This window comes from Diceros bicornis, chromosome 6, assembly GCF_020826845.1.
Source record: "Diceros bicornis minor isolate mBicDic1 chromosome 6, mDicBic1.mat.cur, whole genome shotgun sequence".
Lineage (NCBI taxonomy): Eukaryota > Metazoa > Chordata > Mammalia > Perissodactyla > Rhinocerotidae > Diceros > Diceros bicornis.
In genome coordinates, this window is record NC_080745.1 from 5,609,480 (window position 1) to 5,681,568 (window position 72,089).

Here is a 72,089-nt window from a genome sequence, read left to right on the forward strand (position 1 = left end):
TCATTCATGCCAGAATCTACAATCATTTTTGCCTTTGTTTCCCCTAAATACTTGGCAGTAGGCAAGAAATCACCCATAGTATGAGTGATGAAACTAAAGTTGAAGGAGGTTGTGAATATTTTACGTTAAAGAGAGACAGGAAAAAAAATTCCCTAATTCATTGTCTTTGACTAAATTATGAGGCTGCTCAATTTTTTATCTTAGCAACTTATTATTTTTCCCTAGGTCAATGACTACTTGTGGAAAACAGTAGGTATATTCACCCAAGGAAACATCTGATCTGAATACCAGAATACCACTGGTACATGTAGAGATATTGATCTCCTGTTTATAATTGGTATTTCCACATTAAGATGCAACAGCTGCCAGTTCAAAATTGCAGCCCTCAAGCAAAGCCCCACGGGATTATAAAAAAGCATATACTATTGGCACTCTCCAGCTGTCAGCATTGACACTCACCTTTCTTTTTGCATTTTATTATAGGTATTTTGACCAAGATTTATAATGAGGAAGCAGGAGGGGAATTCACCTGTTGCTTGTCACAAAGAACCATGTTGATTGAGAAGACAGAGGGAAGTCAGAGGGACAGCTGGGGGTCTGGAGAATGATTTTGCCCGGAGAGGATCCAGGCCTGCCATCTCTGCAGGTGGTGTGGTACAGCGGTTAGGTCTAGAGAGCTACACGCCCTGAGTTGGGCTCATGGACCCCCTGTTTACTAGCAATAAGAACTTGAGCAAGTTATTTGGTATCAGACAGCCTCAGTTTCTCATATTTGAAACTAGGATAAGATATACATCTTATTGAGCTGTGCTGAGGGTTACTTGAGATGCTGTGTGTGTATCTTTTGGCACAATCCTTGGGTCAAGTATTTATGTGATATTCAAGTAAGGAACTGAGTTGAAGCTGTCACCTAAAGATTAAGCACATCCACCATGTTACGTAAGGCATTTTGCAGAGGATAGGATAGACCCAACTGTAGTGAGGAGGATGAGAGCCAGCATGACTGGGGAGCCTGGGAGCAAGAAGTGAGTGAGTGTGTGGTTGTCCATCAGTCACAGAGAGTCTAGATGGAGAAGGCAGGGCCCAGATAAGGGATAGTGTTCAGGAACATCAGAGTGACATTTGGAAATCATGGTGAGAATAAGGCAGTGTACTCAGTCTTGGTGGGAAAGGATACAGAGGAAGTTACCCTAGTAGGGACTGTGTAGGCCCCTCACTGGGGGCCTTATGTTACTGGAATATAAGAGCAAGAGACTAAGGTGAGGAGTGTGGGGCCTGAGGGGTTTCAGTGGCCCCAGGGGGTGAGGCGAAGCTGTGCAGAGAACCAAGCCAGTCCTGCAGACTTGGCCCTGGCACACCCAATCTGGATAATATTGTGTTTTTGTTCCAGAAGCTAATAGCTTTCCCACTTCCTGTTTTACTTGCATTGCTGAAATTTTATTCTCTGCTAGATGTGGATACCTATCAATAATGGCCAATGGGTGGGTTATAATTGGATGGGTTCAGCATAGTTTTCCAACAAAACCCTCCACTTAAACGCTGTCTCTTTTTCAGTTCTGTTATTCTGGAAATCTCTCTCTTAGGCAGGGCTTTCCCAAATTCTGCATGTGAGGATGAACTTGCAGATAACACTCGATTTTTACAGCAGAGAAACAAGATTTTCCTCTCCCTTCTCAGGTGCTGTTTGCTTAGGAAACTGGCTGTGAGGTGTGTCACTGGAGAGCTGCCGCTGTGCTCTCTCCGAAGCCTCCTGTTGGCTCGGAACACATGCCCTCTGCTCTCGCTTCTTTGCAGATTCAAATGGCTAGAGGACAGTTCAAACAGACTGCTCCTAGAATTCAGGACTTTTCTGACTCCAAATCTGGTGATCTAATTTCTGCATCACAGATTTTAAATATGGCTATTCTCTGGATATATACAATTAAAATTCAAAACACATGCAAATATCATGTTAGTCAAGAGAATGAAGTTTTTTCCTTTGAAAGATAAAAAGCAGATAAATCACGTATGTGTCTTGTGGTTGCAATAATAGCTATACTAATGTTGATGTCAAATCTCCAAGGAGAACAAATAGTTTAGCAAATGGCGTGTAACAAGAAGTCTCTCAGTATGAGATACAATAGGACTTGTTAGTTCATAATGTAGGGTACCTGGGGAAAAGTGGATTTTGAGTTATCTGGGACAAGCTGATCTGCTATTTTTTAAATAGCAGGAGAATTGCAGTTGCTTTGAATTTAACATACTTTCAAACCAATAATCTATAAAGTTTTACTTTGTGTATATAAAATCTCAGTAATGAGAAGACATTCTGGTGTATTTATGACCTTCAATTGCAATAGATCTATTGTGTGTGTGTGTGTGTGTGTGTGTGTGTGTTATATCTGTGTGTTTTGTGCGTGTATACGCTGGATGCCAGTGTGTGATGTGTATGTGTTTGAGAAAGAGATTACTCTTCCCCTGACTGGATAATTAAATTGAGTCAAATCCTGAAACTTTATTTCCAGACTCTAGGTATTCAAAGTCAACATTTTAGATTTGAAAATATGAACTTTAGAGATATTGTAAAGCTTGTTTAATAGATTCATTTGATCTTGAATAACACCATATGAGTGATTTATTTTCTTTGACTCACAGATTTAAAAAGGCCAAAATTGTGAAACATTAAAGAGAAAAATATTACCCTCACTTCCTTGTTAAAGATGATCTTGGTGATATAACGCTGGGTTCACAAAAGAGTATCTCTAACATTATCGTTAGCAGATTCAGGAAAGGCTGCTGTGTGGCATCCACTTTGTTTTTGTTTTCACTGATCAACACACAGATGAGAGGTTATAGCTGGTCCTCATTTGGAATGGTACTTCATATGCATATTCCTTAAATTTATTTATGATAACTGAATTTAGTGCATGTGTGGAGTCCTAAGTTTTGCCACTGGATAAACTTTGATAAGACAATGTGATGGGTTTTTATCTCCCCAGAGTTTCCTTGGCAGCATTCAGGTCCTACAAACTGGTTGAATATGTAATGTAAAAGGATTTTTGGGGTAGAAAGACAACTGAGGGGAACTGATTAGCCTAGTAATGTTCTCAATACCTGCTCACAGATACAGCCCAACATCTCTTGGTCAAGAGGTAGCCAGGACTGTGCTCCCCTAGGAAAGACTTCTAGTGCTATACTTGTAACTTTTAATCAAGTGGTGAAAAGCTTGGTATTTTGGACGATAACCTTTGGCATATGCCTATAATATCCTCTGTATTTTAAAAAACTTAAAATAAGTTTACTAAGATATATCCTGGAGTTCATCAGTCTGGATCACTTTTTCCAGTTACTACATACTCTTAAATCTTTTTTATTTCAGGAAAAATATTTTTGAACTATGAATTTAAATACAAGTTCTGTTTCTTTTTTTCTTTTGATATTTTAGCCACTGGAAGAGATCTGGGGGCCTGGTAATACCCTGAGGCATCCTGTTCAGTTGATAGTAATGGGTATCTTCCCATCCCTCTCCCCCATCCACTCTTTATATCCAATTTTGAATACTACTGATTCCCTTCATAAACTACCAGGGCAGCCTACAGTCCAGGGACAGTGCACTGATCTACTTTGGTGTAATTATTCTGCCTATGATGATCTATACCAATCTATACTAATTTTTGCTTTATATTTGCCACACCTCCATGACAGGGGATACATAGGGCTTCTGAGACTCAGATATAAAGCTATTGATTAAAAATTATTTCATATGGTCTCTAAAATCATTAGTCTATGGCAGAGCCATTCCTCTAGAAAAGCATGTCCTAAAAGGTCCAGGATCTTGCAAAACTGAATTGTGCTCCTCCTCTTTCTGCATTGTCCGTTATACCCGTGGGGATATAGCTCCTCACACTGAGCCAGTGCTGTGATGCTGTATGTTTAACAACTGGCTCTCTGGGAGGAAAAACAAAACAAAAACAAACAAAAATCCAAAATTTACAGCATTTGCCAATTTCGGGTGTAAATACTTTCAGCGTGGCTGATTTCACGTTACCAATGTGATGTCACTGGACATGGAGTTGTGAAGAAATGCCCACAACTGGCTCTTGCCAGCAGGCGCAGGAGCAAGTGTGAGCTGTCTCCAGCACACCATTGCCCCTAACCTCAAAGCTTCACTCTTAACTTCTGCTTTCCTGCTTCACGTGTTGAAAAATTGGTGAGGTTCTTCATACTCAGTTTCCCTAGATCCAACTCTGTGAAACCTGTCAGCTGGAGTGGAAGAAGCCGTTTCTGTTGTTTCTATGTGGCGGCCTAGATGCACGCGATGTTATATAGCAGAAAGTTAGCTAAATACATTTCCCCAATTATTGTTAGAAACACTAGGCTTCTGGTTAGTCCTCTTTATTGTTGCCAGTCAAATTCAGTGATTCTCAGCCAGGGATGCTGTTACCACCCAGAGAACATTTGGCAATGTCTAGAGACATTTTGGTTGTCACAACTGGGGAGAAAGTGCTATGGCATCTAGCGAGTAGAGGCCAGAGCTTTTGCAAACATCCTATATAGTAACCCCTTAAAAAGACAACACCCACAACTAGAATTATCTGGCCCCAAATGTCAATAATGCCAAGGTTGAGAAACATCGGTCTAGTCAGATCCGAGCACACCACAGGATCAGTGTCTGTTGCAGCCTTTGCTCCACAACTTCTTTCTGGAATGTGCCACCTTGCACCCCACATAAGGGACATTCAATCCAGAGATACTCTGTTCTGTTATGTCTTGCCATGGAATGTGGGCAAGATTTTATTCGTGGAAGTATTTGGATACCAATATTCAGCATAGCCTGGCTTGGTTCTCCTACTATTGTCGCTTGAACCTCTGCCTGTAGTTGAACTCTCCAGTTCTAGAGGAGGTACTCAGAGATGCTGCCAGATGGGCGTTAATCTAATTGTGTGGAGATCCCAGCTGGCTTTGGGTTGTGTGACCTTTGAGCAGTTCTGCTACTTGACTTCAATGTACCTGCATCTGCTCTAACAACAGGATGATTCCCTGGGTTTGTGTGGCTGTTCATTATGTGCTCACTGTGCTTGTACCTGAAAGAAATTTGGAGAAAGGCTTGCCAAAGTGTCCTGGCTATCTTTAGAGCAGCAGCCAGCAATTTAAATCTCAGTATGTAAATATCTGGTCCTCCTTTTTTGTTCTGTTGAGTCACGAGAACCTAGAAGGCAAACTCCACACTCTCCTGTAGTCTTTATCTCACTGCAGCCTCACAGCAAGGCTCTACACCATTTAAAAGATATTTATGGAGCCAGCCCTGATGGCCTAGCAGTTAAAGTTCAGCACGCTCCGCTTCAGTGGCCCCGGTTCGGTTCCTGGGTGCGGAGCCACAGCACTCATCTGTCAGTAGCCATGCTGTGATGCTGGCTCACATAGAAGAACTAGAAGGACTTACAACCAGAGTATACAACTATGTACTGGGGCTTTGGTGAGGAAGAAAAAAAAAGAGAGGAAGATTGGCAACAGACGTTAGCTCAGGGCAAATTTTTCCCAGCAAAAAAATAAATAAAATAAAATAAAATACAAAAACTAAAAGATATTTATGGCCCACAGCTAACATTATACTCAATGATGAGAGGTTGAAATCTTTTCCTCTAAGATTAGGACAAGGGTGCTCACTCTCACCATCCTATTCATCAAATATTGGAAGTCCTAACCAGAGCAATCAGGCACGAAAAAGAAAAAGAAAAAGAAGGAATTCAAATTGGAAAGGAAGAAGTAAAATTGTCTTTGTTTGCAAATGAAATGACATATGTACAAAATACTAAAGACTCCACCTAAAAAACCATTGGAAGTAATAAACAAATTCAGTAAAGTTATAGGATACAGAACCAATATACAAAAATCAGTTGCATTTCTATACACTAACAACAAATTATCTGAAAAAGAAATAAAGAAAATAATCCCATTTACAATAGCATCAACGATAATAAAATAGTTAGGAATAAATTTAATTAAGTATGTAAAAGATCTATACACTGAAAACTATAAGACATTGATGAAAGAAATTGAAGAAGATGAAAATAAATGGAAAGATAACCTGCGTTCATAGATTGGAAGAATTAATATTGTTAAAATGTCCATACTACCCAAAGTAATCTATAGATTCAATGCAATTTCTATCAAAATTCCAATGGCATTTTTTACAGAAATAGAAAAGCAATCCTAAAATTCATATGAAACCGCAAAAGAACCTGAATAGCCAAAGCAATCCTGAGAAAGAAGAATAAAGCTGGAGGCATCACACCTCCTGATTTCAAACTATATTCAAAGCTATAGTAATCAAAACAGTATGGTACTGACATAAAAATAGACACATAGACTGACGGAATAGAATAGAGAGCCCAGAAATAAACTCATGCATATATAGTCAACTGATATTTAACAAGGGAGCCAAGAATACTCAGTGGAGGAAAGATAATCTCTTCAATTAAAGGTGCTGGGAAAATTGGATATTTATGTGTAAAAGAATGAAACAGTACCCCTAGCTTACATCATACACAAAATCAACTCAAAAGGGATTAAAGACTTAAATATAAGACCTGAAACTATAGAACTCCTAAAAGAAAACAGGAAAAAATCTCCTTGACATTGATCTTCACAATAATTTTATGATATGACACCCAAACCACAAGCAACAAAGCAAAAATCAATAAGTGGGGCTACATCAAACTAGAAAGCTTCTACACAGCAAAAGAAACAGTCAACAGAATGAAAACGCAACTTACAAAATGGGAGAAAATATTTGCAAACCAAATATTTGTATCTAGTAAGGGGTTAATAACAAAAATATATAAGGAACTCATACAATTCAATACTAAAAAACCCAAATAATTCAGTTAAAAATGACAAAGGACCTAAATAGACATTTTTCCAAAGAAGATATTCAAATGGTCAACAGGTACATGAAAAGGTGCTCAACATTGCTAATCATAAGAGAAATGCAAGTCAAAACCACAATGAGAGATCACCTCACACCTAGTAGAATGGCTATTATCAAAAAGATGAAAGATAAGTATCGTGAGGATGTGCACTATTGGTGGGAATGTAAACTGGTGCAGCTTCCATGGAAAACAGTATGGAAGTTCCTCAAAAAATTAAAAATAGAAACACTTTATGATCCAGCAATTCCACTGCTGGATGTATGTGTATATATATATATATAGGACTATATATATATATAGGACTATATATATATATAGTCCATTGATGGATGAATAGATAAAAAAGATGTGATATATCTATATATATATATATAGATATTATTCAGCCATAAAAAGGAAGGCAGTCTTGCCATTTGGGACAACGTGGATGAAGCTTGAGGGCATTTTGCTAAGTGAAGTGAAGTAAGTCAGACAGAGAAAGACAAATACCATATGACCTCACTTATATGTGGAATCTAAAATAACCGAACTCATGGAAACAGAGAACAGACTGATGGTTGCCAGGGTTGTGGGGATGGGGGTGGGGAAATGGGGAAAGCTGGTCAAAAGGTACACACTCCCAGTTATAAGATGAATAAGTTCTGGAGACGTAAAGTACAGCATGGTGACTGTAGTTAACAATACTGTATTGTATGTTTGAAAGTCACTAAGAGAGCAGCTTTAAAAAGTTCTCACCACACACCCACACAAAACTGTAGCTATATGAAGTGATGGATGTGTTAACTAACCTTATTGTGGTAATCATTTATATATACATATATATCTAGTCATGCGCTGCATAACGTCATTTTGGTCAATGGCAAGCCACATATAGGATGGTGGTCCCATAAGATTAGTACCATGTAGCCTAGGTGTGTATCAGGCTATACCATCTAGGTTTGTGTAAGTGCACTCTGTGATGTTTGTACAATGATGAAATTGCCTAACCACTCACTTCTCAGAATGTCTTCCTGTGGTTAAGTGACGTATGACTATACGTATAATCACTATGTTATATACCTCAAACTTGCACAATGTTTTATGTGAATTATATCTCAAAACTGAGGGGAAAAGATATTTATGGTTTAAATCTTACTTCACTTTGAAATAAATGATTGAGTTCTTCTGGTTTTCAAGAATCTCTTATTTCCCGACCTGACAATTGTTCCTAGTTTACAATAAGAGAGATGAAAAGATGACTTCATCTTTTCAGGCCTTATTTCACTTACTGTTAATACTCAGTATTCCTATGACTTTATGGGTTATGTGCTGTCTCTTAGCATTCACAACCCTGAACTTCTGCTGTACAGGACATTCATGTTATGGCAGGTGAACCGGGCTGTCTTCCTGGGTTTTTCATCTCACGTGTGAAAATAGTTTTGATCACACAGAACCCCTGAAATGATCTCAGGGATCCCCAGGGGTTCTTGGGGCTACAATTTGAGAATCACTGACCTTACTTAATTATCAACCATGTTTATCTTTCCAGAGAGTGGTACAGTTTAGACCAATGAGGTATAAGGAAGGGTTCTTGGAGGCTTATGGAGGGGAAGAGCTTCCTCATACCTAAGAAGAACCATAGGAATGAATCTCTCCTTCTTGCCAGCTGTGATCAATCAGTATACAGCCTCGTTTACGTCTGGCCTCCGTCCTGGACGCCAGCTGTAAACTGACTGTGACTCTGCACATGGGAGAGGAGAGATTAAGACACTACGGTTCTTGATGGTACCACTTAACCACTAGATGGATCCAGATGGAAGCCCTCCTACTCTGAACTTGTGCAGACATGGGATGGTGACTCAAATATCTAGAGTGGCTTTGAGCTGGGTTTTTCTTTATGCTGCCAAGTACATGGACAATGGCATGTATGTTTTCGAAAAACTTGTATTTTTGTGGATTTCCAGTAGATGACAGTATGAGTTCCCATAAACCTCCCTGTCCTTTGTGTAAACACTTAGCAATTAAGAGATAAAAAAATGGTTAACAAAACATCTTCATGGACTGGAAACAGAAAAGAAACACAGAATGGGAATAAAATCTGAAGCCAAAGGCCTACTGGACTTTGGGAATGGAAACAGAAAGTGACAGCAAGGAGTTTAACTCTTGTGGGAAATAGGAATAAAACATGGTACACACATGGCAGAGGGGTAGAGCCAGATACCATGTGAAATGGGGTGGTTGGGGGTGAGATACGACCCCCAAGAATGATTGAAGTCTGGAAAAACCTTCAAATGCTTTCTGAACCTGAAGCTGCCAGAGAGCTCTCACCAAGGTTGGCTGGATTGAACAGAAACAAGTGCATATCCAGGAGACAGACCTGGCCTGGGGCTGGCCCCAGGGCATTGATCTTTGATATCCTGTGGGAGAAAGACCCTGAGCACCAGTGCAACATCGGGCTTGGATCGTGGGCCACTGCTGGCCTGTGCTTAGGCTCCTGCAATTCCGTGAAACAGGTAGGAGTGAACACGGAGAGGAGATGCTCTCGTTAAAAAACTCCCATTTAATGTGAGTTTGCAAATAAAGCTTTCAAAGCACATTAAGAATAGTAACCAATCCGTTTAACAAATTCAAAAAGCCTGAAAATCACTTCCTGAGGAAATGAAGATAAAAGAACATTCTGAAAACAATAATTTTTAATAATTTTCCTTTAAAAGACAGTGGAAGATATTTAAATCTGTAAAAAAATATATGCCACCTGTTGGGGGAAGAGGGAGAATCTCCCTCTGCCCTTTTCCTTAAGGCTCTTATGGCTGGCCAAATAATTAACAAGACAGGTTAGCAGGAGAAAATAATACCAAGTTTAATAACATGTATACATGGGAGAAAGCAGGGACGCTGCGTTTCTCAACACAATAGCAGAAACTCTCATCTTAAATATCATGTTCAGCCAATGACAAAGGAGGATTTTGGGGGTGGGGGGAGTCAGTTGCAGGAGATTACCACTAAAGCACAGTAAACAAGAGTAAGGTTATTACGCAGATTTAAGGCCTCACCTTTCACATTGATAAGCCTCTGGAAATGAGGCCATCCCCCCCTCTTCCCAAAACAGAGAGGGAGATACCTTTACAAATGGAGAGTGCCCTTATAAATGTAAATGATTGTCTGGCAACTCCTCGAAGGGCCATCCAGAGAATGTGGCCAGAGAGACAGAACTTCCAATAAGATGGGCTTGTTGGTGCCTTTTCTATCGTAACCTCTATCCTACATTATCTTTACAACCATCATGATAGATCTGTTCCAGGAAGGAGCCACCATGTCAAATTCTTTAGGCAGTTAGTGGGGGAGGTCAAATGTCTGTCAGAGAAAACAATCAAGGTAAAGAGATATATTTTAGGATGGTGAAATCTTGATCTCCCACAAACCCATAGAAAGAATAGGTTATGCAACAAAAATGGGCTGATATGAATTAAACAAAAATACATGTGTGAAAAATTTCAGAGTGCAGAAACGTATACAATAATCAGAGGAAACCATACATAAAATTGTTTCTTTTTAAAATTCTTTTGGTGGTTATCCCCAAACACTAAGGAATATTCTTTTTTTGGTCGTCTTAGAGATAACCTTGGTAATGTTAAATTTGTAGATAAATTTCTTGATTCAGCTATTTTAGGCAGAAGCATCACTGGTCTCAGAGGGAGTACTTCGTTTCAGAGTTCCCCACTGGGTCAGGGGACTGGGCTTTCTATCCCTCAGTAACCAGTCACCAGGTGCAGGCTGACCCGGGGAGTGGGCGATGCCTTGAGCATGGTAGCTCCCTCCATGAGTGTTTGGGCTCAGTTAACTGTCTTGTTCTTTTTTTTTTTTTTTGGTGAGGAAGATCAGCCCTGAGCTAACATCTGATGCCAATCCTCCTCTTTTTTGCTGAGGAAGACTGGCCCGGGGCTAACATCCGTGCCCATCTTCCTCTACTTTATATGGGACGCCACCACAGCATGGTGTGACAAGCAGTGCGCCAGTGCGTGCCCGGGATCCAAACCTGCGAACCCTTGGGCTGCTGAAGCAGAGCTCCAGCACCCAACCACCATGCCACCCAGCCAGCCCCGACTGTCTTGTTCTTTAGGCTTAAGTGATTCAGGAATCTCACATTATCAGAATACAGTGATTTTACCTTGTTTGTGTACTGGCATTTCTCCTCGAAGAAGGGGAACCCGAGGCGCAGATGAAAGTGCTGTTGCTCCATTGGGAACTGACAGCTCAGGCCCATGGATTGTGGGAGAAAAGGCACACCAGGAGGGGAAAGGTGTACAGCAAAGTCATGCTCTCTCTGTTACCGCCCTGGTTGCTGCTGCAACACATGCCACGGAAGACATGGCTGGATGGTTGCTCTGAGGGTGGTCACTCTGAATGTGGGACTTCTCTAGATAATTTCCTTAGAACATCCACACTTTGCAGCGGTCCATGAAGGGGAAAAAGTAAAGGTCCATGAAGGGGAAAAAGTAAGGGGAATTGGGCTATCCAGCTCCTTCCGTCTTCTGTTTCCCTCCGTTGAGACTCACTCCACAGGAAAGCTGACTAGCCCTCAGATAATCCTTCTGGGGCTCCTGTTACACGTATGCTAGACCAGAGTTGCACCGTCTGGCATTTCAGTGGCACCTCCAGAAGCCGGAGTCCACATTTGTTTTGTGGTATTTCATCTAATGCTGAAATGTTTGGACAGCTCAGCTCGAGTGTGACATTAACCAGGAGAAAGAGGAGCGAGGCAGTCGAGGAAGTCTTTGCAGGCGCACAATCTGTGTTCTACCTGGTTTACTTGACTCCTGAGTGGAGAGACCTGTTCCTTTATTCCCGAGTCCCAAAGTCCAGAGGCCTTTTACAGGTTTGGTGTTCAGTGTGCGTTTGCTATAGGGTTTTGGTGGATGGTCTTTATTGGTTTACGGAAGTTTCCTTCTATTCCTAGTCTGCTATTTTTTTTTTAATACAATGACTGGGTGCAGATTTTTTGAATAGCCTTTCTTCATACATGAAGATAATATCATTTTTTTTTCTTTAATTATATTGGTAGATTTTTCTAACTCTAAAACTGCGTTTCTAGGATAAAGATTGCTTGTGGATGGCCTATCATTTTTAAAACACATTGCTGGGATCAAGTTATTAGTTAATATTTTCATTAATGATACTTATTTCTAAGTTAAGCTTGGTCCGTGATTGTCTTCTGTTATTTGCTTCCATCGGCTGTTCGTACTGAGGTTATGTGAGCCTTATAGAAGGGTTTTGGAAACTTCCTGTCTAATTTTAGATTCTGGAATAGTTTATATAAAATAGGGATTATTTGTTCCTTGAAAAGTTAGTGAAATTTTTTGAGCCCCATGCTTTGTCAGAAATAGGAGAGAATTTTATTACCAATTCCATTTTTTAAATTGTAACTAGATTAATGAAGCTTTTACATTTCCTCTTGAAACATAAAATTTATTTTTATAAAAAATTTTCCATTTTACCATTTTACCATTTACCATTAAGTTTCCAAACATTATCATAGGGTTGCTCACAATATTCTGGTATGTTTTTTACATCTCAAGTGTATAGATCTAGATAAGTAATTTTTCATTCCCAATATAGCTTATTTTTTACTGAACTTTTTTTTTTTATTCATCAGACTTACCAGATATCTATTTTATTGGCATTTTAAAGGAAATTTTTGGCATAATAGGGTAAATTTTAATATGGACTGTATATTAGATGATTTACAGAATTCTTCTTCTTCTTTTTTTTTTTTGTGAGGAAGATCAGTTCTGAGCTAACATCCATGCCAATCCTCCTCTTTTTGCTGAGGAAGACTGGCCCTGAGCTAACATCTATTGCCAATCCTCCTCCTTTTTTTTCCCCTTTTTCTCCCCAAAGCCCCAGTAGGTAGTTGTATGTTATAGTTGCACATCCTGCTAGTTGCTGTATGTGGGATGCGGGCTCAGCATGGCCCGACAAGTGGTGCATTGTTGCGCGCCAGACCCGAACCCGGGCGGCCAGTAGTGGAGCACGCATACCCAACTGCTAAGCCACCGGGCCGGCCCCCTACAGAATTATTCTTAATTAGTTTAGCCAAAATGATGGGATCCTGGTTATGCAGGAGAATATCTTTACGTCTTTATGTCCAACAGATGTAGGCTGAAGTGTTGAGGAATGAAATATCACGATGTGTTGGGAAGGGAGAGTCAGAGAGAAAGAGAGAAAACACAGACAAATAGGGCAAATTCTTGTAAGATTTAATGAAGAATTCAAATTAGTATGTATTGTATTTGCAAATATATAATAAACCCTCTCTTAAAAATGCCACTGGTACAATATTAGACTTATAAGTCATCCCTAAAAGAATAAACTTTAAATATTAGTTCGATGATTCTTTATCTGTAGGGTAATTCTTAGCTATTAGCAACAACCTCAAACAAGAGTGATTTAAATAAGATAGGGCTTCATTTCTCTCCCATGTAGATGACATCCAAGGGTTAGTAGTTTAGGGCCATTCTGATTGCTTCTCTATCACTTCTGTCTTCTTGCTTCACCATTCCAAACATAAACCATATATTGGACCATTGTCTTGTGGGCTTCAGGAATCACATTAGCATCCGAGACAGCAGGAAGGAGGAGAGGCAAATCTGGGTATGCCCTCCTTTTAGATCACTTCTTGAAGACAGTTCTGCTTAGATCCCAATGTCCAGCACTTAGCCCTATGGCCAACACACTTACTTACAAGGAAGGCTGGCAACTGTACTTTTGTTCTCAGCTAAAATGTACCCAGACAATAATCAGGTTCTATTACTAAGGAAGATGATGAGAAATAATACTGGGGCAAAACTAGCAGTGTTTCTCCCAGATTGTTATGATCGTTATGATCTTTTACCACTTGCTATATGCTGTCATATTTCTGCCATTGATAGTAGTAAATCATCTTGTTTTAAAAATGGAAGAAGAGGGAAGTTCTCCCATTTTAAGTACCCAATTTTCTTGGAAGGTCTGTCTGGTGCAGCTATTGTGATCTCTCTCAAATCGCTCCATTTTATGAATCTATATGGCCACATAAAATCTTGGCTGTCTTACAAATTGTCAAAAACTTGATGATTACAAATAGGAATGCTTTTTCACTTTATAAGAGGGGATTTAATTTCCTTTCCATCATTTTCTCTTTGTCTAATTTTATTGTTCATTTTATTTTTTTTCCCTTTGTTTTCCTCCCTAGAGAGTCCTTTCCAGTCTTCCTTGTGTCCATTGTCCCCATTTGCTCCTGTAAAGCCTCCCTCACTGGAGTTTACTCTGCTATTATAGCACACCGTAACATGGACTCCATTTATGCAATGCTTTATCCTGATTTTCTAGATTATGTCGATGTCAGTATCATGTTTTTCCCTTCCTAATAAAGAATTAAGTATTTTATGTCTGTTTTAAGACAATTTTTTTTACACCTTCTAGGATAAAAGTGAATGATTTATGGTTAGAAAAAATATTGACTTATCTGAATAGCTACTGTACTGTTCTATTCAGCATTCTAGGTCAGACTCACAGCTGCAGATTGAAACTTTTCCCTCGAGATGAGTAAGGATGTAACGGTCCAGGACTGCAGCGTGGTCTGGCTGTTTGTCATGGGTGTCTGTTTAGCTTATGCTGTGATGGGATGCGGGTTTCTGTCACCATCCACGTGCTACTTTCCTGTATTTCCTTGTTCCCACTGATGAATGGCTGTGGTTAGGAAATAGTGGTGCTACTAATTGATTAGCTAGGAGAAAGTGTTAGAGGCCCTGATAACTTCTGAAGGATGTTTCTTGGTGTTTTACCGTAATTCCTGAATTTATATTGTCTATATTAAAAAAGAAAGAGACATTCTTCAGAGTCAACTTACAGGGCAAAATGAAAATTAAATTTTATTTTTTTTTATTAACAGTAAAACCACAATTTGTATAGCACTATGTACTTTTCAGAGGATTTTCATGCCTGCTCTCATATTTCATATTTTCATAAACTTATGTGCCATTGTCACCATTGACAGGAAAAACGATGGCCAAAGAGGTTAAATGATTTATTCATAGGGTGACTACTTGTCTTGGTTTATGTCAAATTTCCTTGTGTTAGTGCCCCTGCTTACTCTCCTGTGCACCCAAATTTGGGCAATAAACAAGTCACCCTCCTTCTCCAGGGCTGGATCACAAGTCTTCTCACTTCCACCAGTTTATCTGTTTGGGGAACGAGGTATAGACAGCTTCAGGGAGTTCCTTCCCCAGCCTAAGAGTCATGATGTTTAATTCCCACTGGGATTGGAGAATTCCTATGGGCATCACTTTTTGTTTTTTATGGGAGATTTTGAACTGTTTTCGTCCAGTTGCTCTTATAATGACAAATGCCTTGAGGAGGCAATCTCATAAATGCATAAAAAAAAGATTAATAATCAAGACACTTGATATACATGATTCAACATTGAATTCATTAAGCTGAAAATAGTGAAAACATACACTGTGATTTAATTCTATATGTTTTGCAACTTTTGTTTTTATTGATGATATTATAGATTGGATTTCAGGCATTGAGATGAGGAGTAAGGGAACATGTAACTTGTTATAAAGAATGAGAACTAAGCTTATTAATTTTGTTTGTTGCTTTGTCTCCAGAAACTAGCTCAGTGCCCGATCTGGCAGATAGTAGGCACTCGATAAATATTAGTTAAATGACTGAATGAGTAAATGAATGCATAAACAATAATTTTCTAGAGAGTTAATAATACAAACTTATTTTGTGCATAAATTATTCACAATGAGATGCAAAAGAATTACTATGTAAATTAGATGACAACAAATGTGAACACTTTAAATTTAGTGAAATATGAGGTCTTGTAAATTTAGCGGAGGTATCTGATATAGAACCCCCTTGCTGGTAGAAATATGTCAATCTTTCCACTATATTCATTTCCGATGCTTTGAAAAATTGAAATGTGGAATAGTTATTTTAGGTTGGTGTAGTTTGGACATTTGAAAAAACAGATAACAATTCAAATTACCTGTAAATGTTTATAATGCTTATAAAACATGATAGTTTAGTTGGAATTTTGTAGGGACAGTATATATATATATATATTTAAAAGAGCTCTAATAGCGTGGGGAATCTTTTAATAACAGTATTTCTCATGATACCATTTCTCAAGAATACCTTTTTGGTATTCTTCTCTTAGTCTTTTCTCTCCAAGAACTCTAGATGGCAATGTGGTAAGACAGACCAGCAACCAGCTCTGGCCTGGGGAGAGGAAAGTGTCTTTCTGCTCTAAGAAGGCCTGAGGGGCTGGTGAATTCGGCCAGCACTGCAGGAAACATTTAGAAAGGACTGTTTAGAACCCTAGATTCTGATTCTAAACAGAGTAAGAACAGGGAGAAGGGCACTGTTAGTATGAGGAGGGTCATTCCAGAAAGTTGAATGGAGGAGCTGAGGCTGAGTTATTCAACAGCAGATGTTTAGAGCAGTAAGGGACGTGGAGGGCCCTTTCATCCATGCAGGCACTGAGCCTGGGTGAGTTCCACTGAGTGTCCTGAGCTCCCACAGTGGGTTCAGGCAGAGGTGGGTCCTCAGCCTGGCACCCTGACCCCGGACCACTGCCGTGTCCAAAGCTCCATGACTTGTGTTACGAGAAGATTTTGTTTTGGAGAAGAGCCTTTCCAGATGGGTAAGGAGAGTAGGAAGAGAGGAGTGCAGTCCAGGATGACCCTCATGTTTCTGAAGGACACATGGAGTGGGTCTATTGGGAAGTCATGGGAAATGAGGTTGGACAGACAGCGCAGGGCTCCTCTCACTGGAAGCATCATCATCTGCTTGTCATTGTGCATTTAAATGTTCCCGGGAAGGATACATTCCTTGTTCTATGCCCTACTTCTGGAAGGCTAGCATCATCTTACATCTATGTGGTGCTTTAAAATTGATGTGGTTTTAAATATATAAAACTGAAAATAATTGTTATAATTTATAAAGACCTGGCTGTATATGGAAAATATCATATTCTGTGCTATTCATATGTTATCTAATAAAACTTTCCAAACAACTCTGTAAGTTAGGTAGTGTTACCTTCTGTTTATAGAGGGCAAAATTGAAGTCCATTTAATATTCACAACAACCCTTGTTTTTCAACAACTTTTGTAACAGATTATTTGCTTAGCAAATAATCAACAAAGGCTTGGCAAAGGAAGGATGTGGACATAGATTTTCAGTCTCTCAATGCACCGCTTCCATTGCTGCATAAACTCAAATGTATTCCCAGGACCAACGCAGAGGGCAAGCGTGGGCTCCCGTTTTGGAGGACCCGAGCTTGAATGTCAGGCTTGCTCTTCCCTAGCTGCAGATCTGGGCAAGCTTACTCACTTCCCTGAGCCCCAATTTGTTAAAATTATTAAAATATGAATAAGTATAGCACCTCCTCAAAGGGCTGTTGGAAGGATTAAGTCCTAGAAGGCCTTTAAAGCACCTGGCACAGAGTAAGTGCTTAATAAATGTGAGCTCTTCAACCTTACTATCTTGTTTTTATTTTTATTTATATCTGAGGACAACTTTGAGTCTAATTCAAAGATGAAATAAATCCATTTAGGAATGACTCAAAAAATGGTGTGGAAAAGGTTGTTTTGTATTTTCAAGTCCCTTGGAATAGTTTATTAAATTTTAGTTGTCTCTTTAAACAGCAATAGGTTTGCTTATGTATACTTTTAAAAATGGAATTAGATTACACCTTGCAGGTGTAAGGTACAATGTTTATACCTCTCTTATCTTGTCCAATTCATTTCTGAAGTAAAATTTTCAGGTGAAAAATGTTGGGAAGATCTTAGATATGCATTATATATAATGGCAGCCCAAGATGCAAGAATGCTTATGTTGGTTAAATTCAGATTTGTTAAGTAGGTTGTGAAGTAAAAATGTCGGAGCAAAGTTTTAAGTAAAATACTCCAACTGCTTTTGAAGTGTATTGAAATACATAGTTGCTGGGGAATTTTCAAGAAGACTGGTTAAGCTTTCAAAAATGAACATTTCTTCTCTTCTAAGAAAATACAACATGTTATCATTGTAAAATGACTGGAAAAATAAAAAAGAAGGAAAATGTGTGTGTGCATGTGTGTATTAGTATAACAAATTCAATCTTATTAACTGGGATGTACAAAGCAGTTTAGAAATTATTCCTTTATAACCATCTTCCTTTTCTGCATGAGCTCCCTCCCATCGCCCACTCCACTGGGTGGGAGGGAGGACTAAAGAGAGGGAACAACTGTATTTAGTCCAAATTTATAATCTATCTTCTTTCTAATAATTTAAACTGCCTTTTAATGATAGTTAGTCTCTTTTGGATGATTCAGGCAAATGATTGTCCTCCTTCTTGTCTTTTCTAAGACCATTCCTAGTAGTATTGGGGGAGCTGATTTAGAAAATATGACTTTATGAAGACAGAAGAAGTGGGTTCCTTGAATCTACACAGTGTTATTTGGATCATTTTGTGTGACTGTCATGGAATGACCAATGAGGACTGAGCCCTCCCCATGACTTTGTGACTTTTGTGGCATAATTGGTTCCATCTGACTTTTTGAGGAGATGTCATAGAACTACCCACTGTAATCAATAGTCATCACTTTTTGCCTTTGGTTTCAAATCCCCCATATCTTGAGTTGTCTTTGCCTGAAGCCAGGCTTCTTCTGGCCTACCAACCCTTTTAGTACTTCCATATCCCTCACGGACTCGGGGACACGGCTGGGTCTCCTGCATGTGCATTCAGGCTGTAGGGAATCAGGAGCACTCCTTGGTCCCATCCATCTGCGGTACCATAGGCTTATACTGTGTTTGCATTGGCTACATGAAGGTCTCTTCCTGGGAGACGAAGGCCTCCCGCAATGTAGACTGGGCTGCTGCTGTCACACTCCTGGACTTTCCCATTCATATCTGGATGTGTTTGAATGACTGCCTTCCCCAGCCCCCTCATCTCCTTTCTTGTACGGTAGTAGAAGCAATGAGAAAGGGCTTCTCACAATCTTCTTGTCTTCATGTCTGCTTCATCTTTGTAGAATCCAACTGGGATCTAAAGTTATGGTATTCTTTTTTCTGTTGGTTTCTCTTCTTATCTGGTTTTGCCTTCCCCAAGTCACTTCCTCTTTCTCCCTAAATCTAGACTCAAAGCTAAATTAATGATAGGGTGCAGGGAGCTAGAAAACCATTTATCGATAACGGGTTAGGAAGCATTTAAAAATATCTTACCCGATCTCTTTCTCTCATTTCTTCCCTAGGAATAAATCTGACAAGAAATGACATGGCCCTATGTGATGCAAAACAGAACACTAATTTGCTTCATACATAAATCTAGAGTGACTACATGTTTCTGATTTCTGAAAATGCTGATATTTTTGGATAGAATCATATTTCACATCATACAAAAAAAATTCTCTATTGACCAATGAATTCCATGCAAAACACAGACTTCATTTGTTTATTTATGTTATTTCTTAGTGGTAATGGAATTTCTAGTCCTAAAATTAGAGGAGGAAAATGTATCATACATCATACACAAATTATTAACACATTTGATCGTATAAAAATCCATATATCCTAAAACGCCATTAAAATTTGAGACAAGCTACAAACTGGCAAAATACTGTTGTAAAATCTTTGACAAAGAATTATTTAAAAAAAAATCTTATACAGAGTCTTTATCAATTAATAAAAGACTAAAACCCAATGGAAAATTAGTATTTGGGAAAATTCCCAAATACAATTAGGGAATTAACAAAATATGAGACACAAATACTTAATGAATTTATGAAATCTAGTTCAATCTGAGTAAGATTCAAATAAAATTCTATTCATTCCAGGATATCTAGATTCCAATATGTGTAACAGGCAGCTTTCTTTAATCCAGTGTTATTATTCTCTGCGGCTGAGTGTGAACTTTTCTAGACAGCATCATGGCAATATGTTAACAATTGCCTCAATGTGCTCATGACCTTTTCACCAATAATTCCACTTCTATACATTTTATCTAAGGAAATTATTTGAAATGCGTGCAAACACATTTTCCCATTTCTATTCCTTACAACATTTAAAAGTAACCGGAAACTAGAAATACCCAAATTATCAAATATTGAGATTGATTAAATAAACAGATATATCCATACAATGAAAACCATATAGACATTAAAAACGTTGTTGTAGAAATGCCACCATGCTGACTATACATTGTTTAGGTGAAGAAAATAGATTATGGAAAAGATAATATATCTGAAATATATGCATGTGTGTGTGTACCTCCTGTATGATAAAATAGCATCCTGTTATTCCCCTCCTGACTGTGTCCTGAGGCTGGCTATTCCCGCGAGTGCATTGAAGTCCACGTGATTGCCATTTGTCAGTCTTTTTATTTGGTGTCACTGGCATTGAACTGGGACTTGAAGCTGCCTGCACCACTACTTCTAGCCACCCCATTGGCCCCAGCTCGCAGCTCTGCCCACAGTGAAACCACTAGGAGGAACGTCTGTGAAGCGGGTGGCCAGGGCTTTGCCTGGGCCCCTGCACACCTGCAGTGATGATGGAGAGGCTGTGTCCGGACTTGGTAAGCTCAGAGCTTGCTGCCACCCTCGGGCCATTTGCTTTAGCAGTCAGAGCTGGGCAGCCTACCTCAGACATGCCAGATAGAGAAGGGAGAAGCTGTTGTATGGGGCAAACCAATGTTTCAGAGACAGGTAATTATGCTGTCCTTTCATCCCCAGCAAAGACAAGGCCCAGAAAGTATTTTCTTGAAGCTGAGCAGTCTATATGCTGACATCACTGTATGAGTGTCATTTTTTTTTTTAATTTTTTGTTTATTGCAGTAACATTGGTTTATAACATTCTAAAAATTTCAGGTGTACATCATTATACTTCTATTTCTGCATAGATTACATCATGTTCACCACCAAAATACTAATTACAAGCCCTCACCACACACATGTATCGAATTATCCCTTTCACCCTCCTCCCTCCCCCCTTCCCCTCTGGTAGCCACCAATCCAATCTCTGTCCCTATGTGTTTGTTTACTGTTGTTATTATCTGCTACTTAATGAAGGAAATCATACGGTATTTGACCTTCTCCCTCTGACTTATTTCACTTTGCATTATACCCTCAATGTCCATCCATGTTGTCACAAATGGCTGGATTTCATCGTTTCTTATGGCTGAGTAGTATTCCATTGTGTATATATACCACAGCTTCTTTATCCATTCGTCTCTTGATAGGCACTTAGGTTGCTTCCAAGTCTTGGCCATTGTGAATAACGCTGCAATGAACACAGGGGTGCATGTACCTTTACAAATTGGTGTTTTCAAGTTCTTTGGATAAATACCCAGCAGTGGAATAGCTGGATCATATGGTAGTTCTATCCTTGATTTTTTGAGGAATCTCCATACTGTTTTCCATAGTGGCTGCACTAGTTTGCACTCCCACCAGCAGTGTACGAGAGTTCCCTTCTCTCCACATCCTCTCCAACACATGTTGTTTCCTGTCTTGTTAATTATAGCCATTCTGATGGGCGTGAGGTGATATCTCATTGTAGTTTTGATTTGCATTTCCCTGATAGTGATTTTGAACATCTTTTCATGTGTCTGTTGGCCATCTGTATATCTTCTTTGGAGAAATGTCTGTTCAGGTCTTTTGCCCATTTTTTAATTGGGTTGGTAGTTTTTTTGTTGTTGAGATGCGTGAGTTCTTTATATATTTTGGAGATAAACCCCTTATCAGATGTATGGTTTGCAAATATCTTCTCCCAATTGTTAGGTTGTCTTTTCGGTTTGTTGATGGTTTCCTTTGCTGTGCAGAAGCTTTTTAGTTTGATGTAGTCCCATTTGTTTATTTTTTCTATTGTTTCTGTTGCCCGGTCAGACATGTGTTTGAAAAGATGTTGCTAAGACCGATGTCGAAGAGCGTACTGCCTATGTTTTCTTCGAGAAGTTTCACAGTTTCAGGTCTTACATTCAAGTCTTTAATCCACTGTGAGTTAATTTTTGTGTATGGTGTAAGGTAAGGGTCTACTTTCATTTTTTTGCATATGGCTATCCAGTTTTCCCAACACCATTTGTTGAAGAGACTTTCTTTTCCCCATTGTATGTTCTTGGCTCCTTTGTCAAAAATTAGCTGCCCATAGATGTGTGGGTTTATTTCTGGGCTTTCAATTCTATTCCATTGATCTGTGTGTCTGTTTTTGTGCCAGTACCATGCTGTTTATGTTACTATAGCTTTGTAGTATATTTTGAAATCAGGGAGTGTGATACCTCCAGCTTTGTTCTTTTTTCTCAGGATTCCTTTAACTATTCGGGGTCTTTTGTTGTTCCATATAAATTTTAGGATTCTTTGTTCTATTTCTGTGAAAAATGTTGTTGGAACTTTGATAGGGATTGCATTGAATCTATAGATTGCTTTAGGAAGTATGGAGATCTTAACTATGTTAATTCTTCCAATCCAAGAGCAGGGAATTTCTTTCCATTTCTTTGTGTCTTCTTCAATTTCTTTCAGAAACGTTTTATAGTTTTCGGTGTACGGATCTTTCACCTCTTTGGTTAAATTTATTCCTAGGTATTTTATTCTTTTTGTTGCAATTGTAAATGGGATGGTATTCTTAATTTCTCTTTCTGCTACTTCATTGTTAGTGTACAGAAATGCAACTGATTTTTGTATGTTGATTTTTGTATCCTGCAACTTTACCATAATTGTTTATTACTTCTAAAAGTCTTTTAGTGGATTCTTTAGGGTTTTCTATATATAAAATCATGTCATCTGCAAATAGTGACAGTTTCACTTCTTCCTTTCCAATTTGGATCCCTTTTATTTCTTTCTCCTGCCTGATTGCTCTGGCTAGGACTTCCAGTACTATGTTAAATAGGAGTGGTGACAGAGGGCATCCTTGTCTGGTTCCTGTTCTTAGAGGGATAGCTTTCAGTTTTTCACCATTGAGGATGATATTGGCTGTGGGTTTGTCATATATGGTCTTTATTATGTTGACGTACTTTCCTTCTATACCCATTTTATTCAGAGTTTTTATCATAAATGGATGCTGTATCTTGTCAAATGCTTTCTCTGCATCTATTGAGATGATCATGTGATTTTTATTCTTCATTTTATTAATGTGGTGTATTACGTTGATTGATTTGTGAATGTTAAACCATCCTTGCATATCTAGAATAAATCCCACTTGATCATGGTGTATAATCTTTTTAACATATTGTTATATGCGATTTGCTAGTATTTTGTTGAGGATTTTGGCATCGATGTTCATCAGTGATATTGGCCTGTAATTTTCTTTTTTTGTGTTTTCCTTGTCCGGTTTTGGTATCAGGGAAATGTCGGCTTCGTAGAATGAGTTAGGGAGCTTCCCTCCCTCCTCAATTTTTTGGAAGAGTTTGAGAAGGATAGGTATTATATCTTCTTTGAATGTTTGGTAGAATTCATCAGGGAAGCCGTCTGGTCCTGGACTTTTATTTTGGGGGAGGTTTGTGATTACTGTTTCGATCTCCTTACTGGTGATTGGTCTATTCAAATTCTCTACTTCTTCTTGATCCAGTTTTGGAAGGTTGTATGATTCTAAGAAGTTATCCATTTCTTCCAGATTGTTGAATTGGTTGGCATATAGCTTTTCATAGTATTCTCTTATAATCTTTTGTATTTCTGAGGTGTCTGTTGTAACCTCTCCTCTTTCATTTCTGATTTTACTTATTTGTGCCTTCTCTCTTTTTTTTCTTGGTGAGTCTAGCTAAAGGTTTGTCAATTTTGTTGATCTTTTCAAAGAACCAGCTCTTGGTTTTATTAATTTTTTCTATTGTTTTTTTGGTCTCTATTTCATTTATTTCTGCTCTGATTTTTATTATTTCCCTTCTTCTACTGATTTTGGGCTTGGTTTGTTCTTCTTTTTCCAGTTCCTTTAGGTGCATTGTTAGATTGTTTATTTGAGATTTTTCTTGTTTGTTGAGATAGGCCTGTATCGCTATAAACTTCCCTCTTAGAACCGCTTTTGCTGTATCCCATAAATTCTGGCATGTCGTATTTTCATTTTCATTTGTCTCCAGGTATTTTTTGATTTCTCCTTTGATTTCTTTGTTGACCCAATCATTGTTCAGTAGCATTTTGTTTAATCTCCACATATTTGTGGCTTTTCTGATTTTCTTCCTATAGTTGATTTCTAGTTTCATACCGTTGCGGTCAGAAAAGATGCTTGGTATTATTTCAATCTTCTTAAATTCATGGAGACTTGTTTTGTGGCCTAAATTGTGATCAATCCTGGAAAATGTTCCATGTGCATTTGAAAAGAACATGTATTCTTCCGTTTTTGGATGGAATGCTCTGTATATATCTACTAGGTCCGTCTGTTCTAGTGTGTCGTTTAAGGCCAATGTGTCCTTATTGATCTTCTGTTTGGATGATCTATCCGTTGGTGTAAGTGGAGTGTTAAAGTCTCCTACAATTATTGTGTTACTGTCTATTTCTGTTTTTATGTCTGTTAATAATTGCTTTATATATTTAGGTGCACCTACATTGGGTGCGTAGATATTTACAAGTGTTATGTCCTCTTGTTGGATTTTTCCCTTGATCGTTAAGTAATGCCCTTCTTTGTCTCTTTTTACAGTTTTGGTTTGAAGTCAATTTTGTCTGATATGAGTACTGCTACCCCAGCTTTCTTTTCATTGCCATTTGCATGGAGTATCTTTTTCCATCCCTTCACTTTCAGTTTGTGAGTGTCTTTAGGTTTGAAGTGTGTCTCTTGTATGCAGAATATATATGGGTCTTGTGTTTTTATCCAGTCAGCCGCCCTATGCCTTTTAATTGGAGCATTTAGTCCATTGATGTTTAAAGTAGCTATTGATAAGTATGTACTTACTGCCATTTTTTAACTTTTTTTTCCTCAGTGTTTTAGTAGTCCTTCTCTGTTCCTTTCTTCTTCTATACAGAATTGATGGTCACTTTAGTTTGACCTCTGTCTGAAAGCTGTACTCTTTAACTTCCCTCCTCCCTCCTTTTACGTTTTTGATATCATATCTAACCTCTTTTTTGTGCATTTGTATCCATTACCCTCTTATTATGGAACTAGATAATTTTTCCTATTTGTGGTCTTCTCTTTTCCCCTTAAATCAGTCCCTTTAACATTTCTTGGAGCACTGGTTTCTTGGTGACAAACTCCTTTAATTTTTCCTTGTCTGGGAAATTTTTGATCTCTCCTTCCATTTTGAATGATAACCTTGCTGGGTAGAGTATTCTTGGCTGTAAGTTTTTTCCTTTTAGCACTTTAAATATATCGTGCCATTCTCTTCTAGCCTGTAAGGTTTCTACTGAGAAGTCAGCTGATAGCCTTATGGGGTTTCCTTTGTATGTAACTTGACATTCTCTTATGGCTTTTAGGATTCTCTCTTTATCTTTAATTCTGGACATTTTGATTATGATGTGTCTTGGTGTGGGCCCCTTTGGGTTTATCTTGTTTGGGGCTCTCTGTGCTTCCTGTACCTGGATGTCTGTTTCCTTCCTTAGGTCAAGGAAGTTTTCATCTATTATTTCTTGAAATAGATTCTCTGCCCCCTTGTCTCGCTCTACTCCTTCTGGGACACCTATAACACGGATGTTAGTGCGCTTGATGTTGTCCCAGAGGTCCCTTAGACTGTCCTCACTCTTTTTAATTCTTTTCTCTTCTACCTGTTCACCTTGGGTAATTTCTTCTAGTCTTTCGTCCAGCTCACAGATCTGTTCTCTGTATCCTCTACTCTGCTTTTGAGTCCCTCTAATGAATTTTTCATTTCCAGTATTGTATTCTTCATTTCTGATTGGTTCTTTTTTATATCTTCCATTTCTTTGTTGACATTCTCACTGAGTTCATCTGTTCTTCTCCCCAGATCAGTGAGCATCCTTAACACTCTTAGTTTGAACTCTCTGTCAGGTAGGTTGCTCATTTCTGTTTCACTTAGTTCCTTTTCTGGGGTTTTGTCCTGTTCCCTTACTTGGAATGTATTCTTTTGCCTCCTCATTTTGCCTCTTTCCCTGTGCTTGTGTCTACGTATTAGGTAGGTCAGCTACGTCTCCTGCTCTTGGATGGGTGACCTTACGTAAGTGATGCCTTAGGAGGCTTCCAGTGTGCTTCCCTCAGTTCTCAATGTTCCAGGAGTCACCCCTATGTGGGCTACATGTGTCCTTCTGTTGTGGCCTGTTTGCTGTCCCTGTAGGCACCCAGGGAGGCCAAGTTATGCTCCTGGCCAGCTGTTGTAATGCTCAGCTGCTTGTAGTTGTTGTGGGCCCTTCAGTCTCTTTATCAGGTGTGGGGAGCCCCAGCACAGTTGGCTGCAAGTTCTAATATGACATTTGTGTTGCAGTATTTCTTTTAAGTGAGTATGCCCCCAGCATGGCAGGTTGTTATGCTCAGGGCCTTACAATTGCTGTAAGCCTCTAGCCTATTAGGTCTCTTGTCAGCTCTCTGAGGGTTGCAGCTGGGTGGGGCTGGCCTCAGGCACAGGAGCACCCAATTGTCTCAGGCTTTGGAAGGTGGGGCAAACCCCCTATGTGGGTCTTTGAGAAGCACAAGTCTTCTGCAGCTGACAAGCCCTGCCGCCCACAGGTCCATACACACACTCAACACAGTCCTGCCCCGTGTGAGCACCCCAACCTCCCCAAGCAGACCCAGTCTCTCCACGGCGGGAGCCCCACACACTCCGCCACCACCCCACACTCTCCACCTGCTCCTTGTGCACTCCCTGCCCCGCTAAAGTCGGCTCAGTTGCCAGGCTGTAGAGAATCCAGTCACCAATCTATGCAGGCCCACAAGTTGCCTGAGGGCTTGTTGTTGGGTGGGGCCAGTCTCTAGGGTGGGCTGCCTGCCCTGGCTGAACTGGATTAAATCGGTGCTCTAGCCGGTGGGGCAGACCCTGGGCTAACAGGCCTCAGGGAGAACTCCAATGGCGTCTGTGTCAGCACACCCACACCAGGCCACAACAATGGCCGCCGCCAATGTCCCAGTCCCTGGAGAGGTCTCACCTCTCACCAAGATGCACTCAGGGCCTATTCGGTGAGTCTCTTTTCACCACAGCACTGTGCACCTTTCTTTCTGGTGATTTTAGGATGCTTTCTGAAGCAGGTGAGTTTGCGCACGGGCCCTTTAAGAGCCGGTTTTAGTTTCTTTGTGAACCGGGTTTTCTGGGGGTGCTCCCCAGTGCTTTAGTAGCAGGCAACGTCAGATATTATGCCACTGGTCTCGATTGTGCTGGGTCCACAAAATGCCCACAGCAGGGGTGCTCCCCGGCTCAGGACCCCGCGCCTCCAGGGAGGCTGCGTACCTGTGCGCTGCTCCCGGCGGCCGTGAAGCTGGCGGCTTGTGAAGGCGGCGTTTTTCCTCTCCAGAAGGGAGTCTCTGCCTCTTCCACCTCAGTTAGGATTGTCCGTTGTTGCAGGAGTTCCTCTTATCCAGTTTTCAGTTCTGTCTCAGGGGTAGTTTTCCACGAGTAGTTGTAAATTGGCTGTGTCCACGGGAGGAGCTGAGTTCCGAGTCTGCTTACGCCGCCACCTTGACTTCCCCCTGTACGAGCATCATTAAATGAACTGTCTTTAAAACTACAGTGGATTTGAGGATCTTTATATTTGGTGAGAAACAAATAAAATCTTGACCACAATATTACTTTATTTAAAATAAAAGAAATTTAAAAATATAGACCTATTGCATTAAAATACCAGTATAGAAATTATTCTGCATTTACTGTTAGGAATGTACTTAAAAATTCTGACTTGTGTGGTATCATCACCTCTTGTGGCCACTACTTTCCTGACACTATGGCATAAAAGTATGTGAACTGAGCAAATCCTGATCGTTACAAAATCCCTAATAAAGTTTTTTGTCTAGCTCCCACGTGATTGCTTTTAAATCACAGTTTAGGTGGTAATTGTAAGAAGTGCTCTGGAATAGAAAAGTTTAATCAGGAGAGCACCAGTTGTACTTTAATTGGTGACTCTGGACAATTCAGTTTTTCAGTTGTAAGGGACATGTCAGATGAAGAACAGATTTGTCTCAAGGACATACTTGTGTATCTAATTATTTAAATTTTGAGATAAATCTGTGAGTTTATCCTGCTGTTATCCAAGTTTGCCAGTACTAAAGATAATATGATGAATCGATTTGCATTGATGTTTTTATTTCCTTTCCATCAACACTACCCAGAGGCAGAGTAATGAAGCCCTGTTTGTCAAACTAAAAAATTAAAATGAAACCAAGTCGTGAATTTTAATCCATATTACAGAACTTCGTAATTTTGGACAATTCAGTAAGACCTCAATATTTCCTTATTTGCTGACAGGCTGGAAGAAGAATTAATGAGAAATTTTATCTGAAGTGTTCCATAATGTCTCCATTAAATTAGATGCCACTTAAATTTGGAATATGTTTTCCAGTTACTATTTTTATTATTATTGACTGTGAAAAACATGAAACATAGCATCCTTGAATTATAGATGTGAATAGTTCAGTTGAGCTTTTTAATAAAAATGCTTGAGCATCTGCTAGGCATGCAGCATTCTTTATATGCTCTAGATAGAAGATGCTATCTAAAGAGTGATGAATTAAGCATGGTTTCTGTTCTAGAGAGACTTGTGGTCTAGGAGATAGGACTTTAGAGGTTTGTCTATTCTGTAGTATAGTATTCTTGTCTGCCTAGGAGAGAAGGGTGTTAAGTTATGGTGGTGAGACTGCATCATCAGCCTGGCCGCAGAATAAATGGCCCATTTAGGACTAGAGAACATCTGAATGGCCATTCATTTTAATCTAATACTCCAAGATAATTTCTGGAGAAAAGAGATGGTGTAGTAAAGAGAGTGGATTGAGGAATCAGAAAGACGTGGCTTCAAATCCTTGTTCTGTACTCTGCAAGCATTTTATGTTTGGGGGCAAACGATGAAAGTCTCTGAACCTCAGTTTTCTCATCTGTAAAATGGAGATAATGCAAAGAGGATGAAATGAAATAATAAGCAAAAAGCAACATCTTAGTTCCTTGCCCCTAGATGGTGTTGAAGGATAGTAGCTTTTATTTATTGTGATGAGGGCTAGGAAAGGGCTGATGTCCGGATGAGGGGAGTTTCAGAGAGCCAGGTTCCTGAGTCAAAGAAGAGAACAAAGGGCCATCAGGTTATCTGTATGTAAGACCATGTGGTCAAAGACTGTAGATCAGAAATGAGAAATCCAAAAACCATATGGAACTCAGAACCTCTGTCATTTTCCTGCACTGATTTCCATCACTTCCTCTTCATATTCTCCATCTCTTTTCTCAGGACAGCAATGAATGTGTTGAATAATTAGATTCTGTGCATTTATACTTCAGAAAAAAGAAGGAGGGGGTCGGTGGAGAGGGAAGACTATGGGAGGTGAATGTAAGACTCGGAATAAAGGCAAACGGCAACACTGAGAGAGAGCAAGGAGTGCGGCCGGACGCCCTAAGGCTCAGGGAAGAGCGTGAGTGGAGTGAAACCAAGACGTGGCCCTGGCAGCTCAGGTCAGGGGGCCCCTGGTTTTTAAGCACTGGCCTGCCGGGGGCCTAAGATGGCAGGATGAGAGGTAAAAGCTGGAAACTCTCAAAGGCCTGACCCCACCAGAGAGGCTGCCCTCCTCCTGCATTCCTGAGGAAGCTGAAGGGAATTTGGTTCTTATTCCAGAAATGGAACTTTAGTAATCAGGTAAAACCACCTGTCACAGCTGGAGGAGAAGGTGTAGAAGTGAAGGAAGCCACCCAGCCTGAAGCTGCCAGAAGGGCCCTGGTGTCAGCCTAAAGGATCGGGAGTTTTCTTCATCCCAGTAAATGGAATTCTAAACACTTTGCATTAGTATAAGCATGAGAACTCTGCTAAGTCCAATAAGCTGCCTTATTCTCATTTTTTACATGATATGTGAGTAACATTAATAATTTCCACTAATTGCCTTAATGTCCAGAGGTCCACGCATGTCTCCAGCAGAAGCAGCCCTCAGTACGCTCAATGGATCATGATGATCTCTTTGGGTTAGTAACTGATTCAGATGAAAGAGAGTAGCAGACCAAATTAGAAATTGTTAATTGGTCCATTAGTTACTTGAGAGAGGGAAAAAAACCTTACACTTTAAACTGTTGTCTGTTTTGGCTGTAGGAGGAAATTTAATTTCTCTAAAATAGAAAAAAATACCATTCAAAGCAGTCTACTTTAAGTGGAAAAATTAAGAACTGTTTCCCAGGCTTTTTGTTTTCTCCTTAGAGGTAGATAGGTTTCTTGTCTCAACTTCTAATTAGATATAGATATAGATATATTGATTGTTATATTGATTCATGCATCTGTTGATCCTTACATCCAGCATACCACTCTGCCCATCCTTCTGCTGTTCCTCGTTTAACCAGAAGAAACAAGCATGTCACACATCAGTAGAAGAAGGGAAGGAGTGTCATGCAGTGGTTAAGGTTCTGGTTCTGGGGCCTGGGGTTTGCAGGTTTGGATCCCAGGCTCACACCTATGCACAGCTCATCAAATCATGCTGTGGTGGCATCCTGTATTACAAAACAGAGGAAGATGGGCACAGATGTTAGCTCAGGGCTAATCTTCCTCAGCAAAAAGAGGAAAATAGTCAATGGATGTTAGCTTAGGGCCATTCTTCTTTACAAAAAAAAAAGAAGGAGAAAGGATGGTGAAGGAAAAATATTTGAAGGAATTGTGGCTGAAACCTCCCAAATTTGATAAAAGATGCAATTACACAGATCGAACAATCCCAGTGAACTCCACAAGGGATAAATGCAAAAGAGATCCACACCAAGAGGCATTATAATCAAACTGTTGAAAGTAAAAGACAGAGAGAACCTTAAAGCAGCCATAAAGAAGTGAGTGCAACCAACGCTGCTGACACCTTATCTTGACTTCTAGCCTCCAGAACTGTTAGAAAAAAAACTGCTATTGTTTAAGCCATCCAGTCTGTGGTATTTTGTTATGGCAGCCTTAGAAAACTAATACATGGTTAAAGGTATGAAATATTGCTTAAAAAATTAAGGAAGATCTAAACAAATGAAAAGATATCCTGTGTACATGGATTGGAAGACTTAATATTATTAAGACGACAATACTACCAAAAGTGATCTACAGATTCAATATAATCCCTATTAAAATTCCAATGGCCTGTTTTGCAGAAATGGAAATGCTGATTCACAAATTCACATGGAATTGCAAGGGTCCTCAAATAGTTAAAACAGTCTTGAAAAAGAAGAATAAAGTTGGTGGATTCACGCTTCTCGATTTTAAAACATACTACAAAAATCCTGTGATCAAAACATTGTGGTATTGGCATAAGATATTTACAGATCAACGGAATAGAATCAAGAGTCCAGAAGTAAATCGATATATGTATGGTCAACTGGTTTTTAACAAGAAGGAAAGACTAGTTTCTTCAACAAATGGTGCTGTAACAACTGGATAGCCAAAAGCAAAAGAATACAGTTAGACCCTACTTGACATCATGTACAGTAATTAACTCAAAATGGATCAATGACCTTAATGTAAGAGTTAAAACTATAAAACTTTTAAAAGAATACATAGTGGTATATCTTCATTGCCCCAAATTTGGCAATGGATTCTTAAGTATGATGCCAAAAGTACAAGCAATAAAAGAAAAAATAGATAACATCAAAATTAAATACTTTGTGTATTTAAGGATATTATTAAGAAAGTGAAAAGACTATCTACAGAATAGGAGAAAATATTTGCAAATCATATATCTGATAAAGGTATAGTATCCAGAATATATAAAGAACTCTTAAAACAATAAAAGACAACCCAATTAAAAAATTAGTAAAGGACTTGAATAGACATTCCTCCCAAGAAGCATATAAAAAGATGCTCAACACCATTAGTCATTAGGGAAACGAAAATCAAAACTACAATGAGGTACCACTTTAAAACCACTAGGGTGACTAAAATTAAAAAAAAAAGGAAAATAAGTGTTAGTGAGGATGTGGAGACATTTGAACTGTCATACATATCTGGTGGGAACGCAAAATAGTACAGCTGCTTTGGAAAACAGTTTAGAAGTTCCTCGAAAAGTTAAATGTAGAATTACCATTTGACCCAGCAATTCTACTCCTAGGTATATTCCCAAAAGAATTGAAAATAGATACTCAAACAAATGCTTGTTCATGAATGCTCATAGCAGCACTATTTACAATAGCCAAAAGGTGGAAACAACTCAAATGTCCACCAAAGGATTAATAGATAAACAAAATGTAAAATATACATACAATGGAATATTATTATTCAGCCTTAAAAAGTAGTGAAGTACTGATGCATTCTACAATGTGAATGAATCTCAAAAACATTTTGCTAAGTGAAAGAAAGCAGACACAAAAGGTCACATGTTTTATGACTCTATTTATATGAAATATCCAGAACAGGTAAATCCATTGGGACAGAACGCAGATTAGTGGCTGTCAGGGGCTGGGGCAGAGGAGAATGGGAAGTGACTGCTTAATTGGTTTTCTTTTTGAGGTGAGCAGACGTTTTGGAACTTGACACATGTATTGGTTGTACAACCTTATGAATGTACCAAATGCCATGAAATTTTACACATTAAGATGATTAACTTTGCGTTATATGAATTTTATCTCAATACATTTTTTAAATGTCACACTATCTTCCCAACATCAGAAGTCATAAATCCTTGCATTTTTCTGACCTTTGAGGGAATTTTCCTAAATTAGTCTCAGGAAGAACAACTCCTCTTCCCTGACTCTGCTGGAGGAACAGTGGAGGAAGGCAAGTGGATGCAGTTATTGGCTTTACGCCTCATTGCAGAGGCATCTGGGAAGAATCACTGTCGTTTAAAATGGCTGTCACTTTCTCCCTGAAAGAAAATCAGGCCAAAGTATTGACAATAAAAGTGATAATATTTGTAATATCACGCTAAAATTCAAGACTTCTGTCTGGTTGTGGCCTCTCTCTTTACTGAATCATATAGTTTTGGAGGAAGGAAGAACCTCATCTAGCTCAAGCTTTCATTATTCACTTGTGTGTATGAAGTTCAGAGAGGGAAGATTACTATATCAAGACAGATGGCATGGTAGGACCAAACCTGGGATTATCAGTGAAAAGCCACCGTTGGCATCACATGATATATACAAAAGACCACACGCTAGGTAGCATCTGGTGTGCTGGTGGGTAGACACAGGTGGTCCATATCTCCCATGTTTATTTAAATGATCCTCAGGGGGAGACTCACATTCCCTCAATTCACTGATGGACCATCTTTTGGATAGTAACTCCTTGAAACTTAATAATATCTCTAGCTGGATTGGATAAGAAGAGGAAAAATGAAAGTCTTTCCCTACAAGGTTATTTCAATACCATAAAAATGATCTAGGAAGACATGACTTGAATTCAAGTTAGAATTTCAGTGTAGAGCTTATCCTTAAAATTTGAAGAGATGTCACTTGAAAGGAAATTTATAGTATCTAAAATCTATGTTTTCCTAAGATTCTTTTCTTGCCTAGAAATTCCTCCCCTCTTCTTCACCTCTTATTTATTTATTTATTTATTTATTTATTGTGAGGAAGATCAGCCCTGAGCTAACATCCGTGCTAATCCTCCTCTTTTTGCTGAGGAAGACTGGCTCTGAGCTAACATCTATCGCCAATCCTCCTCCTTTTTTTTCCTTCCCCCCAAAGCCCCAGTAGATAGTTGTATGTCATAGTTGCACATCCTGCTAGTTGCTGTATGTGGGACGCGGCCTCAGCATGGCCGGAGAAGCGGTGCGTCGGTGTGCGCCCGGGATCCGAACCCGGGCCGCCAGCAGCAGAGCACGCACACTTAACCGCTAAGCCACAGGGCCGGCCCTCTTCTTCACCTCTTTTATTCCCTTGGCTAACAAAACATAGGTTAAGTTCTGCTGCATCTCAAAAGCTTTCCATGAGCAGCTCATCTCCTGGTGATTTCTCTTTCCTTAAAAGTCCTGATGTTCTTCCTATGTAAATAAGTTGTCAGTTATTATAAAACTCCTTATATTAGAAGGTAACTGTGTATTTCTCATCCTCGCCAACTAGAATGTGAACTTCTAGAGGGAAGTACCACAACTGTTAACTATTTACTATGGTTGGATTTGCATAATTTATCACTTAATATAGCCAGTCTTGCATGTAAGTAGGCTCCAAATGAACTGATGTTGATTTTTAATTTAATTGATTTGTGATAATCTTCTAGTAGTAGCTCTGTCACCCAGTACCCAGTAGTTGTGGTAGTGGAAAAGCAAAGCCTTCTGGACTCTTCAAGAGACAATCCATGGTGGTGAGTTAAAAACTTCCAGTTAGGTCCACGAAGGCTTCACAGGAGAACAGGGCCAGCCCCTGCTCCATTTGCCCCCGTGGGGTGTTCTGAACTCTCCTGCTGCCTTGCTTTTTCTACGGCAGCACTGTAAGAGACCTTTATACATATAATTGTGTTGTGTTCAACTTCCTTTCATTTTTCTCCACACTTCAAATTATATTGCTGAAATCAAGTTCCTTAGTTAAAACATGAATATTTATAGCATTGATTATCAATGATTTTTCTATATTCTGCTTTGATTTTAGCTAATATCTGTTCACTGCTTTAGACTTTATAAAGTACTTTCACAGTCATTGTCTTATTTAATTCTCACAAAATCTCTATGAAATAGATAAAAATCACCCTGATTAAAATTACTGAGGCTCACTAAGCAAAGATTATTTATTTCCTCCAGTTCATAGAGTTAGTAAGTCAGTTGGCCATCAACCACAGGTCCATTGTGCCATCCACAAGCCTTCTTTGACTGGATCTCAGCTACATGCTCCTCTTCTGTGTGCTTCTTGCTTTTGCTGAAAATATTTTTTTAATATACTAAAGTGGTATAATACATGAATATGGTGAAAAATTTGGAGTAGGGAAAGCATGAATGAACTTTAAGTCTCCAATCTCTAGGCTCACTCCCCAGAGAAAAGCTTTCTTAACCATTTCTATATTGTTTCTCTGTGGGTATCTCCATAAACTGAAGGAATATATCAATATTTCGCAACTTGTCCACCAAATATCTCCTGGCTCCTCGTCTTTGAAAGATGAGGAATTAACTCTTTACATAACTCCTTCCCTCTTAACCCTTAACTCCTTCCCTCTTCTAAATTTTGTTAATTTCTTATTCTTTTAAAAATAAATTTTAATGAATTTTTGTGGTCCAATAGTTTTACACAGTGTCTATCTCCCACTCTAGAAAATTAGAAAAAAAAAAGTGTCCCAACACATCCTTACACTTCCTGTTCCCCTCCCCCCACCTCATATCATGCAGTTCTTTTATGTTATCAAGGTTATCTATACTTACAATCAGTTTGGTAATCATAGTTCGTTCTTCCACGCTTTGCCTCTAGTTTGACTCTAAAAAGTAAAAAACAATAAAAAGCCTGTTCAGAATTCTGATTGTGTAAAAAGGTTCTAGGCACTTTCGCCATAAGCATCTTTGCCACAAACATTGTCGCCACATAACTAATTGGCCATAAGGCAATTCTGCTGTAAAAGATACAATAGCTGGTTGACAATTGGGTTTAATTTCTCCATTGACGCAGTGCTCCCATTTTTATATTATATAAATCTTAGTTTTACATTTCCCATAGAACTTTGGAACATCTATCAACAGACAATATGTGACATGTCACATATATGTCACAACATGTGACAATATGCCAAGAACAAACAACAGTGTGGAAGGCTTTTACAAGGCAACACAAAGCTCAGTGACAAATATGCATCCTGGTGTTTGGAAACTGGTACTTTTCTTAATGAAGGAAGAAATTCTAGTGAAAAAGAAAAAAACACAATGGATGCCAAATGAAGACATGAAACAACAAGCAACAGAAAAAGTAAAATACTATGAACAAAATATTTTGAAGACAAGTGCTTAGGTACAAACCCACAAAATAAAATCAGTTATGTGTGCAGTATTCCCATGAATCTACACACATTTTAAATGTATTCAAATATTTTGTTTCACAATAAAGTCTTTAATTTTGTTAATTATTTTTCATGTTTCATTATGTCCTTTTTTTTTTTTGTGAGGAAGATTAGCCCTGAGTGAACATCCATTACCAATCCTCCTCTCGTTTTTTTGAGGAAGAGGAGGATTGGCCCGGAGCTAACATCTGTCACCAACGTTCCTCCTTTTTTCCTTTTTTCTCCTTGAAGCCCCAGTAGATAGTTGTGTGTCATAGTTGTACATCCTTCTAGTTGCTCTGTGTGGGACGCGGTCTCAGCATGGCTTGATGAGCAGTGGGTAGGTCCACGCCCAGGATCCGAACCTGTGAACTCCTGGCCGCTGAGGCAGAGCGTGCAAACTCAACCACTATGCCGCTGGGCTGGCCCCATCAATCCTCCTCTTTCTGCTGAGGAAGACCGGCCCTGGGATAACATCCATGCCCGTCTTCCTCCACTTTACATGGGATGCCACCACAGCATGGCTTGAAAAGCGGTGCGTTGCTTTGCGCCCGGGGTCCGAACCTGCGAACCCCAGGCCGCCGAAGCAGAGCATGAGCACTTAACTGCTATGCCACCAGGCCACCCTCTCATTATGTCCTTTTTAATGTCCCTCTTTTATTTTCCTTTATTTTATCTTTCACAGCAAAATTGCGTTACAGCCGATTAGTTATGTGGCAAAAATATTTGCAGCAAAAATGCTTGTAGCAAAGATGTCTACAGCAAAGACGCTTGTGGTGAAAATACCAGACATGGTGTAAAAAGTATTCATTACTGTCTTGGTCCATTTGGAACACTATAACAGAAATACTATAGACTGTGTGGCTTAAACAACAGATATTTATTTCTCAAAGTTGTGGAGGCTGGGAAGTCCAAGATCAAGGAGCCAGCAGGTTTGGTGTCTGGTGAAGGCCTACTGCCCAGTTCATAGATGGCCATCTCCTTGCTGTGTCCTCACATGGTGGAAGGGGCAAGGAGGCCCTCTGAGGTCTCTTTTAGAAGAACACTAAGTTCATTCATGAGAACTCCAACCTCATGACCTAATCTCTTTCCAAAGGCCTCACCTCCAAATAGCATCACACTGGCGGTTAGGCTTCAATATGTGAATTTTGGGGGGACACAAACATTCCATCTGGAGCAATTACAAAACAAAATAAGATGAAAGATTCGGACAGACTGAAATATAATTCCATATCAGCAACCCTGCCCCACTCAAAGAAAAATGGTCTAAGTGTGAACTTCAAATGAATTTTCTTTTTATTGAAGTATGTAAATTACTTAAATCATGTAAAACTCATGCGGCATTTTAGTTTTCCTCATATTTATGCTATGACTTTATTGTACAGATTCTGTTTCTCCCTGGAGTTTCTATTTGCCTTTGTTGTTGTTCTTAACAAAAAGAAGTGTACACTTCGCTATGTTCCTGAATTTAACAAGCCTCTTACACAAATGGTCTGTTTCATAGAATCCACTTTCTTCTTGAAGAGCTGCTTGCCATAGTCACCTGATCCCCTTACAGCACACGCTGGTTCCTCTCTAGGCCCATGGCAGACTCTCTTCCTAGGACTGCTATTTATTTCCGTCCTGAATTTTGTATCCTCCATGTTTTCTCAACCTACTTTTCAGCTTAATTTTCTTAAGTACCTTTTCAAATAACTCCATGATTGTATGCAAGCAGGGTAAGCTTTCTAGTTAAAACTGTTTCTTTTAACCATCTTATTTTGATATTTTGTTTGAATATAGAATTCCAGGGTCAAAGTCTTCTTCACTTTGGGTCTTGCAGGGGATTTTACGCTGCCAGCTTGCATCCACTCTGTGTCACCTGCTGTTGACGCTTGGTGACATGAAATTTGCACATTGATATGTCTAGGTCTGTTTTCCTCTAACATCCATCCCTTTCCTTCTGAATATTCACATATTTCTGCAGCTTGGGCAAATTTTCTATGATTATCCCTTTAATAATTTCTCTTCCTCCATATTATTTTTCTCTGACTTTCTAGAATTCCAATTAATCAGCTTATGATCATCTTTTGGATTTCTCCTTTATTTCCCTTGTCTTTTTCTCATGTTTCCTAGTCCTGCCTTTTGTTTCATGTTCTTGAAGATTTCTACAACTTTGTCTTTAATACTTCTATTGATTTTTAAAAGTCAGCTTTCAGAAGTATTTAATTTCCCCAAACTCTAGTTCTTCAATTTCTCTTTTATTTATAGCATTTGTTCTTATTTTAATGATGCTATACATCCTTCAATTGTCTGGAGACACTAAAAAGTAAGCTCTTGTCTTTTGGTTTTAGGTTCATTATTCTTCCCTGAAAATCTATTTCTTCCTGGCTTAGATTTTCCCTCTGTGTCTTTTTTTCCCCTTTATTTACTTGTGTTCTCTGATGCAGTCTTTCTCATTTAGTTGATGACTGTGGTTTAAGTTTTGCATTAGTGGGAGTGAGCCAGGAGCTGAAGGTCTCCACAAATACCAGAATAAGAAGGGTTTATTGTCACAATAGCCAGCTTAGTTCTCCATGAGCATTTTGTTTAATTTCTTAAGAAAAGGGCCTTCCTTTTTCTTTTAATTTCTTTTGTTTATTTTGTCTGAGGCATATGTGCTATCCTCCTGGTCATTCTGTTTGTGGTGGACATGGCTCAGAGACTGGCACTGGATTATCCAATGCAGACCTTGAAGTATCCCCTCTGGTCTTCAGCTTGCGTGTGTGAGTTGTGACTTCTTTGTGGTTTCAAATATAAATACATTTTCATCCACTTCTTGTCTTCTAGAAATTTCTCTTAACTTCCATATGCTGATGATGCTCTCTTCTGCCCCTTTCTCTTTATGGGTTAATTCCATTATTAGTTCTTCTTCTGTTATTTTATTGGGGTCTCATAATCGTGTGGGGAAAATGTTTGTGCTCAGTCCATCAACTCACATCAGAATTCTTGTGAAATTAACAGTCTTCTTTCAGTATTTTTAAAGCTATGTTGCTTGGCTCATGACATAGATTATCACTAGGGTATCTTTACTGTAGATAAACTTTCAATTAACTCAATGTGTTCCACCTCCTTTTACTCTCATCTTTGAGATTCTGAAATTAGACCTCCTCTGAATTTCTTCTGAGCAGATGAGAGGGAAGATGAGGGTGGGGGTGACCTAGAGGTACAAAATCATCGTATTTCATAATGACAAGTCAGTACATTTTGAATAGAGCATATAAGTCAAGAAATCGGTGTGCAAACATGTTATTCAGTATAATGGAAGTGTTGCCAAAAGAACAAGTTAAAAATGTTTGCCTCTGGGGAATGGGATTATGTGTCTAATGTGGTGAGCTGAGAATCTATTGTTGTTGACTGTAAGCTCTTATGTACTTTTTCAGTTTTTACTCATGTGCCTATTTGAATATTCTACTTTTAGTTTTTCTGATGGTCATATCCTTAACTCCAAATAATATATTTATGATTCTATTTTCCATTTTTTCAGCATTTTATATTATCCACCAACTCCTTACTAGGCAAGATGAGGAATTGCCTTACCCTGATTTTGTCTCTCCTTTTCCCAGCTATTAAGGCGCACATCCACGCATTCAGTTGTTGTTATTGGTGCTTTTCCTCCTCTTCCTCCTTTTCCACTTCTTCCTCTTCTTTTCTCCTCCTTGTTCTCCTCCTTCTCTTCCTCCTCCTCCTCCTCCTTCTTCATTAATGCTGTAACAGAATGCTGTAAAGCTGTAACAAGAAAGCCACGATACAAATATGAGGCAAAAATATGTGGACTGGTCTAAAGCAATGTGGTGGGTGCTGGGGTCTGCTGTCTGGATCTTCCCTCAGGATGGAAGCACCGCCTCCCCCAGTTCTGGGAGTGTTGACTGCAGATGGATTACAGCTGCTTTGCTCGCTGCTAATTGCTGTTGCTCTGGGAACTGCCTTGCCCAAGGTTCCACCCCCTCTGTTGGGCAGCCCACATCTAATGACTGTTCAGTGAGAATGTAAAAGGCTCACCTCCCTTGTCTCAATTTGAGACGACTCTGAAGGACCATCCCAGCTCCAGAACTTCCTGTGGGATCAGCTAAGGCCTCTGGTGCAGCTGCATCATATTTTAACTTCTCGTCCTATTCCTTTCAATGTTTTACAGGAGTGGATCTCAAGAGCACTCCCCAATGAACTTCCTGCATAAATCTCCATCTCAGACTCTATTTCCTGGGGAACTGAACAGATGATATTAGGAGTCACAAAAGTAAGTATTGGAAGAACTAAACACAGAAAATGATAAAAGTAATTCCTCTGCATTAGGGTTAAGGAAGGTTTGGAATGCTTCACATTACAAGCCATTCTATCATATTTACTTTTTACCATGTTAAACAGCAAATAAGATTTAGGGCTATTGAAGTTTAAGAAGAGAAAACTAACTGTGGAGAGGACTTATGGTTCAATATGGCAATTTCAGAACTACATTCACCATCCAGCTTGTATCAATTCCTATTGAAATTATATAAAATGTCAGCATTGAAAACCATGCCAGGAATTTTACAGAATTTCTTTCCAATAGATATAAATTCTGTATATCTGTATACTTTCAGAAAAGTATATTGAGGAAAGGACTAAGATTAATTTTATATGGAGGGAAAGACCACTTGAGAAATATTTATTCATTTAATGAATATTTATTGAGCAAATACTATGTGTTACAAATGCTAGTGTGTGTATGTGGGTGGATAGGGGACAGGCAATAAACAACTGAACCTGTAAATATATAATATATTGGATGGTGACAGGTGCTAGAGAGAAAGACGGAGCATAATCAGTGGCTGAAGCAGCCAGAGAGCAAGATGGGCCATGGGACAACTTTTTGGAAGAAATGATCTGAATGCTTTTGGTGAGTGCACCAAGGACTGTCATGCTAAGTAGAAGGAGGACTCCACAGCTGCCTCCTAACCCAGAGGCTGCCACTTGGAGGAAGGGCACACTGCTCCAACTATCTTCATGCTTTCACAGTAAGTTCCAAAATACAATGCTTTGGCAAACCGTTGAAATATCTATGTCTTTCCTACTCCACACAGTGACAGAGAATTCCGATAAAGAAAAATGAAAGTCTAAATTGACTTGTCATTCTTTCATAAGGTTTTAAAGTTGTGGAAAGGCTCAATCTCGGAAAGAAATTACCTCTGAATCTCTGAAAGATCAATCATCTTATCGATCATCTCAGACAATCATAGGCTCTTTCCACCTTCCCCTCTGTAAAGATGGACAACAGAGCCAAAAAATTACCAGAGGGAACAACATTTCAATGTTTAAAAAAGTTGGCTTCATTCAAGAAAGCAAGGTGAGTGACACATTTGAAGTGGATACTGCAAGTAAGAGAAGAAAATGCGAGAAAGTCTAATTCAAACGGGTTAAAGAGAGCAAGAGAAAAGATTGCAGTGAGTGAAAAGCGAAATACTCCAACACCTAGAAAGTTTGCCTAGAAATGAAAAACGTGGTTTCCAAAAATATAAAGTAAATTAAAGGAGACAGAGAAAAGCAGATTAGATTCTGCAGGAAAGCAAATCATAAAATGTGATGACAAAGTAAGAAATTCTCTCAGATTCTGAGAAAAAAATAAGGTAAATAAATGGGAGAAAAGATTTAAAATGACATGGAGGACGTATGTGGATTTTTCCATTTATTTGTCATTGGAATCACAGAACAAGCAGGAAGAGAAAATGAAGGAGAATAATAAAAATAGGCATTTATTGAGTGGTTACTACATGCCAGATCCTGTTCTAAGTTCTCAATACATTACTTACTTGGTTAATTCTCATAACAGTCTTACAGGGCGATGCTATTATTATCTCTATGTTACAGCTGAAGAAAGTTAGGCACCAAGTGCACCTTGGACAGATTATAGAATTATGAAATTTCATAGTTACAGGGACACACAGTTCAGAAGAATAGAGCAGAGACCTAAATCCAGAATTGTAACCATGATGCTGTATTGTCTTTGAAAATTAAATGACATATAAGGCAAAAATGACTCGGTTTTACCTTTACCATCAGATTGAAAGGGTTTTGTAAGTAATTTGGTTGCTTCTGACTTGGTTCAAAAGAATGAAGTTACCATGAGATTATTTAAATGTCATGTTACTTTCCTTTGCTACTTTATGGTCTTATATTTGATTGTTTTCTTTTTAATCCATCTAGATTAAATGTTAGTCCATGGTGTAAGGTAGAGATGGAATATAAATATTCCCAAATAATTAAATTATTATCACAGCCTATTTATTGAATTTCATAATTTCCTCAATGATTTGACATCTGTTTGTATGCACTGAACTTGATAAATTCACATTCTTGCTTAATCCTGAGTGTAATTTATAATTTTAAATTTTCTGTATAATTATCTACTTAATTGAGACTTTAAAGTTTATTAACATAGAGTTCTGCTTTACATATAACAATTTCCTCAGCAGCTGTGGTTATATACACTTTTTAAAAATTTCCAGCTTGGGTTGTTTATTTAGGACTGAGAAAGATTTGGGCAGAAGGATCATGAGAGATTTTACCTGCTTCATTGAAGTTAAGATAAGGGTACTGGAAGGAATTTCCCAAAACTTCTTCTTCAAACTTGGTGTGAGATCCCACATAGTCCCCGTGCTGGGCTACCTCCCCCTGCCCCTGCACGTGTAGGGGCCGGAGGGACACGTCCGCAGCCTGAAGCTGGGGTGCTTCTGGTTAGCGTGCTTTGCCTTTCTCTGGTGTAAGTACTGTAACGGTGGCATCCTGACCAAACTACAACTTAATTCTGTGTGGTCAGACACCAGACATTGCTGAAAAGATGTTTTTCTCTGGATTTATGCCACAGGCAAGAAAGGCAGCAGTCACATTCAGGATGTGCTCTCGCAGGAGAACTGGAGCTCATGGGACATGGACCGAGTGTGCGCCAGTGGTGCTCGACAGCACCCTTCCTTACTTAGTCTTCCTACAGCCTCGTGCGACTCATGGCTCCCAGTTATTTGCAGGCATGGAAGGTCCCTGAGCTGAATGCCTTTGAATCCTTAATGTAGATCATGCTTCTTAGGGACAGGATCAGCAATTATTCCTCGGCAAAGTTCCTAGGCAAGATCTTGTGCTCAAGCTTTATACAAGGGTGTTCATCACTTAATTGCATATTATAAACAAAAAAACAAAGAGCCTGAATGGATAATGGTAGGAAATCAGCAAAACAAATTATCCTAGATACATCGCATGTAGTAGAGCGAATTTTGGTCCCCACAATCTCTGCCTCCTTGGTTGTACTCCTATGGTTATGCTATGTTACATGGCAAAAGGGACTTTGCAGACATAATTAGGGATGCTAATCAGTTCATCTTAAGATAAGAAGATTGTCCTGGATATTTGGGTGTGCCCAGTGTAATCACATGAGCCCCTAAAAGAAGAAGAAAGCAGAGAGAGGCGGTAAAGGGGGAAGTCAGAGAAATTCGAAGCACAAGGATTTGATGCACTGCTGTTGGCCTGAAGATGAAAGGTCCCTGTGTCAATGAAACAAGGACATCGATTCTATAATCACAAGAAACTGAATTCAGCCAACCACTGGTGAGCTTGGAAGAGGAGCCCAAGCCCCGGGTGACAACTGCAGCCCCTGCCAATATCTTGATTTCAGCCGTGTAAGACCTACAGGCACTGTGAGATAATAACTGGATGTTGTTTAAGCTGCTAAGCTTATGATAATTTGTTATGGCAGTAATAGATAACTAATACATCTTGTGAAATATATATCTTTTAAAATTATATTAGAAATAATCAAATATGGGATTGCAAAACTAAACTGAAACTGTGACTTTGATGTGTAGAGTAAATATACTTTTGTTAATTTTCATCTAAATTTATACAGCCTTCTCTCTCAAGTACCTACCCACAGGTTACCGGGAAGAATGACCTGTGTTTAGTCTAGTTTTAAGTCTAGTCCAGTCTGATAACTTAAATGATCATTTTGGGTAATATTCAGTCAATCATAAAAATGCTCCATTTCTCAATTTCCTCCCCTGCCCCTGCTTCTCTCTCTAAGGTGCTGTACGTTTGAAAGGACATCAGAATGGATGATTTAGGAGAACTCATGGCATTGGAGGGGAAGAGGTCCTGCTGACTTCTGTTTGATCTGCTGGTCCTTCCTCCTGGACTCTGTGGCCCTGCTGGCGTTCAGGACAGAGCATTTTGGCTGTTCTAACACGTATTCTTATCTTTCTCACCTACGTTGGGCTTGGCAGTTGTCTCTGGCTGACTTTGCACGCCCCCACCTTGTCTCTCTCTGGTAGAGTAAGACTCTCCAAGATCCAGCTGAGTGTCTGCTTTAGTTTAGTTCAGAGAAACTGCTTTGTGGCCACCGCTAGAGACCCCTCTTGCTCCCTTCCTAGCACATCTTCAACAAGCTCCATAGCAGAACTGGCAACATTTTAGGATCCTGTCTGTGTCGCGTGGAAACTAAACATGGCCCAGGGAGAGGCCAGTCTCTCTGGCGCCAGGCCATGGCCAAGCCTGAAGTAAACCGAGCGTGTATCTGCTGGTCTCCATCCCTCCTTTTGTCTCACCTTTCTCCTTTCCTCTTACATCTCCTGTGTCGTGTCCTCCTATCATCAAGAAGAAAGTTTTCTGAGCTGGTTGTCATATGTAGAAGCATATCTCTGCAAACTCGGGGAGGGCTCTGTAAGTATGCATCCTTCAGGAATGGCTATTCAGTTTTAGATGGAGGAAGATAAAGGAAGCTTGAAAATCCTATCTTAACAGTGCTCGCCTCTCAAGCTCATTTTCTTGAGGCAAAATCCTAGTTTTCTTCTCAGAAGCTGATTATTGCTTTGTTCTTTCCCTTTCATTTCTTCTGAAACGTGTGTTCAACTACCTGCAGGAAGAAGGACAAGGTAACAGAAAAAGTGTATTACTCTTCAAAATATCAACACATTAAAATCACTTATGATCATAGTAAAATGATCATATCTTATTAAATAAAAGAATAAAGTTACCAAACAGTAAATAAACTATAATGATATAAAGAAATTGAAAACCTGAACAGTAAAAAGTTAACTTCAATTGCACAGCTTGTGGAGATTTTGAATTTGTTCTTTGTGTCTTTTCCAATTTTTCTGCTGTGAATATAAATTGCTTTTATAATTGATAAAACAATGGCATATTATATTTAAAACGTAGGATACTTAATGTACCTAGTCTTCCTTTTTTGCCCTTTGTGCTCTAAGTTATTCCCTTAGTAACTTCCTTCATCTCAGGTTCTGAATGCCAGATTAGTCAATCTTGGCTCAACTCAGTGCTGTCATGAAATTTTAAGTTACAATTCAACGTGAATTCAGAAATTTTCAGCATGATTCCATGTCTCTCAAAATGTTAATAGTTCTACCTTCTCACATCTCTTGACATGCATCATTATTCTCTAAGTTTATTTAGCTTTATATTATTTAATAGTTGAATAGCTAAATTCATACAGCTTAGACGTATTTTTCTTAAATAAGAATCTAATTCATTGGTTCAACTATCCACTATTTTGTCAGTTATAGGTACAATCAGGAGACAGAGAACATACCAGTTATTTGAGCAGAGATCATTTAATATAAAGAACTGTTAACTCAACACAATGGTGTTTACCAGGAAAGTGAAAGGGTAAAAAGCCAACTGTAAAGTATCAGGGGAGTAGCAACTGCAGAAAACAACTCTCACTCCTAGGGCTGAGGGAGCAAAGGAAAGAAGTCTGAATTATTAAATTTAGTCCCTCAGAGGAGGAGCCCCACAGAGCTGCAACTCAGACCTCCACTGAGGGAGCACGGGTGGGCTGGTGCTGGTGCCTCTAAGGTTGGGGGAGCGACGAGGCTGGTTTTGTAAATGATGGAAAAATTACAAACTGAGTTGAGCAACTGCCATTGCTGCTATCAGGGTAAAGAAGCAAGGCTGGGTGTCACTCAGTAGTCTGACTGGAAGCAGATAGGAAGGAGTGGATCTCCTCCAGCCTTGCAGTCTCCCTGTACTGGCAGAGCCCAACAGGAACAGCTGGCAAAGCAAGAAAGCAGTTTGTAGTTTCAGCCCCAGCTTTACTGAGCAAAGGTAGAAGAGTTGGTGTGAGTTGAAATAGTTACTTAATAACTGACACAAATATAAAATAATGCAAATATTTGTGTTTAAATAAAATAAGAGAACCATCTTAAATTTCAAACATAGGTGTAGGAAAAGTGTGTCATGGACAAGTAGACAGCCAGGTGTTATTTTAAACACAAGTCAATTTATTCTTTTTGAATAAATGAACAAGTGAATGAACAATGACAGGAATGAATGAATGAATGAATGAGTAGATGAAAGGAGGGATGGATGAATGACAACCAAAGCCCTCCTTGTAGAGGTTTTCCCTCAGTCTGTCACAGGAGCTCCTTTTCCCGGAGTTTGATTGGAGAGTTTGTCTTGGTAGGATTAACATCAGTCTGGATTCTCAAATGCTTTAATCGCATAAGTCATTTCTACAGACAGTCTTTAATTCTGGGTTGCAGTCATGGAAAGGAAGAGATGTTTCATGAACTGTTTTGGTCACATCTGTTTCTCACAGAATCACAGGAAGATACTTTGGGTTCTATTCTAAACCACACAAGATAAATTTTGTTACTAAACAGGAATAAAATGAATGAATGAGAAAAACGTATGAATAAGGTCTATTTTAGAGTAAACAAAGATTTGTTATTGACCCACATGGCTTATTTTGCAGTGAGACCTCAGGTTACTGGCTGTGGTTGAAAATGAATTCTATGGCAGCGGAGACAGCACAAAATAATATGCTCATTGGAACTAAAACTCAAACTTCTTTTATGAGCTCTCATTAAATTGGCTTTCTACTTTTTTCCAGAAAGTATATTCAAAGCCTTAGAACAAAGTGATAAAGGACTTCCTGTGGCATTTACCCACTAAAAGATAAAGTATGATTTCCCTTGTGATTTTTGAACCTAAAAAATCAAGTGAGAAGACAAACCACATTAAATATTACATAGAGATTTTTAACATGATGAAAAATCCTTGCCTGTGTTCTTTCTTTTGTCTTTACAACTCAAGTTATCTGAGAAATCCATTACTTTGTAAGAAGTATTGCATATTCTGGAATTAGTGCTAGACTTTAAGAGCTTTCACTAGCAAAAAAGCAGAAAGCAAACTTAAAAACTCCTACCCCACACCAAACCAAACACTCTTGAGATTTCACAAAAACAGGTACAGGGAGCACAGTAAAACTTTTACCTTTACTCCTAAATCAATGGTAATGAAATCTTTTCTTGTGAAAGCACAAGATCAAAGTGTAAAAATCTCTCAGCGAAATAATTCCTTTCTCTAAGTGAACAAAGAAATAAATAACAATGAAAACATAGGTATTCCTTAGTAGCTCAGCATATTTATGCAGGGTAAATTGTGTATATAAGTTTTAAACACAGGAGTGAGGCTTTAGATTTTGTTATATTAGTACTGATATATTGAGCAAATTATCTTTCAAAGAAGGAAATGCTGTTATCTTCTTAAACATATCACCAGTCCATAAACAGCTGTGTCAATATAATTTCAGGCCTTTAAATCTTAACTCACGAAGGTTTTCTTTCTTTAGTACTGATTTCTGTCCTCTAATAAAAATAATGACAAGCAGCATCAGTCAGTAAGAACTAGACCATCTTCTGAGTGTTTCACATCTGTTATCTCATTTAATTTTCACATCAATCCTCATTCATGTATTTAATAAATGTTTATAGAATGTCTACAACATGGCTTATAATTTGCCAGGTCCTGGTGAACCACTGTTAAGGGAAAAAAGGAAAAGAAAAGGAGAAAAAAACCCCAAACCCAGTCCTAACCTTCACAGAGCTTAGAACCTGGTACCTGCCTTGTGAGGCAGTGTGAGATAACAGAAAATGTGTGTCTTGGTCTCCGCCCCCAGTTCCTGGCACAAGGCTCCTGGAGTCCTTGTAAATTCCTGCGTGGTAAGAAGAGCACTAACAGCATCTTCTGTTCTAATATTTGGTTTTGGACTCCGGTTCTTGACACAGTGCTCCTAAATCCTTGGAATTTCCTAGGTGATAAGAATGTGTTTGTTCTAATGGGGAGACTCTAGGTGGTTTCCTAAATGGCTCCTGCGTGGGTTCTGGTCACCAGAAAGACCAAGCCACAGTTGGAAGCTTGGAATTTTCAATCCCACTGCCCCATTCTCTAGAGAGAGGGTGGAGACAGGGTGGAAATGAAGTTCACGATTGATCATGCCTATGTGAGGAAGCCTCCATAAAAATCCAAACAGTGTGCGGTTCAGAGAGCTCCCAGGGTGGCGAACACATCCACATACCAGGAGCGTGAAGCACCCCAACTCCACAAGGACAGAAGCTCCTGTGCTCGGGACCCTCCCAGACGTCGCCTTATGTATCTTCATCTGGCTGACATCTGTATTTTATCATATCCTTTAATAAACTGGTAAATGTAAGTGTTTCTCTGAATTCTGTGAGCTGTTCTAGGAAATAATCCAATCCAGGAGAGGGGAGGTCGTAGGAATCTCTGATGTGTAGCCAAGACAGACAGAAGTTGTGGGTGACCAGGGGCCCTACTACTTGCGATTTGAAGTGAGGGGCAGTCTCATGGGACTGAGCTTTTGACCTGTGGGATCTGATGCTATCTCCAGGTAGACAGTGTCAGGATTGAGTTAAATTGTAGGACGCTCAGCTGATGTTATAGAATTAGTTGTCGTGGGAACCCCCCTCACATCTGGTTTCAGAAGTGTTATATGATAGTAATATGAGAGTAAAGGACAAACCAGGAGGAAAGACTGAGTTTTTCCTTTATAAGTACATACTATTATAATCTCACATTTACAGAAGAGAAAACAAAGTTTGAGAAAGACAACGTGACTTGCCCAACGTAACCCCATGGAAGGTGTTGGAACCAAGGCTTAACTCAAGTCTTTCTCTGAGGCTACTGTGTTAGTGGACTGCCTCAGACTATCCCATTCCCCTCCCAGCTCCACCCAAGTCCCCCCCACCTTTCGTCCCACCACCTGCCCTTGCTCAGCACTCATGTGATGTGTTCCTTGAGTGGAGGCTGTGCCTTGATTATACTGAGCACACACCTGTCTCCCCACTGGAGTCTCCGTTCCCCAGGGTCGAGTGTCATTTTGATATGCCATCTTCATCTCTCACTCCATTACCAATTTGATGTTATTAACACTGCCCAATGAGGAGTAGGGTTTTTCTTTTTTTTTAATTTAAAACAACAGAAACTAATTCTTTCACAGTTCTAGAGGCTAGAAGTCTGAAATCAGTACCACTGAGCCTAAATCAAGGTGTTGGTAGGGCCACCACTTCCTGCAGAGGCTCTGGGGGAGGCTCTGATTCTTGCCCCTTCCAGCTTCTGTTGACTGCTGACATCCCCTGACTTATGGCTGCATCACTTTGATAGCTAGCTTTCTTTCTCTTTCTTCTTTCTCTCTCTCTCTCCCTCCCTTCCTTCGTTCCTTCCTTTGTTCCTTCCTTCGTTCCTTCCTTCCTTCCTTCCTTCCTTCCTTTCTTTCTTTCATCAACTTTAAACACTATTTTTTTGGAGCAGTTTTAGGTTCACAGCAAAATTAAGAGGAAGACATGGAAACTTCCCATATATTCCCTGCCCCTACGCATGCACAGCCTTCCCCATTATCAACATCCCCCATCAGACTGGTACATTTGTTACAACTGATGAACCTACACTGGCACTTCATAATCAGCCGAAGTCCATAGTTTGCAATAGAGTTCACTTTGGTGTTATACATTCTATGGGTTTGGGCAAATGTATAATGACATGTATCTATCCTTATAGTTTCATACAGAGTAATTTCACTGCTCTAAAAATCCTCTGTGCTCTATCTATTCTTCCCTCCTTGCCCCATAATCCCTGGCAACCACTGATTTTTCACTCCATAGTTTTGCCTTTTCTAAAGTATCACACAGTTGAATCATACAATATGTAGCCTTTCAGATTGGCTTCTTTCACTTAGTGATATGCATTTAAGTTTCTTCCATGTCTTTTGATGGCTTGATAGCTCATTCCTTTTTAGCACTGGATAATATTCCATTGTCTGGATGTCCCACAGTTTATTCATCCATTCACCTACTGAAGGACATTGCGGTTGCTTCCAAGTTTTGAATTATTATGAATAAAGCTGCTACAAACATCCACTTGCAGGTTTTTGTGTGGATGTAAGTTTTCAACTCCTTTGGTTAAATACCAGGGAGCACAATTGCTGGATCATTTGGTAAGAGTATGTTTCCTTTCATCAAGAAATCCCCAAACTGTCTTCCAAAGTGGCTGTACCATTTTGCATTCCCACCAGCAGTGAATGAGAGTTTCTGTTGCTCCACATCCTCACCAGCATTTGGTGTTGTCAGTGTTCCAGATTTTGACCATTCTAATAGGTTTGTAGTGGTATCTTATTGTTGTTTCAATTTGCATTTCCCTGATGACATGCGATATTGAGTATCTTTTCATATGCTTGTTTACCCTCTGTATATCTTCTTTGGTGAAGTGTCTTTTAAGGTCTTTGCCCCATTTTTTAATTGGGAGTTGTTTGTATATTTTGAATAAAAGTCCTTTATCAGATGTGTGTTTTGTAAATATTTTCTCCCAGTCTTGTGGCTTGTCTTTCTCATTCTCTTGACATTGTCTTTAGCAGAGAAGAAATTTTTAATTTTAATGAAGTCCAGCTTATCAATTGTTTCTTTCATGGACCGTGTCTTTGGTGCTGTACTAAAAAGTCATTGCCATACCCAAGGTCAACTAGAATTTCTCTTATATTATCTTCCAGGAGTTTTATAGTTTTGCACTTTACATTTTGACCTCTGATGCATTTTGAGTTAGTTTTTGTGAAGAGTATAATGTCTGTGTGTAGATTCATTTTTTTGCATGCAGATGTCCAGTTGTTCCAGCACCGTTTGTTGAAAAGAGTGTCTTTGCTCCGTTGTATTGTCTTTGCTCCTTTGTAGGAGTAGGGTATTTTCCAGAGTGAAATATTGGGAAGAACACCATATTTGAAGCAGGAGTGAGAACATAGTTTGTGGTGTTAGGCGGGCTGGGCTTGAAGTCACACTTAGGCCCTTTCCATCTGTAAGAACTTAGGGAAGACACTTAGAATTAATTATCAATCTTTAAGCTGATCATTATAACATATTAGTGTGAATAAAGCTAGTTTATGTATTAAACCTGCTTTTTCACTATGGCTCATGAAACACACACCCTGGGCTGACTGGTGACAGACACCAATCCATCTTGAATGCCATGGGGATATGGAGACTTGTAGTCCAGTGTATGCAAACATCACTGTACTGCAGTGGTTCTTAGTGTAGCCCGTGGACCAACAGCATCAGCATCATCTGGGAAGTTGGTAGGAATGTAAAACTCTGGACCTGAGTTACACCTACAGAAACTCTGGGGATGGGGCCCAGTGATCAGGGTTTAAAGCAGTCCTCCGGGTCATTCTGATGCACTCTGAAGTTTGAGACCCACTGCTGTACTGGAAATCTGTCTTTGTGACTTTGGGTAAGCTACCTCCACTCTCTGGCAATCAGTTTACTCTCCTATAAAACGGAGCAGGTCATGTGGTTATTAAGGCCTCTCCCACCTTTCACAGCCTGTAATTCTGCTCTTAAAAATTGTTAGGGGGCCAACCTGGTGGCGTAGTGGTTAAGTTCACGTGCTCTGCTTCAGCGGCCTGGGGTTCAAATGTTTGGATCCCGGGCATGGACCGGCACACCACTCATCAAGCCATGCTGTGGCGATATCCCACATACAAAGTAGAGGAAGATGGGCATAGATGTTAGCTCAGAGCTAATCTTCCTCAGCAAAAAGAGGAGGATTGGCAATGGATGTTAGCTCAGAGTCAGTCTTCCTCAAAAAAACTGTTAGTAAATTTATTAATAACTCTTATGAGCTAGGCACTTTGTCAGCTGCATGACATATAGTATTTCAAATAATCATAGAAAATCTATATAATATAAAACTGAGATTTAGTCCACTTCTGTAACTTGTTCAGGGATACTAAAACAGTCTGTTGTGAAGCTAGGACACCAAAGATGCCAGTCTCCACAGCTGGGGCTTAATCACTGAGCCACATAAACCCATGGGAATGGGTGTCAGCACCACTCTTCCGTCTCTTATTCAGAGCTCACAGTTGTGAACAATATATTCCACAGTTTGCTTGGTAGCCTTTCACCAAATTTCCAATAGATTGAACTAAGGCTGAGAGCAGAAGTTGCCAGTGGAGAAGAGATTCAAACCAAAACCCAAATATCCCTATGCTATACTGGTAAAACCTCTCACTTTGTATGGCATTTTTTCCCGAGAAATTAATATTTATGCATCTGAATTTGTGCAAGATGGAGTAATACAAAAATTTAAATATGGCCATTTAAATTGTTGTTTTAACTTGTTATCACTCAGAAATTAAGAAGTCAATTCTAATCACAATTTTTAACGCAATAAGGCAAATTCAATGGGTATATTATATCAATTGTCTTGGTAAAGCATCTAGAGATGTAATTTGCCTGGAAAATTCTGTTATGGTTAAGACTCACAGATTCTTCTTTAAAATGAAACAAGAAGTGGTCTTCACTCTCCATTGTCTTCTAGGTAGGTTTGGCTAGAGTTACCTGGCCCTTTGACAATCTTTTTTTTTTTCCAAAAGACTTAATGTTTTTATTTATTTATTTTTTAAAAATAATTACATAATACATGCCGTTTAATAGTAGAAAAATCATCCTGGTGTTACATTGACTTTCTTTTTTTAATTTTGGGTGTACATCATTATACTTCTATTTCTGCATAGATTACATCATGTTCACCACCCAAATACTAATTACAATCTGTCACCACACACATGTACCTAAATACGCCTTTTGCCCTCCTCCTCCCCTATTCCCCTCTGGTAACCACCAATCCAATCTCTGTCTCTACGTATTTGTTGTTGTTGTTTCTATCTTCTATTTATGAGTGAGATCATATGGTATTTGACCTTCTCCCTCTGACTTATTTCACTTAGCATAATACCCTCAAGATCCATCCATGTTGTCACAAATGGCCAGATTTCATCTTCTTTATGGCTGAGTAGTATTCCATTGTGTATATATGCCACATCTTCTTTATTCATTTGTCCCTTGATGGGCACCTAGGTTCCTTCCAAGTCTTGGCTATTGTGAATAACGCTGCAATGAACATAGAGGTGCATGTATCTTTACGCATTGATGTTTTCATGTTCTTCGGATAAATACCCAGCAGTGGAATAGCTGGATTGTATAGTAGTTCTATTCTTAATGTTTTGAGGAATCTCCATACTGTTTTCCATAGTGGATGCACCAGTTTGCACTCCCACCAGCAGGGTATGAGAGTTCCCTTTTCTCCATATCCTCTCCAACACTTGTTATTTCCTGTCTTGTTAATTATAGCCATTCTGACGGGCGTGAAGTGATATCTCGTTGTAGTTTTGATTTGCGTTTCCCTGATAATTAATGATGTTGAACATCTTTTCACATGCCTGTTGGCCATCTGTGTATCTTCTTTGGAGAAATGTCTGTTCACGTCTTTTGCCCATTTTTTAATTAGCTTGTTAGTTTTTTTGTTTTTGAGATATACAAATTCTTTATATATTTTGGATATTAACCCCTTATCAGATGTATGGTTTGAAAATATCTTCTTCCAATTGTTAGGTTGTCTTTTTGTTTTGTTGATGGTTTCCTTTGTTGTGCAGAGGCTTTTTAGTTTGATGTAGTCCCATTTGTTTATTTTCTCTATGTTTCCCTTGCCCAGTCAGACATGGTGCTTGATAATAAGTTGCTAAGACAAATGTCGAAGAGCTTCCTATATTTTCTTCTAGAAGTTTCATGGTTTCAGGTCTTAGATTCAAATGTTTAATCTATTTTGAGTTAATTTTTGTGTATGGTGTAAAGTAATGGTCTACTTTCATTCTTTTGCATGTGGCTTTCTGGTTTTCCCAACACCATTTATTGAAGAGACTTTCCTTTCTCCATTGTATGTTTGTGGCTCCTTTGTTGAAAATTAGCTGTCCATAGATGTGTGTGTTTATTTCTGGGCTCTTGATTCTGTTCCATTGATCTGTGTGTCTGTTTTTGTGCCAGTACCATGCTGTTGTGGTTACTATAGCTTTGTAGCATATTTTGAAATCAGGGAGTGGGATACCTCCAGCTTTGTTCTTTTTTCTCAGGATTCCTTTGGCTATTTAGGGTCTTTTGTTGTTCCATATAAATTTTAGGATTCTTTGTCCTATTTCTGTGAAAAATGTTGTTGGGACTTTGATAAGGATTGCATTGAATCTGTAGATTGCTTTAGGAAGTATGGACATTTTCACTATGTTAATTCTTCCAATCCAAGAGCATGGAATATCTTTCCATTTCTTTGTGTCTTCTTCAATTTCTTTCAACAATGTTTTATAGTTTTCAGTGTACAGGTCTTTCATCTCTTTGGTTATGTTTATTCCCACGTATTTTATTCTTTTTGTTGCAATTGTAAATGGGATTGTATTCTTAATTTCTCTTTCTGCTGCTTTGTTGTTACTGTATAGAAATGCAACTGATTTTTGTATGTTGATTTTGTATCCTGCAACTTTACCATTTTCATTCATTATTTCTAAAAGTTTTTTTAGTGGATTCTTTAGGGTTTTCTATATATAAAATCATGTTATCTCCAAATAGTGACAGTTTCACTACTTCCTTTCCACTTTGGATCCCTTTTATTTCTTTTTCTTGCCTGATTGCTCTGCCTAGGACTTCCAATACTATGTTAAATAAGAGTGGTGAAAGTTGGCATCCTTTTCTGATTCCCGTTCTTGAAGTAATAGCTTTCAGTTTTTCACCATTGAGGATGATATTAGCTGTGGGTTTGTCATATATGACCTTTGTTATGTTGAGGTACTTTCCTTTTATACCCATTTTATTCAGGATTTATATCATAAATGAATGTGGCATCTTATCAAATGCTTTCTCTGCATCTATTGAGATGATCATGTGGTTTTTATTCTTCATTTGTTTAATGTGGTGTATTACGGTGATTGATTTGTGGATGTTGAACCATCCCTGCATCCCTGGAATAAATCCCACTTGATCATGGTGTATGATCTTTCTAATGTATTGATGTATTCAATTTGCTGGTATTTTGTTGAGGATTTTTGCATCTATGTTCATCAATGATATTGGCCTGAAATTTTCTTTTTTTGTGTTGTCTTTGTCTGGGTTTGGTATCAGGGTGATGTTGGTTTTGTAGAATGAGTTAGGAAGCTTCCCCTCCTCTTCAATTTTTTGGAAGAGTTTGAGAAGGCTAGGTATTAAGTCTTCTTTGAATGTTTGGTAGACTTCACCGGGGAAGCTGTCTGGTCCTGGACTTTTATTATTGGGGAAGTTTTTGATTACTGTTTTGATCTCCTTACTGGTGATTGGTCTATTCAATTCTCTATTTCTTCTTGATTCAGTTTTGGAAGGTGGTATGATTCTAGGAATTTATCCATTTCTTCTAGATTATCCAATTTGTTGGCATATAGCTTTTCGTAGTATTCTCTTATAATCTTTTGTATTTCTGAGATGTCCGCTGTAATTTCTCCTTTTTCAATTCTGATTATACTTATGTGAGCCTTCTCTTTTTTCCTTTTTGGTGAGTCTAGCTAAAGGCTTGTCAATTTTGTTTATCTTTTCAAAAAACCAGCTCTTACTTTAGTTGATTTTTTCCTATTGTTTTTAAGGCTCTATTTCATTTATTTCTGCTCTGATTTTTATTATTTCCTTCCTTCTACTGATTTGGGGCTTTGTTTGTTCTTCTTTTTCCTGTTCCTTTAGGTGCACTGTTAGATTGTTAATTTGAGATTTTTCTTGTTTGTTGAGGTAGGCCTGTATTGTTATAAACTTCCCTCTTAGAACTGCTTTTGAGGTATCCCAGGAATTCTGGCCTGTCATATTTTCAGTTTCATTTGTCTCCATGTATTTTTTTATTTCTCCTTTGATTTCTTCATTGACTCAATCATTGTTCAGTAGTGTTTTATTTAATCTCCACATATTTGTGGCTCTCCCAATTTTCTTCCTGTAGTTGATTTCTAGTTTCATACCGTTGTGGTCAGAAAAGTTGCTTGGTATTATTTCAATCTTCTTAAATTTATTGAGACTTATTTTGTGGCCTAATATGTGATCTATCCTGGAGAATGTTCTGTGTGCATTTGAAAAGAATGTGTATTCTGCATTTTTTGTGTGGAAAGTTCTGTATATATCTACTAAGTCCATCTGGTCTAATGTGTCGTTTAAGGCCAATTCATCTGTTTGGATGATCTATCCATTGTTGTAAGTGGAGTGTTAAAGTCCTTTACTACTATTGTGTTGCTGTCTATTTCTCCTTTTATGTCTGTTAATAATTACTTTATATATTTAGGTGCTCCTATGTTGGATGCATAGATATTTACAAGTGCTATATCCTCTTGTTGGATTGTTCCCTTGATCATTATGTAGTGCCTTTCTTTGTCTCTTGTTACAGTTTTTGTTTTAAAGTCTATTTTGTCTGATATGAGTATTGCTACCCCAGCTTTCCTTTCATTTCCATTTGCATGGAGTATCTTTCTCCATCCTCTCACTTTCAGTTTGTGAATGACTTTAAGTCTGAAGTGTGTCTCTTGTATGCAGCAAATATATGGGTCTTGATTTTTTATCCAATCGGCCACACTATGCCTTTTGATTGGAGCATTTAGTCCACTGACATTTAAAGTATTGATAAGAATGTAGTTATTGCCATTTTGTTACTTTTATCTGGGTGTTTTAGTAGTTCATCTCTGTTCTTTTCTTCTTCTCTTGCTCACTTCCCTTGTGATTTGCTAGCTTTCGTTAGTATTATGTTTTTGGTTCTTATAGTAGAGTAGATGATACAAAAGAACAGATCAGTGAGCTGGACAAAAGACTAGAGGAAATCACCCAAGCTGAACAGATAAAAGAGAAAAGAACAAGGACAGCCTAGGGACCTCTGGGACAACATCAATTGCACCAACGTCCATGTTATAGGTGTCCCAGAAGGAGAAGATAGAGACAAAGGTGCAGAGAATCTATTTGAAGAAATAATAGCTGAAAACTTTCCTAACCTAAGGAAGGAAACAGATAGCCATGTACAGGAAGCACAGAGAGCACCAAACAAGAGAAACCCAAAGAGGCCCACACCAACACACATTATAATTAAAATGTCAAGAACTAAAGATAAAGAGAGAATCTTAAAAGCTGCAAGAGAAAGGCAGCAAGTTACATACAAAGGAAACCCCATAAGGCTATCAGCTGACTTCTCAGCAGAAACCTTACAGGATAGAAGGGAGTGGCATGATATATTTAAAGTGCTGAAAGGAAAAAACCTATAGCCAAGAATACCCAACTCTGCAAAGTTCATTCAGAATGGAAGGAGAGAGAAAGTGTTTCCCAGACAAGCAAAAACTAAAGGAGTTTATCACCAAGAAACCAGCTTTACAAGAAATGCTAAAGGGACTTATTTAAGTGGAAGAGAGAAGACCACAAATAGGAATATGATAATTATTAAAAATAAAAAACAATAAAATCACTGGTAAAGGCAAATATACAATAAAGGTAACAGATCAACCACCTATGAAGCTAATAGGAAAATCGAAAGACAAAAGTACCAAAATTGTCTATTTCCCTGATAAGAGGGTAATGGTTACACAAGCACCAATAAATGAGGTTAGATTTTGTTACCACCCAAAAGGGGGTCATCTGCCCGCTGCAAGACATGCCAGTAGTCAAGAGGCAAGGAGGTAGGAGAGAAAGGCCTTTGTTACAGCTTGCTAGCAAGAGGGAAGATGGCTGACTCACGTCTGAAAAAACCATCTTACAGAACAAAGATACAGGCCAGTCATATAGGGGGCTGGTCTCCTGGTGGGGCATCCACCTGGTCTGCGAGTGGGGCAGACATCTGGTCTTAGTTCTTGGCAGTCTTTTGTTTTACAGGATATGCATCAGAGACCAGAGCAACACCCTACATCCTGATCTTTCAAATGTCATTGATGATGGCTGTCAGTATAGACTCTCTGCCCAGGGGTCATCATATTCCTGAGGAACTCAAAAGAATAAAGTTATCAACTTATAGCAGCTGGGAGGGGCCGTAAAATCTACAGAGCGTGTCTGGGTTAATTAGTCAGAGATCATTCAGAGTTACAATAGGGTTTCTTTTCTACAGTACGGCTTCCCTTATATCACCTTTGTGTTGAGCCAGTATCAGTATGATATCGAAAACATAAAATGTGGGAGGAGGGGAGTAAAAGAGTACAGCTGTTAGCAAGAGATCAAACTGAAGAGACCAACAACTTAATATAGATTGCTATATATGGAGGTTATTATATATGAACCTCATGGTAATCACAAACCAGAAACCTATAATAAATGACAATCGTTTTTATACAATTCTTAATATAGTGTAGATAACTTTGAATGAAAGTCAAGAAAACTTGGATTTGAGTTTCATCTCCTCTAAGTCTTCATTCCTTATAAAAAATGATAATATTTTAAAAATCCCTGTTTATTTCCCAAGGATTTAGTGAAAAACAAATATGATAATATTGGACATACTTGTTATTTATAAAGTATGTAATCTTTTTCAATCTTTAGTACTTTATGTGTAAAAAACCTACAAGGTTGTTAGAATGAAACAAGTATTTTACAGGTATACATGGCACAATCTCCAGCACAAAGAAAGAGCTAAAAACACATTTCATTTAAATATGAAAATGAAATAAATGGACGGTCTTTATGTTCATCTCTATTTCTGTTCTTTGAAAACATTCTACCTTTTAATAGAACTTTACCTTCCATGCATGTTTATGTTTGAGTTTTCTCATTTAAAAGTTTCAGCAATTAAAAAATGTTTATGTAATGCTTAATATACTCCAGACTCTGAGCTATATGCTGGGAAAATGAAGAGCTTACTGTTAAGGGGCACAATTGGACTCACGTATAAAAATTCAATTATAACAAAGTATGGTAAGTCCCACGATAAGGAGTGTTGAGAAATGGATGGATTTAACTGATACATAAGTGACATAATCCATAGGGTTTGGTAAGTGTTAGATTGTGGAAGGAGAAGGAGAAGGAAAAACAAGGATGACCTTGGCCTGGGAAGCTGGTAGATAGTAGTCTCATTCAGTGGGATGATACAAGTTTTGAAGGATAGTAGGTTTACATGGGAAAGTGATGTGTTCAGTACAGAATGAAGTTAGTTTGAAGTGCCTTAAGACACCCAATAAAAATGCCAATTGGTACTTGATTTTTGTGAGTTGAACTCCAGAGACAGAGGTTTAAACTTGGGGATTAGGATTTAGGAGTAGTCAGCTTATAGATAACTTTTCCATCTATCTATGGAGATAACATTTGCATAGTGTGGCAGTTACATAATCCTCATTAAGGAGAAAACATAGTTGAAAAATATGAGCCCATGAGCATTTTCAGTCAACATTCAGGGGTTCCTATTTAAATGGACTAGATAAGCACACTATTCCAATAATGGAGCCTGAATACAGTTGATCCATCATCTTTCATCGCTTGGATGTGGATAAGAGTAGGGATATATGCTCACACAGACTGAGAATTAATTCAAAAGAGATAAATTGGAGTCACACATACCAAAAGAGAAATCTTCACCTCCTCCACTGAAAAGCTTCCCTTTTATCACAGTTCAGCAATCTGAGAGAAAATAGGTCTTAAGAAGCAAGTCGTTGTTCAGATGCTGAGGGAGCAAAGTTGGGTCAATATTTTAATTTGAGTCTTACAATTACGGATGCTGATAGCATTTCTTGACACTGCGCTGATTCTTATAGCCAATGCTTAGCACACATATCATTTTAGATCAGTTGCTCTTGAAGACCTATGTAATATATAAACCCAAAATTGCTCTTTTAAAATCTGAATTTGCAGATGTGGTTAGAGGCTCTGATCTCCACCACTCTGCCTCATCTTTCACCTCTCCCTGTTCAAGCCACTCCATCTATTTATCCCTAAAGAATTGTTTAATGGTATTAAAACATTTTTCATTTGTGAGATCTTAAGAAGTAAATGTGTCTCCTTATTGATTAAATTTTTGGAAACTTTACTATTAAAATAACAAAAATAGTAAAATAAAATTAAAAATTAAAATAAAATAGATAATTTCATATTCAGGCTTTACCTAGATGCATGTAGTTTTAACTTTTATCAAATTAACCTTTTCCTTTTTAAATGTAACTTCCCCTCCCCCCAAATGGATATGACTACAGTGAATAACTTCAGGTAAGGCATAGTTTTCTTCTTTTGAATTGTTTCGTGTAGCAAATTAAAAGTATAATTACTGGATCAAAGAAACCTTTACTTGAATTTTCACATTAAATTCCCAATGTGTGGACCATTTTGCCACTTACTGATTTTAGGAGCAATTATTTTGTTGCTTTCAAATCTATATCCTCATGAATCCCATTTCTCTGTCCTGCTGAGCACCAAGATTCTAGGGAAAGTTGCAAATGTTCATTTTGGTAATTTCACTGTACTACTATTAAAGTGTTTTTATCAGGGATAGAAGGAAGGAATTAGAAGAGTTTTGTTTAATTTTAGGTACTATAAACAAGGATAATATTAAAAATAATTAGTTGTTTGCTTGGCATAGACTTTGCCCAATCAGAAGTAATGTCTGAGCAATTAGAATGCAAAGCAGTGTCAACAATCTAGACTAGTGCATCTCTCTGGGTGTCAGACCTCTCTGGGAAGTCATCCCTACCTAGTAAGACAGACAATCAGTTAGTAATATAGTTGAAAAACTGTAGCTTGGATTAAATAGCTTACTCTGAGATAGGGTTTGTTTTTTATCTCCTCAAAGCCCCAGCACATAGTTGTATATCCTAGTTGTAGGTCCTTCTAGTTCTTCTATGTGGGACACCGCCTCAGCATGGCTTGATGAGTGGTGAGTAGGTCTGTGCCCAGGATCCGAACCGGCAGACCCTCGGCTGCCAAAGCTGAGCATGTGAACTTAACTACTATGCCACTGGGCTGGCCCTGGAGATAGGGTTTTAGAAACTATTCAACTTAAGTGACTGGTCTTTTCACCATCAACTGCCACCTGATATGAATATTAGGCACTGAAAAGAAGGGAAATTTGAACAGCTAACAAAAATTGAAGAGGTGCTCAATGTTCCTTGTAAACAGAGGAATGGAATTCAAAAGAAGTAGATCTTATTTTATACCCAAGGTCGGCAAAGATTGTGATGTTAGGTAATTCCTGGTGTAGGCCAAGATGTGGAGAAAAGAAAATGTTACTGGTATGGAAAGTGTAAAATGATGCCTTGTTTCCAGAGGACAATCTGGCAACACTTCGAGAAGTTAAGTGTGAGTATTCCACATGAGCCAGGGTCCCACTCACTCAGGTCAGTAGTCAGGCAAGGGCAGAATGTTTACCATGATATAGCTTAAGATGAGTAACGAAGGTGACCACATCCAGAGTGATGGATAATTCAATGTGAAGTATGGGCAGAAGCCCATATGACAGATTTTAAAACTCAATGTTGTGCGAAACTATTAATAAACAGAAAAAGATCTATAGCACAATGTTATTTACATAAAATATTTAAAATAACAAAAAGCATGATATATGAGTGTATATATTTTTAAAAAGAGATTACAATTAGATAGATAGATAAGTATAAACGACCAAATTTCCTTCCAAGTGAGGCTTTACTAAGGACATACATCAAGCATCTTTGAGCACAATCCTACAGGAAAAGGAAGAGTAGTGGGGATGGGGATGAGGGAGAATATAATAAAAGTCAACAATCAGGGGCCTAGCAGGGAAACTTGATATTAGTGTGCCTTATTCTAGGGAGTGTGATTAACTCAACTATCTGTTTCAGAGATGAAAATAGAAAGAGAATAAAGGAAGGAGGCAGGGGGAAGGACAGAGAAAGAGTCACAGAGAGAGAGAGATGAAGATTGGTGGACATGAAAACAGACATAAGGAAAGGAAGTAAGAAAAACCAAATGGAGGCTATGGCACCCACCTAAAAATTAGATTTCCTATCTCAAAAATGCAGCTACAAGGCTGGGAAAAATAAATGCAATATATATGATAGTCAGAGGATTATTTTTTTAGACCTTTTAGGAAATTGACAACCCAATAACAAAGAACATCTATAATACAGATAGCTTATAGGAAAAGAATTATAAATATCTAATAATTATACAGAAAGTTGCCTACATTTATTCATAATTAAAGTAATCTGAACAAGAACAGCACTTCAATTTGTCCACCTATTAAATTTGCACAAATTAACAAAGTTTCACAATGCCCACCACTGGTGAATGGAAGGATTCTGGAAATTTTATATACTGTTAAAGGGAGTATATAATTGATATAGCTTCATTTAAAGGGCAATTTGGCCATATCAGTCAAAACTTAAGATGCATATTCTCTTTGATTCAGACATCTTATAAATTATCCTATGTATTTATTAATACATATGTGGAAATATATATGTATTGACCGCCTGTGTAATTTGGACAACTTATTTAACTTCTATGTGCCTCATTTTCCTCACTTGTAAAAGTAAGGTAATAATAGTAACTACTTCATAAAGTTGGTGTGTGGATTAAATGAGTCATTATATGTAAATTACTTAACAGTGCCTGGTACATAGTAACAATAATAATGTAATAACATTAACAATACTACTACAACTGCTACTACTAGTTGTATTTATTGCAACACTATCTGTAATGCCAAAAAACAACCACTGAAACATTAATTTTTATCAGTAGAATGCCAGTTAAATTAACTATGATATATCCATCCAATGGCATATTCTGTGTGTAGTGAGATAGAAGATTTCAATAATACATTATTAAGCGAATAAAGAGAAATGCACAACAGGGTATACCCTAAGTTTGCATTTATATGAAAAAGAAAGGATGTGTTATATGCGAGAACATATAATTGTTGATGGAAGTTATTGATGGAGATGGGATGTGAGAAATTCTTTAAACTGCTTGAATTCCTAAGTCCTTTGTTATTTTAATAATGATAAAAGCACTGTCATAGTAAATGTAAACAGGAAATGTTTATTGGTATGGAAAACCACTCTCAACATACTCCTAAGTATGCAATAGTAAATATTTATTCACTCTGCTATTCATGCATACGAATACACATACAATTCTGGAAGGCTATATGCCAATGTGTAAATACTGATTATTTCTGGGTAGTGGCATTCTTGGAAGTTTTATTTTTCTGGTCTGCTTTATTTCTACAAATTTTTAAAAATAAACATTATTTTGAAACAAGGCAAACAATTACAGATATTCGCATGTATGTGTATATCAAAATATTAATATTCACTATCTCAAATATAAGATTAGCTATTTAAGTTTTTGTGACTTTCCGTATCTTCTACCATAAACTTTTATTAATATTTAAATCAGAAAAAAGACATATTCTGGGTTTAATTTCAGGTTTGAAAATTCCTAGCCATGTGAAATTAGTCTATTTAAATATTTTTTTCTGAGTCTTTGCTTATCTGCAAAACCCAAGGATCAAATTAAAACAAATATGAAAAGCTTCTGGCAATTTTGTCAACTCTTTACAAATGTTAGTTGCTAACGTTATTATGAACTTGTATGAGAGCATTGTGTTCAATGATGGTGAAAACATTTCATAAATTAGAAAATAAAACAAAGATCTTGCTGCAATTAATTATTCATTGCATAGCTGGTCATATTCAGAAGGTCTCCCTGCTCCACTGATTCCTTCTGTCAAGCTTCTGGCAAAACTTAAATGACTTAACTACCTCATCAAATGGTCTGTTTCACTTCTGTCTTCATGCTCAGCAGTGTCTAAAACAATTTGTTTAATGTAACAGAGAATCAATTAATTTTATATGAATTAAGTGGAATGAGCTTTACCAATCATTGCTTTTATCTAAAATAATATTTTCATGGCCCTCATAATTTTTTCTCATCTTTGAGAAACATTTAATCTGGTTCTCTGTGATAAGGAGAATGCAAAGGGGGTTAAAAATGCACTAGGATGCGCAGCTCGGCAAACCTACCAGAGTTTGGGTCCTCTTTCCTTTTATTTCCCTTTTGATAGTGCTCCTGGGAGACTCAATTCTCTTTTATCTAGTAACAGTTTATCTGGTCCTTTTATGACTTAGGTATAGTCAGATAATCAGACTTGATATTTTTGAATTTATGTTTTTTTTGGTGTTTGCCTCCTTTTAGAGGAAACTTGAGGTGCTGAAAAGCATCCCTGGATTTAAGAAGCCCTGGGTGCCTTCATACAGATGATGACTTTCAAGTGCTAATTGACACATTCTGTATATCACAGGATGCCAAGATCAACCAGATGAGACACCCAAAGAGAAGCATCAAAAGCTCTCTCCTTCAAAGGAGTTTCCAGGCACTGTTTGTTGGGAGTGCAAATTGGTGCAACTTTTCTGGAGAACAATCTGCCAGTTACTATCAAAATTTTAAATGCACCTACACTTTGAACCAGCAACCTCATTGCTTAGAATATGTCTTGTGGATATATAGGTAAAAGTTAGCCAAAATATACACAGACGTTCTTTAAAGCATTATTTGTTTTAGCAAAACAATATACACAACAAAACTGTCCAATATATTGTGGTAATGATGCAGAAGTATCCTTATTCTTAGGAGATGCATACTGAGGAGCTTAAGAAGAACAGAAATGTGACAAAGTGTTAATATTGTTATATCTAGGTGATAAGGGTAAGGATGTTGTTAAAGAAAAAATATTCAGCGACACTTGTTAAAGATGGTAAGGCAGACTTTATTCAGGACCATTGTGATGGGTATAGGGACTGCTACAGTGGGATTTACAGGGCGGGAGAGAGACTGGGCTCAACTTCAAATACAGCATGGGCAGGTGAGAATTTATAGCCAAGGAGCAGGATGGGGATCAGTGGCTTGATAATTACCAAGAAGAAACATCAAGGGTGTGAAGGATTCTGGCTAAGCTGATCTAACAGGATTCTTGCTGAAGATGGGCCCGAGTGAGCAGACACCACGTGGGAGATGGTAGAGGAAAAGAAACCTGATCAGGTATGGAGAATGGTCAGATATGGAGGGTTGGGGATTCTGGCTAAAATGAGATCTTACATGAAGGGCATGGATGGGCCTAGGAAAAAGCCCAGGGGCCTGACTAAAGATTGATTAAGCAAAGAAGCTCAGTCAGTTGATTGTACGATTTCTATTTTTCTCCATGTTGAAAACTTTAATAACAGAATGTTAGAAAAGTGGTTCATCAATAAGATATTCAGTAAATAAATTACAATTTATCTATACAATGGTATATTATGCAGTTGTCAAACAAAAATGTAGATCTGTGTGTGCTAGTACAAAACTAAATATTAGGTATGTTTTCAAGTGAAAATGGTAATTGGCAGAAAAATATTTATCCTATGATTTATGTAGAGCATTTGAAAAGAGTCTGGAGTGATGATGGCTTGAAGAAGGCGAGCACTCCTTCTGAGAACAAGGAGGAAGCTGGATAACACAGCAGCGGGATGTGCTTGAAGGCAGAGAGCCAGTGAGGCAAAGGAATTTAAGGTCCAGGATCTCAGAGAGAAGAAAACCTTGGAGGAACAAGATGACATTTGTAGCTGCTTTTTTCCTCAGAACATTTGTTTATTCTTGGTACTGAGCAAGTAGTTGAGAATTCAAATACAGAGCAGGAAGAAATTTGTAGCTAAGAGCGAGAGAAGTCAGAAGAGCCTTTGGCAATTTCACAAGGCCAAAGAGACAAAAGTGGAGATTTAGGGATACCAAGACAGTAGGGACACAGGGTGGGGCAAGATTCTGGTGAAAAGGGAGTCTTAGAAAAGTAAGACCAACACATGGCCAGTTTTGTCTTGGAGACATTTGCCAAATTCACAAACTGCACAGGGCAGGAATGTAAGATGGTAAGCAGAAAGCTCATGAAAGTCAGAGTGGAGGTTTATATCATTTTGTGGCGGCAAGGAGACAAAAACTATACTTCAGAATCCACTAAACGGAGGGGCTTTGTAAAACCTCTCAGAGAGCTACAGTCTAGGGGTAAAGGTGAAACAGAGAAAATGAAACTTCAGAAAAACTGTGACTCAAATTAAGTCAACTCAGTATCTAGCTGAATGAAGGTGACCTGCCCACACTCTGTCGACCAGAGGTAGACTGAAGCTAGGTGAACAACATACCTTCTGGAGCATGTACAGTCTATCATATAAAATGTCCAATAGTCAATAAAAAATTATCAGGCATTCCAATAATTAGGACCAAGAGGAAAAAGAAAATAGAAAGAACCACAGATGATCCAGATATTGGAATTATCAGATAGACTTTAAAAAGGCTGTGATCAATAGTTTTAATAAAATAGGTAATAAAGTGGAGAATGTCATTAAAGAAGAAGTGAAAATTTGATTATTGAAAAAGGAAATAACATTAAAAATTTAATGGATGCATTTAATAGTAGATTCCACATAGCAGAAAAGAAGATCAATCAACTGGTCAGTGGAAGATATCCTGGCTGAAGCACAGAGAGCAAAAAGTATAGAAAATAAAGTCTGTAAGACACATCTGGGGTATGGTAAGAAAGTCTAACATATGTGTAATTGGAGTCCCAAAGGTGAAGGAAAGAAAGAATCGGAAAGAAGGAATAATTGAGGAAATAACATCTGGGCATTTTCTAGAAATGTAAAAAAAAATCTGGCTACAGATTCAAGAATGCTTAGAATTCAAACCATGAAAAAATACCAAGAGAAGGATACATTGGTACACTATAATAAAGTTGGTAAAAAACCATAGACAAAGAGAAATGCTTAAAGTTTCTAGAGAATAAGAACATTCCCTGAAAGAAGACATCAACAAGATGGACAGCTGTCTTCTCAAAAGAAATGAATGAAACTAAGATTAAAAGGAAATATACCTTTAAAACAAAAAAATAAAACAAATGCCAACCTAGAATTCTGAGTGCAGCAAGAATATTCTTAAGAGTTAAGGCAAATTAAAGATATTTCCATACAAACAAAAATTGACTAAATTTATTGCCAACAGTCACCAAGAGAAATACTAATGTAGAAGGAAAATGATCTCAGAAATAAACATAGAAATGTAGGAAGGGCAATGAAAAAAGTAAATCTCTGAATAAACATAAATGAACATTGTTTATTTAAAAATAATAACAATGCATTGTAAGATTCAAAATATGTGTAGAATTAGAATGCGTAACAGCCATAACACAAGGTGGAGAAAGGAGTAAATGGAACTTAAGTGTTCTAAGATCTAAATATTATCTGGGAACTGGTAAGAGTAAGTTCTAATTTATATAAAATTGTAATAATTTATAATTAAGTAATTTATAGTAAGTTGTAAGTTTTAGTAAAACAAAAATGCCTATTGTAATATGTAAGGGCACCTCTAAGAGCAGAAAAAGAAAATTTATTGAAGTCTATGTAGAGGGAAAAGTAAAATAATAAAAACAACTTACTAATCAAAAAGGGGCAAGAAATAAGAGGAAGAAATGTAAAAGAGGAGGAAAACAACGATAAAAAGAAGAAATAGAATGATGATAAATATAAATATAAATATATCAGTAACTATGGCAAATTCATCAATTAAAAAACGAAGATTGGCAGATGGTTGATAAGCAAATCCCAACAATATACTGCTTATGAGAGACATCTCTTATATACAAAGACACAGAAGGCTTAAATGTAAAAGAATGAAAAAAGATATACCATGCAAATGCTAACCAAAAAACCCCAGCTGGTGTAGATATACTAATAACAGACAAATTAGAGTCTAAGGCAAAGGTGATATTAGAAATAAAGATGGGCATTTTATAATAATAAAAGTGTAAATCTACCAGGCAGATATAATAATTCTAAAGTTTTATGCACATAATAGCATAGCTTTAAAATATATACAGCAAAAATTGGAAGAATTAAAAGGAGATCTTTTCCATAATCAGCAATAACAACAACAAATCACAGAATGAATAAAGAATACTTAAAAAATATAAGCAAAAATTTGAACTAATAAACATATACAGAAAGTTGCATCCACTAATAAGAGAACACATATTGTTTTCAAGTGCACGTGGAATATTTACCCGAGGGGACTCTACTTTGAGCTATATAGTAAGGCTCACTAGGGGTGATAGTGAGTGGTGCCATTCCCATTTCTACTCCTTGATTCACGGACCCATGAATTCTTATTATGGTGAAAACAGCACCATATATTAGATGCCGATTTAGGACAGGTACAGCCTCCTCGAGGACACTGCCTCATCCCTACAAGGTATTGATTGCCACAGAGCTGTCCTATAACTGACTCTTCAAAAGGCCATCTCACTATTTTATCATGCCAGCTGCTTTGGAATGATGGGGGAACATTGCAAGACCAGTGAATTCCATGAACGTGGGCCCGTTGCTGTACTTCATTTGCTGTGAAGTGAACTCTTTGATCAGAAGGAATACTGTGACAGGAGATAAGACATTCTGTAAGTCTGCGGATGATACTTTTGGCAGAAGCATTGCATGCTGGGAAGGCAAATCCACATCCAGAGTAAGTGTCTTTTCCTGTAAGAACAAAGTTCTGCCGCTTCCATGATAGAAGCAGTCCAATATAATCACCACCCCACCAGGTAGCTAGCAGATCACACTGGGGAATGGTGCCATATCAGGGACTCAGGGGTGCTCTTTGCTGCTGGTAGACTGGGCATTCAGCAGTGACTGTGGCCAGGTTTGGTCTTGATGGGTGGAAGTTCACAATGCTGAGCCCAAGCATAACATCTACTCAAGCCATCATGGTCACTTTATTTATTGGCCCATTGGACAATGATAGGAGTGGCCATGGAAAGAGGCTGACTGCTATCCATAGAAACAGATCATCCCATGCACTTGATTATTAAAATCTTCCTATGCTGGGTCACCCTTTTGTAAACATTCACATGAGACACAAATGTCTTCACATTCTTTGCCCATTCGCAGAGGTCTATCCCCATACCTCTTCCCCAGACCTCCTTAGCACCTATTTTCCAATCATGTTCCTTCCAAGTACCTGGCCTTCCAAGCAAACTGTTGGCCATAGCTCGTAAATTGATATAGACTCACATTTCAGGTGATTTCTCCTTTCAGGAAAATGAACAATCAGCTGCGCTGTTGAAGGTCTGCCCGCTGGTAGGATTTCCTTTGGCCACTGCCCTTCAGAGATGTCCCAGAAAGGGGCTGTAGTGTTGCAGCTGCCTGCTTTTGGGTGTGCCTGCATATCACGAAGAGCTATCTGCAAACCAGGCCTGAGTTTTTTCTTCCTGTGTCAGTTGAACTCCATATGAGGCCATCATTGTGGGCTAGGAGACAGAAGGTAATTTAGCAGAAGTAGGGTCTGTGAGCATTTGGGCTTCTTCCTCTTGCAACTTACTTGTGCCTTCAGGCCTGCTAAAACCCGATCTTATGCATCTCCCTTCCATTTGATAATGGAGCGATGCTGTGCACGGCCGGCTTGTGGCTTGGTAGGTCAGTCAGTACCCTGTTCATGGTGGGCAGCTCAGGTTGTGTGGTAACTTGGCGGCCTGTGTTTAAGTGTTCAGTCTCTACTGAGGCCCAGCAGCAAGTCAAAAGCTATTTCTCAAGAGGAAAGTATATCCACAGAGGATGGCAGAGTAGGGCTGTGTTCCTTCTGGAGGCTTTAGGGGAGGATTTATTTTCTTGCCTTTTTTAACATCCAGATGCCACACACATTTCTTGGCTATAGGCCTAGCAACGTCATCACAGCTCTTTTTCCGAGCACAGCCAAGAAATTTCTCTGCTTTCAAGGACACATTTGATAGACTGCACCCACCTGGATAACATAGAATAATCTCCACATATCATGGTGTGTGTCCTTAATCACATCTGGGAAGTTTCTTTTGCCATAGAAAGTGACACACTCACGTGTTCCAGGGACTAGGGCATGGACGTCTGTGGGCATGGGCCATTATTCTGTATGCCACAAATGCCATCCCTGTTGAGGTCCTAGCCAGTGCAACAAGGCAAAAAACAGAAATAAAAGCAATAAGAACAAAAGAATATGAGAAATAAAAGAAAAAGGAAGAATAAAATCATTATTATTTGCACATGACATGAATGTGTACCTAAAAAATCCCCAAACCAAGTTATTAGGAAAAACAGACACACTACAGTCCTGCTCCACATATTGACATGTTGGTTAATGACAGACCTCATGTACGACAGTGGTCCTGTAAGATTATAATGGAGCTGAAAAGTTCCTACCGCCTAGTGCCATCGTAGTCATCGTAACAGTGTAGCACAATCATTACTCACATGTTTGTGGTGATACTGGTATAAACAAACCTACCATGCTACCAGCTGTATAAAAGTATAGCACATACAACTATGTACAGTACATAGTACTTGATAATGACAATGTTACTGGTTTATGTATTTGCTATACTATACTTTTCATCATTATTTTAAGAGTATACTCTTTCTACTTATATACAAATAGTTTACTGTAAAACAGTATGCTGTGTTATGCTGGCAGCAGCCTCATACATCTCGTGTTCACTGCATCTCTTGATTGCATCATTTTCTCTTGTGCCAGACTTAATTTCATGTTGTTTTGTTTATCACAGCCCCTAAACATACAAAACCCACTGCTAATGTTGCCAATAAGAGGCCATGTCACATGATTGACCTGGAAGTGAAATTAAAAGTGATTAAGGACTATGAAAGTGGAAAAATCAGTGATGCTTATTGCTCGCCAGTCAGTCATGTCCCATTCCACCATAGCGATGATCTTGGAGAAAAAGAACAAAGTGGCAGAAGCTGTTAAAGGCTCTGCTTCATTGAATGCAACTAGACTAACAAAAATTGGAGAAGGGTCTATATCAAATATGGAGAAACTTGTAATGACCTGGATTGAAGACCAGACACAGAAGCACATCCCTCTCAGCACCATGATGATCACAGCCAAAGCAAAACATTTGTTTGCTATGGTTGAAAGAAAACGCCGGACCCAACTACGATGTTGACTTTACTGCAAGCTCTAGGTGGTTTGAACATTTTAAGAATTGTTATTCAATACATAATGAGAAAGTGAGTGGTGAGTCTGTGAGTATGATGTGAAGGCAGCTGAAGAATTTTTGGAAACTCTAGATAAGCTGATTCTGGAGGAAAATTACTTGACAGAGCAAATATTTAATATGGATGAAATCTTCCTATTCTGGAAACGGATATCTAAAAGGACTTTATCCATAAGGAGGCCAAGTCAATGCCAGGTTTCAAGGCTTTTCACACATGATAACCATCTTGCTTGAGGGCAGTGTTTGTAGGCTATAAATTGAAACCCTTTGTGATCTGGCACAATGAAGACCACAGGGCATTCAAGAATATCAATAAGCACACACTGCCAGTGTACTGCAGGAACAGTAAGAAGTCATGAATGACCCAGCTCTTCTTCCAAGATGCCCTCCTGGGTTGCTATGCCAGTGAAATGGAGAAGTACTGTCTGGAGAATAACATACCTTTCAAGATTTTGCTTATTATTGATAATGTTCCCAAACATCTTCCTTTTATTGGTGATCTTCATCCCAATATCAAAGCCATGTTTCTCCCTCCAAACACCACCTCTTTGATCCAACTAATGGATCAAGGAGTTATAGCAGCATTTAAGGCCTATTACCTGAGGAGGACCTTTGCCCAGGCTATGGCTGCAACTGAGGAAGACACTGAGAAGACATTGATGCAATTCTGGAAGGATTACAACCTCTATGACTGCACCAAGAACCTCGCTTGGGCTTGGCGTGATGTCACCAAGGAACATATGAATGGCATCTGGACGAAGACTCTCAAGAGGTTTGTCTATGATGATTGTCTATGATTAAAAGGATTTTCCAAGGATAAGGAGGTTGCAAAAATCAATAGGACTGTGGCTAAGATGACAAACAACTTTAACCTGGGTGTGGATGACGATGTCATTGAGGAGCTCCTAGAGGTGGTTCCTGAGTAATTGACTAGTAAGGAGTTGTTGGAACTGGAACAGGAATGCAGAGCCGAAGAAGAGGCAAGAGAAAGGAAACTGCAGGGGAAGAAAAAGAAGAACTCCCAAGAAAATGCACAGTGAAGGGCTTAGCAGAAGCTTTTGCAGACCCCAAGAAGTTCCTTAAAAAGGTT